The 69,436-nt window shown below is 49.3% G+C and overlaps 3 protein-coding genes across 7 annotated transcripts; 1 reads left to right on the top strand and 2 right to left on the bottom strand.

Moving 5' to 3' along the window:
- Positions 1-4,340: 4,340 nt before the first annotated feature.
- Positions 4,341-9,756, top strand: FFAR2 (free fatty acid receptor 2). The gene has a single exon (XM_007996359.3). It carries the CDS (start codon positions 5,813-5,815, stop codon positions 6,803-6,805), a length of 993 nt encoding a protein of 330 aa, XP_007994550.2. The 5' UTR covers positions 4,341-5,812; the 3' UTR covers positions 6,806-9,756.
- Positions 9,757-41,032: 31,276 nt separating this feature from the next.
- KRTDAP (keratinocyte differentiation associated protein) lies at positions 41,033-44,157 on the bottom strand. 2 transcript variants are annotated; one of them, XM_007996362.3, is made up of 6 exons: positions 44,040-44,157; positions 42,487-42,525; positions 42,347-42,388; positions 42,126-42,170; positions 41,415-41,462; positions 41,033-41,175 (listed from the first exon to the last, which is right to left on the bottom strand). In XM_007996362.3, exons 1-6 carry the CDS (start codon positions 44,124-44,126, stop codon positions 41,137-41,139), a joined length of 300 nt encoding a protein of 99 aa, XP_007994553.1. In that variant the 5' UTR covers positions 44,127-44,157; the 3' UTR covers positions 41,033-41,136. The 2 variants fall into 2 exon arrangements, with proteins under 2 accessions (XP_007994553.1, XP_037847466.1); XM_037991538.2 differs by lacking the exon at positions 42,347-42,388.
- Positions 44,158-51,201: 7,044 nt separating this feature from the next.
- Positions 51,202-67,817, bottom strand: DMKN (dermokine). Of its 4 annotated transcripts, XM_037991539.2 has the most exons (18): positions 67,329-67,817; positions 66,869-67,069; positions 66,699-66,755; positions 66,046-66,096; positions 64,454-64,522; positions 64,181-64,231; positions 62,498-62,533; positions 61,747-61,800; positions 60,025-60,084; positions 59,842-59,889; positions 59,625-59,672; positions 56,762-56,818; positions 56,376-56,423; positions 54,792-54,839; positions 54,214-54,285; positions 52,858-52,881; positions 52,700-52,747; positions 51,202-51,520 (listed from the first exon to the last, which is right to left on the bottom strand). In XM_037991539.2, the coding sequence occupies exons 1-17, from the start codon at positions 67,656-67,658 to the stop codon at positions 52,700-52,702; spliced, it is 1,302 nt and encodes a 433-aa protein (XP_037847467.1). In that variant the 5' UTR covers positions 67,659-67,817; the 3' UTR covers positions 51,202-51,520. The 4 variants fall into 4 exon arrangements, with proteins under 4 accessions (XP_037847467.1, XP_007994558.1, XP_037847471.1 ...); XM_007996367.2 differs by lacking the exons at positions 56,376-56,423; positions 56,762-56,818; positions 59,625-59,672; ... (8 more) ...; positions 66,869-67,069; positions 67,329-67,817 and adding an exon at positions 56,064-56,182; XM_037991543.2 differs by lacking the exons at positions 51,202-51,520; positions 52,700-52,747; positions 52,858-52,881; ... (9 more) ...; positions 66,869-67,069; positions 67,329-67,817 and adding exons at positions 56,997-57,376; positions 64,641-64,742.
- Between the last annotated feature and the right edge of the window lie 1,619 nt (positions 67,818-69,436).

Raw genomic sequence — 69,436 nt, 5'->3', positions numbered from 1 at the left:
GTGGTGGCACATGTCTGTAATTCCAGCTACTCAGAAGGCTGAGGCATGAAAATGGCTTGAACCTGGGAGGTGAAAGTTGCAGTGAGTGGAGATGGTACCACTGCACTCCAGCCTGGGTGACAGATCAAGACTCTGTCTCAAAAAAAAAAAAAAAAAAAAAAAAAGGACCACAACAAGATACCATGGCATACTTATTAAAATGCCTACAATTAAAAACTAGCAAATGTCAAGTGTTGGCGAGGATGTGGAGCAACTGAAATGCTCATAGGCTCCTGGTGGGAATGCAACATGGCACAGCTACTTTGGAAAACTGGTAGTTTCTTAAAAAGTTAATAAAAGGTTTACCATATCACCTGGCCAATACACTGCCAGGTATTTGCCCAACAGCACTGAAAACATTTCCACACACAGACCTAAATAAGAATGTTTTTAACAGCTGTATTCATACTAGCCAAAAACTTAAAAAAAAAACAAACCCCAAACCAACCAAATATCCATCAACAGATTAATGGATAAATAAAATGTGAAATATCCTTAAAACAGAATACTACTCAGCAATAGAAAAGATGCTATAAGAACCTATAAGAGGGGAATCACAATCTAGGAGGTCAGGGCTTTGTTTGTTTGTTTGTTTGTTTGTTTGAGACAGTATCTTGCTCTATCGCCCAGGCTGGAATGCAGTGGCACAATCTCGGCTCACTGCAACCTCCGCCTCCTGGGTTCAAGTGATTCTCTGGCCTCAGCCTCCTGACTAGCTGGGATTACAGGCGTGCACCACTATGCCTGGCTAATTTTCGTATTTTTAGTAGAGACGGAATTTCGCCATGTTGGCCAAGCTGGTCTCGACCTCCTGACCTCAGGTAATCCACCTGCCTCAGCCTCCCCAAGTGCTGGGATTACAGGAGTGAGCCACTGTGCCCAGCCAGGCAGGGCTTTCTTAAGGAAGTAAGTGGTTATCTGAAAGAAAGCTACAAATTAACTGGGAACGTTGGAATGGGTAAAAGAAATAAAGACGTACCAGGCAGGGGCTGGTTGAAGCTCCCCGTGGCAGATGGAAAACATGACACATTCACAGAAGTGGAAAATGGCCCTGCCCAGACAGCAAAGAGAGAGAAGAGTGATGTGAGTGGAAGCTGGCAAGGGCCATGCCAGGCAGGCCTTGTTAAGGATGTTGATATTTCTCCTAAAAGCAGTGAGAAGTCTCTGAAAGGACAAGAAGGTGGTATAATTGGATTGACATTTTTAAAACCATTCCACTAATACAGTATGGAGAACTGACTGCCCGGGAAGCTGATGGATGAGAGGAAGTGAGTCAGGGCCCTGTTAAAATCCTGGAAGGGATGATGGCACTGAGACGGGATGATGGAGATGGAGATGGATGGATGGATTCATATTTGGAATCCATAAGCATTTGAGGAGTACATCAGACTGCATTCTAGGGATAAGGAAGAAGATAGTATCGAGATTCACTTTAAGACTGACTCTAGGCCAGCCTCAGTGGCTCAAGCCTGTAATCACAGAACTTTGGGAGGCCGAGGTGGGCCAATCACTTGAGGTCAGGGGTTCGAGACCAGCCTGACCAATATGGTGAAATCCTGTCTCTACTAAAAATACAAAAATTAGCCGGGCTTGGTGGCACATGCCTGTAATCCCAGCTACCCGGGAGGCTGAGGCATGAGAACTGCTTGAACCTGGGAGGCAGAGGTGACAGTGAGCCGAGATCATACACCACTGTACTCCAGCCTGGGCAACAGAGAGAGATTCTGTCTCAAAAATGCCCTAAGACAGGGAAGGGTGGATGAAGGCCGAATTTGTTAGGGAAGATCTAAGGCCAGGTTTGGACACATTTGACTTGGGATGCCTGTGAGACACCCAAATGGCAGTGTCAACTAGACAGTTGGGCGTGTGCATGTGAAGCTCATAGAAACCTAGGATGGAGATTCAAACCAGGGGTGTCATGAAGGTGGCAACTGGAACTACGGAAACAGATGCAGTCGACTAGCAGGAGAGCACAGGTGGGAACAGGAAAGAACCCGGAACCAAGCTTGAAGGAAGTCACCATTTCAGGGATGAGTAGGGGAATGGTGAGCTAGCAAAGAGGTACGAGAAGTGACCAAAGGAAAGAGAAGGAAGCCAGCAGCATAACGTATCAGAATTCATGAAAAGAGGATGTTTCCAGAAGGGCGTGGATATTGTGTCAAATGCTAATAAAATAAGAAAAAAATAAGTCCACTGAATTTGGAAACATGGAGGTCACTGCTAACATTAGGAAGAGAAGATCCCATGGAAAATAGGCACAGAACACGGATTAGGGTGGACTGAGGGGCGAGTGAGAAATAAGAATGTGGAGAAAGTGATTACACAGAACTTTAGACAATGGATCCAACTTCCTGTGATGGCAAGCCGCATTATAAAGATGGTGAGAGAAAACTGCACTTGGAAGGAACTGTGAAGGATATTGTTCTTGTGAAAGTTTGCCCCCTTGAACTCAGTCTGAGAGGTTGGATTTCCTTTTCCTGTGACGTAGGTGGACATCGTGAACTGTGAGACTGAAAGCTTCCTTGGTGATGCTCCCTTCATAACTGCTGTGAACACGGAGAGGGGGTTTCGCTGGGGCATCTTCCACAGGGGGACACAGGACAGTGACGGCGAAAGGCAGGAGGTGGGGGGGAGAAGGACAGGCAGAGACAGAGAGGCAGTCCCACTCCTCAACACTTGTTTTCCAATGAGTTTCCTGGATTCTGCAATTAAATCCAGATCCTCATGCATGTTTATAGAAAATCATAAAAGCGAAATGACACAAATAAATTTGGTGGCAATAACAGAGAACGGTCTTTCTCAGTTCTCCTGTTGATCTGAGAAGTGACGTGTGCTAGGGGAAGGAAATAAAGAACTAGAACGCCTTCAGAGGAGAGTAGAGTGGATGAGAAAGAAAAGATAAATATCAAAATATCTGGACCCTTATAGACCACAAAAAGAATAAGTGACTGACTGACTGAATGAATGAATGAATGAATGAATGAATGGCAAACGGTAGGAAATAGGTATGTCCTAGGGAAAGAATGGGGATTCTGTAAGCAGGAATCAGGCCGCAGATGGCAGAACAGAGATTTCTTCCCGAGACTTCTTCCCTAGGTCAAGAGGAAAACATGTTCCGACGATCCTTGCTTCATCAGGTGTGTATTTCAAAGAGACCTTCAGGAGCTTCTAACCTGGGGCTACCAAAGTCAGAGAGGGGGAAACAGTGAGACTTTATCAGGGAAAGGAATGGAGCCTGAGTGCCACTCCCTGACGAAAAGCCACACGGGCACGTGAACTCGGGCCTCCTGAATTCCTGACCCTTTCCCAAGAGAGATGGCGCGTCCATGCCCTGGGCCTCTGAAGGCTGCACCAAGCGGCTCACTCTCTATGAAGCTGTGTTACAGGCTTGGGACGAGACAGCACTTACGGTCATCTAGTAAGTGCTTTACATACACAACCTCACTGAATCCTCGCAGAAGTCCTCGGATGTCAGAATTCACATGCTCACGTGACTATAAGAAACTAGAGTTCAGGAAACTGATCTGCCCCAAGGTTGTAATGAAGGGACCTGGATTTGAGCCCATATCTATCTGCATGACTGTAACTCCCACACCATTTCTATCATAACGAGATGCAGGCCAGGATGGGCAAAAGAAATGTGTTGGGGGCAGAGGGCAGGAGACAATAGAGAAAGTAAAAAAAATTGAAGAAGAAAAGGAAGGAGGGCCGGGTGCAGTGGCTCACGCCTGTAATCCCAGCACTTTGGGAGGCCATGACAGGCGGATCACTTGAGGTCAGGAGTTCAAGACCAACCAACATGGTGAAACCCTGTCTCTACTAAAAATACAGAAATTAGCTGGACGTAGTGGCAGGTGGCTGTAATCCTAGGGAAGCTGAGGCAGGAGAATCGCTTGAACACAGGAGGCGGATGTTGCAGTGAGCTGAGATGGCACCACTGCACTCCAGCCTAGGCGACAGAGCAAGACTCACTCTCAAAAAAAAAAAAGAAAGAAAGAAAAAGAAAAGGGAAAGCTCATTTCTGAGAATGAGCAGAGTGACAGAAGAAACTGCCTGAGAAGAGAAAATAATCTGACTTGGGAAGTAAAAAAAGAAAAATGCCTGGCAATTTTTATTTTAATCAGGAATTAAGGACAGAAAAATCTGCATTTGGAAGTCAAGAGTGAGGATTCTCTCGAGAGAATAAAGATGCTGGGCCTTTCCTTTGAGTTTGAGAGGAAATATTGCTTAAAGATTGACCTTCCTTTCTCTGGTCACGTGGCTGGTGCTGGTATAAATGCTTCCTACCAACCAGGTTCCTCACCATTTATTCCTGCATGGCATGGACAGAAGCAGGGGCTAAAGCTCTGTTCCTCTCTCCCAGAAGCTTGCAGACCTCCCTTCAGAACCAATCCCAAGAAGCCATCTGTCCGGAACAACACAAGGCAAGGCAGCTAGTGTAGTACTTGTGCTCTGGGAAGAGAGGCCAGGATCAGATTTGAGGGGAAGGTTCTAGGGGACTGGAGGAAGGATGTCAGAACCAAATGGAAGGCTCATATCCAGAGACAGGAGCTAGTGTGAGGAGCAAGGAAACAGCCAGGAAATCAAGGCTGGAGAGAGGATGGAGGGACAGGACCAGAGCTGGGGGCCAGCAAGGGTGACACCCCAAGTGGAAACTGAGTTACCCTGTGAAGAAGATGAGTTCTATTTATGGTCAGAATGTCAGGCTCAAGGGCCAGTGAAGCCTGTGGGCTTTTCTGAATATTTCTCTAAGGTCTTCTGGGGACAAGCCTTCCTCCTAAGGCTAGTGCTGGTTCATCCTTTCTCCCCTCCACCCTCCTCTGAACCTCTCAGCTTCCCCTTTTCCATTTTTTTTGTTTTGTTTTGTTTTGTTTTGATGGAGTGTTGCTTTTACTGCCCAGGATGGAGTGCAATGGCACAATCTTGACTCACTGCAACCTCCGCTTCCCAGGTTCAAGCAGGTTCCTGCCTCAGCCTACCAATTAGCTGGGATTACAGGTGCCCACCACCTTGCCCAGCTAATATTTTTTTTGTGTGTGTATTTTTAGTAGAGATGGGGTTCACCACGTTAGCCAGGCTGGTCTCAAACTCCTGACCTCAGGTGATCTGCCCACCTCGGCCTCCCAAAATGCTGGGATTACAGGTGTGAGCCACTGCGCCCGGCTCCCGCTTCCCCTTTTCTAGAGAGTCCCAGTTTGGTGTTGGACAGAGGAGGACATGGTGGGGGAGAATCTGTGCCCTGCAAAACAGAGGAAGGGAAGTAGGAAGCTGGGCTGGTGGCTGGGCACCTGGGTCCTGTGGAGAGCTGGCACTGGGCATCAGCGCCTGGGGCCCCACAGCCTCGTTATCCTGACACACCTCTTACAGCTCTCTCCCCACACTGATGCCTTTCTCTCCTGCAGGTCTCTGTCTGAGAAAGGGACTTGAGTAAAGTTAGAAACTGATAACAGTAACTTCCTGTATCTGTGAGGATAGGAGGAGAAAGGCTAGGGAGAATGGAGGGGGAATTCCCTTGGGAAGGCACAGGTTGGTCTCCCCCAGAGACACATGATGGCAAACATCATCACTACTGCTTAATATCCCGCCCAAGGCAAAGTCAATAATTGCTCTGGGTAGTTTGAGCAGGTGGTGTGAGCAAGCCGTGGTGGCATCAGAAAGCACTGTCCTGGGAAGGGGAAGGTGCCGGGGAGGATGTCTGCATCCTGAACAAGAGCTGGCTGCACAGGCTGTGAGTGAGACCCCCTGACCCCACTCTTTTTTGTTCCTCTCCAGGATGCCGCTAGACTGGAAGAGCTCCTTGATCCTCATGGCTTACATCATCATCTTCCTCACTGGCCTCCCTGCCAACCTCCTAGCCCTGCGGGCCTTTGTGGGGCGGGTCCGCCAGCCCCAGCCTGCACCCGTGCACATCCTCCTGCTCAGCCTGACGCTGGCCGACCTCCTCCTGCTGCTGCTGCTGCCCTTCAAGATCATTGAGGCCGCATCGAACTTCCGCTGGTACCTGCCCGAGATCGTCTGTGCCCTCACGAGTTTCGGCTTCTACAGCAGCATCTATTGCAGCACGTGGCTGCTGGCGGGCATCAGCATTGAGCGCTACCTGGGCGTGGCTTTCCCCGTGCAGTACAAGCTCTCCCGCCGGCCTCTGTATGGAGTGATTGCAGCTCTGGTGGCCTGGGGTATGTCCTTTGGTCACTGCACCATTGTGATCATCGTTCAGTATTTGAACACGACTGAGCAGGCCAGAAGTGGCAATGAAATTACCTGCTACGAGAACTTCACCGATCACCAGCTGGACTTGGTGCTGCCCGTGCGGCTGGAGCTGTGCCTGGTGCTCTTCTTCATCCCCATGGCGGTCACCATCTTCTGCTACTGGCGTTTTGTGTGGATCATGCTCTCCCAGCCCCATGTGGGGGCCCAGAAACGGCGCCGAGCCGTGGGGCTGGCTGTGGTGACGCTGCTCAATTTCCTGGTGTGCTTCGGACCTTACAATGTGTCCCACCTGGTGGGGTATCACCAGAGAAAAAGCCCCTGGTGGCGGTCAATAGCAGTGGTGTTCAGTTCACTCAACGCCAGTCTGGACCCCCTGCTCTTCTATTTCTCTTCTTCGGTGGTGCGCAGGGCATTTGGGAGAGGGCTGCAGGTGCTAAGGAATCAGGGTTCCTCCATGTTGGGACGCAGAGGCAAAGACACAGCAGAGGGGACAAATGAGGACAGGGGTGTGAGTCAGGGAGAGGGGATGCCAAGTTCGGACTTCACTACGGAGTAGCAGTTTCCCTGGACCTTTGGAGGTGGCCTGGGTTACACAGGCGCTGGGAAGCCTGGGAGAGGCGGAGCAGGAAGGCTCCCCTCCAGATTCAGAAATCCTCAGACCCAGTCCAGGACTGGGACTTTGAAAAAACGCCTTTCACCAGCTTGGTATCCCTTTCTGACTGATTTTTCCTACTCAAAGGAGCATAACTCAGAGATGCAGGAAGAAGTAGTTAGTTAGGTATAGAAGCACCGGCTGAGCACGGTGGCTCATGCCTGTAATCCCAGAACTTTGGGAGGCTGAGGTGGGTGGATCACTTGAGGTCAGGAGATCAAGACCATCCTAGCCAACATGGGAAAACCCTGTCTCTACTAAAAATACAAAAAACTCAGCTGGGCATGGTGGCACATGCGTATAATCCCAGCTAATCAGGAGGCTGAGGCAGGAGAATTGCTTGAACCCGGGAGTCGGAGGTTGCAGTGAGCTGAGATCGCACCACTGCACTCCAGCCTAGCGACAGAGCAAGACTCCATCTAAAAAAAAAAAAAAAAAAGGAGAAGCACCATTGGGCTGGAGAAGCAGCGTAGCTAATACAAGTCCAGTCCTTGTGATGTGGTTGGTAGTTGGGGATGGCCAGGCTGAAGCAGAGAGTCCTAGAGAAATCTTGATACAAGCTTCAAAGCAACACCTAGACACTGCTCTAGCGGTTGATGCTGGAGATAAACCAACAGGAAAGAGATGGAAGAGAAAGACTAAATGAGGTCAAAGAAGACTCAAAAAGGTTCTGAGCCTGGAGATGAGCAGGGAGGCCTCAGGGCTTAGATCTTTAATCATAGGGGTTTCCCTGCATCGGTTTGACCTGTGGCCTTTTCAATGTGCTCTGTTTGTTTTCACGTGTTATCTTGTCTCCCCTGCTAAACTGGGAGCTGCCAGAGGTCTGGGTCTTATCTCCTTCCTCCATGGCACCCCACACAGGCCAGGATGTGGCTTGGTACCCAGCAATCAGAGATTAGCACTCCCTCATACAGGGGAAAGCTACCTTGTCTAGCAAATTGAAAATAAAAGATGATAAAACTCTGAAGTGAAAGTCCACAAATTTTGTAACCCTGCTGCAAGCACAGGGAGAGCAAAAATGGGAGAACCAGATTCAGCAGCAAAGGGGAAAAGTGATGCATCTGAAACCACAGAAACAGCTTAAGATAAAGAGGTGGTGTGGGCAAGGGAAGTGAGGGCACTGACAGAATCCTGTTTCGAGGGATGAATAGAGAGTCCGGCCTTAGAAAGGATGCGGGGTGATTCTGACTCACAGTCATGTGTCTGCCACAAGGACTTAAAACATGTTACCCTCCTGCTCAGAAACCTGCAGAGCTTTCCATCAGAATGTTTCCTTGGCCAGGTGCAGGGGCTCATGTCTGTAATCCCAGCACTTTGGGAGGCTGAGGTGGGAGGATCGCTTGAGCCTGAGAGTTGGAGACCCACCTGGGCAACACAGTGAGACTGTGTCTCTCAATTTTAAAAATTTAATTTAAAAAGATGCTTCTGGCCAGGAACGGTGGCTCATGCCTGTAATCCCAGCACTTTGGGAGGCCAAGGCAGGAGGATCACCTGAGGTCAGGAGTTCCAGACCAGCCTGGCTAACATGGTGAAACCCCGTCTCTACTAAAAAGGCAAAAAAAAAATTAGCCGGGCATGGTGGCACGTGCCTGTGATCCCAGCTACTCAGGAGGCTGAGGCAGGAGAATCGCTTGAACCCGGGAGGTGGAGCTTGCAGTGAGCCAAGATGGTGCCACTGCACTCCAGCCTGGGCGACAGAGCGAGACTCCGTCTCCAAAAAAAAAAACAAAAACAAAAACAAAAAAAAGTGCTTCCCCCAAAGAACTCACATTGTACCATTCTTTTCCTTGCTTTGTCCCCTCTCTCCCCTTCCAATTCTACCTGCCTAGCTCATTTTTCCACAATAAGGACTCCTAGACCATTCTCTCTAGTTAAATGACCTCTAGCCCCTAACCTAGTAGTTTGCAACCCAGGCTGTACATCAGAATTACAGGTGGAGATGTGAAAATAATACAGAGAGCCACCTCCAAACTACTGACAGAATCTTTGCAGGTGGGGTCCCAGCAAGTGAGGTTTTCAAGAAAGCACCCCAGGTGGCCAGCTGGGGTCGTGAATCTGTCTCATCTCAGAAGCCCAATCTGTCCAAGAACTTGTTCTTCAAACACCTTGCCTGCTTATTCATCCCCCCTCACCTCAATCCCACATTCTTCTACCTGTTTTTTGTTTGTTGGTTGGTTGGTTGGTTGGTTTTTAGAGTTGGGGTCTCACTCTGTTGCCCAGGCTGGAGTGCAGTGGCACAATCATGGCTCACTGCAGCCTCGAACTCCTGGGCTCAAGTCACCCTCCTGCCTCAGCTTTCCGAGTAGATGGGACTACAGGTGCACACCACCACACTCAGCTAATTATTTTATTTTGTTTTATGTAGAGATGGGTGTTTCCCAAGCTGGTCTTGAACTCCTGGCCTCAAGTAATTCTCCTGCCTTGGCCTCCCAAAGTGTTGGGATTACAGGTGTGAGCCACCACGCCCGACCCTCCCCCATCTTCTGGTGCTTGCTTCTTCCTCACTTACAAAAATCCACTAAATATTCACTTTCTCCAGAAAATATTTCCTTATCAGTCCCACTGAACTGAAAGCTCATTTTCTATTTTCCTCCTTCAAAAGAAGACTGGACAGGTGCCATAAGAACCCTGAATTCAGTGTCCGTTCCACTTACTAAATGGATGGCCTGAAGCAAGCCACTGCCTCCAGCCTCTATTTCTAAATCATAGTGATTAGGATACTAGAGATCTCCCAAGATTATCCTGTGGATTAAAATAAGACTCCATGAATAAAATTGCTGAGAAATCATAGAGTATTAAGTAGTTCTAAGATATAAATCCACATACACAGATGTACCCTCACTTATTAGAAATATAATAAGTAAACATTAAAAATAATGGAAATAATGCCGGGCATAGTGGCTCATGCCTGTAATCCCAGCACTTTGGGAGGCCGAGATAGGCAGATCACTTGAGGTGAGGAGTTCGAGACCGGCCTGGCCAACATGGCAAAATCCCATCTCTACCAAAAATATAAAAAAATTAGCCAGGCATGTTGGCAGGCACCTGTAATCCCAGCTACTCGGGAGGTTGAGGCACAGGAATTGCTTGAACCTGGAAGGCAGAAGTTGCAGTGAGCTGAGAACGTGCCACTGCACTCCACCCTGGGCAACAGAGAGAGACTCTGTCTCAAAAAAAAAAAAAAAAAGAAATAACATAGTGGATAGTCAACTATGGATAGCGTGGCAGTAATAACATGAGAAAAAATCTGGGATTCTCAGCTGACTGGACGTGCACTATGAGTCTGTGATGTATTACAGCTGCCACAAAAGCTAATTTGATTGGATGACATGAAAAGAAATCATGTCGGCCAGGCACGGTGACTCACGCCTGTAATCCCAGCACTGTGGGAGGCCAAGACAGGCGGATCACGAGGTCAGGAGTTTGAGAACAGCCTGGCCAACACGGTGAAACCCATCTCTACTAAAAATACAAAAAATTAGCTGGGCGTGGTGGCGGGCGCCTGTAGTCCCAGCTATTTGGGAGGCTGAGGCAGGAGAATTGCTTGAACCTGGGAGGCGGAGGTTGCAGTGAGCCGAGATAGCACCATTGCACTCCAGCCTGGGTGACAAGAGCGAAACTCTGCCTCAAAAATAAAAAGAAAATAAATCATGTCTAGACAAGTTGATGATACTGAGGCAGGGCAGGTATGTTAAGTGGGTCTTGGCCCATGAGGGTTCTTGGTTTTGCCCAGGAAAGAATTCAGGGCGAGCCGGTGGTGAACGAAAACAGCTTTGTTGAAGCAGTCCTGTTACAGCTCCGTGACTGCTCCTGCAGAGCAGGGCTACCCCATAGGCAAAGAGTAGCAGCTCAGGGCAGTTGTGCAGTCATATTTTTGCCTACTTTTAATTGCACACATAGTAAGGGGCAGTTAACCCAGAAATTTCTAGGGAAAGGGTAGTCACTTTTGGGTTGCCAGGTCATTGCCATGGAAAGGGGTGGTAACTCCCAGGTGTTGCCATGGCCACAGTAAATATGACACTCTGGTGGGCATGCTTTATGAAAAGCTGCTTCACCCTTTCCCTGTTTTAGCTAGTCCTCAATTTGGTCCAATGTCCAAACACCACCCCCGGGGTCGAGTTCCGCCTCCTACCTCAGTAACCCCCATTCCACTTAGGTCTACTCAGCAGCAGGTTCAGAACTGAGCAACACATTCTCCTGTTTTTTTGGTTTTTGTTTTTTGAGATGGAGTTTCACTCTGTTACCCAGGTTGGAGTGCAGTGGCACGATCTCAGCTCACTGCAACCTCCACTTCCCAGGTTCAAGCGATTCTCCTGCCTCAGCCTCCCGAGTAGCTGGGATTACAGGTGTCCACCACCATCCCTGGCTAAAAGATACATTCTATGTAGCCACACAGGAAAGAACAAAGACCACAGGTGGAAGAGACACAGAGATACCTTTCAAATAGTTACGGCCATTTCAATGGTACTGACTATCTCAGCAAAGAAGTCACTCCTCAATTTCCAGGAATGTTCAAGAAGGTAGCAAACATCTATCCTAGGACACTGAGGAAACTCACACATATGAGGGTTGAATCAGTTTAATGCCAAACAACTTCCAACTCTATGATTCTCAGGTGTTTTTTTTTTTTTTTTGAGATGGAGTCTTGATCTGTCACCCAGGCTGGAGTGCAATGGCGTGATCTCGGCTCACTGCAACCTCCACCTCCCAGGTCCAAACAATTCTCCTGCCTTGGTCTCCTGAGTAGCTGGGACTACAGGAGTGCGCCACCACACCCGGCTAATTTTTGTATTTTTAGTAGTGGCTCATGCCTGTAATCCCAGCACTTTGGGAGGCCGAGGTGGGCGGATTGTCTGAGGTCAGGAACTTGAGACAAGCCTGGCCAACATGGTGATTCTCAGGTTCTCTAGGGGCACAACTTCTCTTACTAACCAGGAAAGTACAAAATGAAGGCATTTTGCTGGGCGCGGTGGCTCACGCCTGTAATCCCAGCACTTTGGGAGGCTGAGGCGGGCCAATCATGGGGTCAGGAGTTCGAGACCACCCTGACGAACATAGTGAAACCCCATCTCTATAAAAATACAAAAATTAGCCAGGTGTGGTGGTGCACGCCTGTAATCCCAGCTACTAAGGAGGCTGAAGCAGGAGAATCACTTGAACCCGGGAAGGGGAGCTTGCAGTGAGCCGAGATTGCAGCACTGCACTCCAGCCTGAGCGACAGAGCGAGACTCCATCTAAAAAAAAAAAGAAGTCATTTTGTTTTCATGGGGTTATAAGAAGATCAATCACTGGACCTGGTCTAAGACTTTCAAAGTGAAGCTGTAGCTGCTGACTTACAAGCGTTTGACCTCCATCAAGTTACCTGACATAGCAGCCCATTTCTTCAGTGGGAAATCAGTCGATCATCTGTTCAACAAATATGTATTGATTACCAACTCCAGGCCAGATACTTTTCTAGGGTCTGGGGATACAGAGTGTACAAGAGACAAGTATCTTCCCTGTTGGGCTTCCATTCTCGTAGGGGAAAATAGTTAAAGAACAGGTAAACAAATAGATGAGCAAGGTTATTTCAGAGTGTGACAAATGGAAACTAGTTACAAAGGAACTGAAACAAGGTCATGGGAGAAACTATAAGCGGAGGTTGAGGAGGTTTAGAAGATCATTCTACTCTCTTGCTTCAAACCTTCACCTGGCTTCCAGAAGTTCATTCAAACTCCTTTCTGTGACCTAAAATACTTTGCACCGTCTTTTCAGGGAGCTGCTATCCTGATGAAAACCCTGCGTGTTTGCATAGTAGTCTATGGTTTCTTAACTCTCATGCACATGGTCTCCTTGATCCTAACAAACGTTTCCCTTCAGGTCCCTTCAGGTAGGCACAGCTCCCTGACTGAACTTCTTAAAATGGAAATCAGATTATTCCACTCTCTTGCTTCAAATCCTCAAATGGCTTCTAGAGGCTCTTAGAATACAAATTCCTTTCCATGACCTAGAAGCCGCTGCTCAACTCCTCAACCTCACCTTCTTTCACTCTGTCCGCATTCATAGTGTTCCAGCCCAGAGGTTCTCTACATGTGGTCTCTGAGCCAGCAGCTGCTGCATCACCTGGAAATAAGCCACCTGACGCATCAGCCTGTTTCTTCATTCAGAAGTTGAATCTCCCAAGTTAGTGGTGTTCAGCTGAGCCCTGAACAATGAAAGGGAGTTGACATACAAAGGCCCACAGGAACATTCTGGGAACAGAAATTGCTGATGCAAAGGCTCTGACGAGAGAGAAACCTTAGCCTCCCTCAAGGCCAGAGAGAAGGCCAGTGCAGGGCTAGAACAGGGGTTTCAAATGTAAGCAGATATTGGAATCACCTGAAGCATTTGCTGAACCATAGATGACTGTCCTCACCCCCCCAGGGCTTCAGAATCAGTAGGGATATTGGTCAGGGTTCTCCAGAAAAACAGAACCAAGACAGATTAGATAGATAGATACGTAGGTAGGTAGACAGATACTAGATTATAGATAGATAGATAGATAGATAGATAGATAGATAGATAGATAGATATACACAGGTAGGTAGTAGGTAGACAGATAATAGATTAGATAGATAGATAGATAGATAGATAGATAGATAGATAGATAGATAGATAGATAATAAATAGATAGGAGGATAGCAAGCCCTGATCTATTGCATTTGCCAATTTCTGTGGCATATACACTCCCACCAGGGATCACTGCTACCCATATGAAGATCTTAAATGTGGGTTTGGCAAGAAATGCTAATAATGGGCTCTTATTATGCTGTAATGAACTCGGACATATCCCTGCATGCACAGCACATATGCTCAAATGGCAGCCAGATCACATCCTCCTTGAGAAAACTTTCTCCTTCCCTACCAACGCTTCATGCAAGCCTCTTGCACAGTGCTTCCGACACAGTAAACACTAGTTAAATATGGCTGGCTGGGCCTGCTCCAAAGCATCCGGGTGGCTGTATGATTGCACAGCTCCTCTGAATCCCCTGCCCCAAAGCAGGATGACAGATGGGTAAACAGAAATATTAGTGCCTAGTTAATGAATAACACAGACGGCAGCCTAGTGCCGCTACCAGGAAACAGGAGTGGAGGGAGCTGGCCTGGCCCAGCCTGGGGCTCTGACCAACAGGAAAAGGGAACCTGGCATTATTTCACTTCCCCTTTCTGGAAAAGATGCTCCTGGGCCCCTTCCTCAGAACTTCTCATCAGCCCACACAACCAGAACTCAAGTGCAGTGTGGCTTGGTGGTGAATACTATGGTTGGAAAAGGAGGGGTGGGGGCGGTGGGCGTGGAGAGGGTCTGGAGGAAACACACAGCCATGATTCCAGCCTCACTCCCTTAAACGTCCTGCCTCTCGGCCCTGGGTCTCTGCTAGTCCTTCTTTTCACCTTGCCCTGCCTCCTGTGGGTAAATGCTTTTGCCCCACTTTTTCTGTTTTTTCCTTTTCATTATTTTTCTCCAGTCACAGGAAATGAGGACATTTCTCATCTACAAATTGCACATCCAATCAGAAAATTGGGCCAAAGATCTCTAAACCCTCAGAAGCGGTCATCCAGTAACCCATTTGGCAAAGTTTCAAAGGTCTGGGAAAGTAGATGTGAGGTCAAGCAATGTGGGAGGGGAGTCGACTCTGCAAACGCTGGCCACAGCCAGCTGGCCACCAGCAGCTTACCCAAGGAGGGGCTGTCCAAGCTACACGCTAACCCCGGTTCCCTCTCCCCAGACGCTGTCCTCTGCCATCTGTCAGTCTGAGCTACAACCAGCCTCGAGAAAACAGAGTTAGGAAAGTAAACACGCAGCTCCCAAATCTAGATATTTTAAATAAAAAGCCCACCGATGTGGGCTGCAGTCGAGAATTTCTAAAGGGCCATGGCAAACGTTACACCATTTAAGTTTCCGCAGCATAGCCTTCACTCACCAACTTTTATGGAGGCCCACCATGTGTCAGGCCCTGTTCTAGGTGCTAAGGATACAGCAGTGAACAAGAAGGATAAGATTCCCGCCCTCGAGCAGCTCCCATTCCTGGGCAGTCAGGGAGAGCAAGGCCCATAGGCAAGATCCTTTGCACTGGTGCTACGTGCTGTGAAGACAATAGAACCAAGCTGGGGTAGAGCATGACTCCCAGGAAGGGAGTAGGTGGTTACTTCTGAACACACAGCTTGAGAAGGCCATGCAAAGGTGATATCTGAGCTGGGACTAGAATGGCAAGGAGAAATCTTGCATGCCAAGAACTGGGGGAATAATGTCCCAAGCAAAGGGCTCCAGGCCTGTGCAAGACCTGAACAGGCTGAATTTGTGCCAGGAAAAAGAAAGGCCAGGGTGGCTGCAGCTTAGTGACAGCTGAAAAGCCAGCAAGTGTCAGATCCAGGGAGACTCAAAGGCTTTTAAGAAGCACAACAGGCCGGGCGCAGTGGCTCATGCCTGTAATCCCAGCACTTTGGGACGCTGAGGCGGTCGGATCACAAGGTCAGTAGTTTGAGATCAGCCTGACCAACATGCTAAAACCCCATCTCTACTAAAAATATTAAAAAAAAATTACCCAGGCGTGGTGGCACGCACTTATAATCCCAGCTACTCAGGAGGCTGAGGCAGGAGAATCGATTGAACCCGGGGGCGGAGGTTGCAGTAAGATGAGATCGTACCACTGCACTCCAACCTGTCAGCAGAGAGAAATGCCATCTCAAAAAAAAAAAAAAAAAAAAAGCACAACAGATATCCTCTCCCTACTTAACAACAAGAAAAACGAAAAGCTGAGGCTCAGCAATGCAAAGTGACACACACAAGTCCTCAGTGAGATGGTGTTTTGGCCCCTCCTCCACGATTCCCAACTCCCTCTCAAAACCACAGGCACACTCTCTCTCAATCTGTTACTTCACTGAGGAAGAGAAAAGAGGGCAGGAATCGTGACTCATGCGGTGTGCAGTTGTTTGGTATAGAAAGTTGGGGAGAGCGATGGAGACTGACCTCCATCAAGGTTCTCAGAAAGGAAAGGCTTCGGGGGTGGGGTAAGATGCCTGGTGCTGAGAGCAGAGTAGAGACCAGCAAGAAACCGGGCTTCTAGGAGGAGTCATGGCCAGGGAGAAGAAGGGGCCTGGACTCCAAGAAAGTGATGGGAGGCCAAGGAGTCACCAAGAGCCATCCTATGCTGTCCTGGGTCCACTGGCCTGCAACAGAAATGAAGGTGTGAGGACAGAAGCGTAGAGCTCAGGGGATGCGAGCAGGCCTCCAGCCTGGGTCCACTTCTCAATCCTGGCTGCACTCCAGAGCCACTGAAGGAGTTTCCAAAACTGCTGGTGCAAATCCTGTCCTAGCACTGTGGAACTCAACTTTGCTGTGCTTTCATTTTCTCACAGTATTTTTTTTTTTTTTTGAGATGGAGTCTCGCTCTGTCGCCCAGGATGGAGTAGAGTGGCATCATCTCAGCTCACTGCAACCTGTGTCTCCCTGGTTCAAGCAATTCTTGTGCTCCGGCCTCCCGAGTAACTGGGATTACAGGTATGCGCCACCACACCCAGCTAATTTTTGTATTTTTAGTAGAGACAGGCTTTCACCATGATGGTCAGGCTGGTCTTGAACTCCTGACCTCAAGTGATCCGCCCCCCTCAGCCTCCCAAAGTGCTGCGATTACAGGCTTCAGCCACTGCGCCTGGCCTCTCACAAGATTAAAAAAAAAAAAAAAAAAAAGCCAGGTGCAGCGGCTCACACCTATAATCCTAACACTCTGGGAGGCTGAGGTAGGAGGATCACTTGGGACCAGGCATTTGAGGCCAGCCTGGGCAATAGAGTAAGACCTCATCTCTAAATAAATAAATAAATAAATAAATAAATAAATAAAGTAGTTAATTTTTAAAAAGAAAACATGAAATTATTAAATAAAATAAATTAGCCAGGCATGGTGGCACACACTTGTGGTCCCAGCTACTTGGGAGGCTGAGGAGGGAGCCTCAGTGCTTGAACCCAGGAGGTGGAAGGTGCAGTGAGCCACTGTACTCCAGCCTGAGTGAGACCCTGACTCAAAAAATATATAAGTAAGAAATAAAAGAAGAAAAAATAGGGCTAACAGCACCTACATCATCCTGTTATTACAAAGATGAAACGAATTTCATATTGTACCTCCAAAGAACTTAGAAAAGTGTCTAGCACTGGAGATGCCAAATACATGTTTAACCATGGAAATCTTTTAAAAATGTAATTCCATTCTTCTGCTCGAAGGCCTCCAGATGCTTCTCATGATCCTCAGAGTAAAATCCCATGCCTTCCCCAAGGTCAGCAAGGGCCCTGAAGCATCTGACACTTGGCTCTCACCCAACCCAGCTCATCCCTACTCCCTTCCTCCTAGCCCTCCTCCAGCTCCCTTCACTCTTCCTTTTTTGTTACCGACAGCTCACTAAGCTCCTTCTCCTTGTGGTTCCCTTTTCATGGAGCCCTCGTTCCCCAGGTACTCATCCAGCTGAATTTCCCCTCTTTCAGGCCACCTGTGACTCAAATTTCATTTCCTCAAAGTACTTCCCCCTCCACCACTCCTAAGCCGCGTCCCTCTGGACACATTCACATAACCCCGAGTTGCTGACTTCGCTGAGTGTATCGCTAGCTGATAGCATCTATTTTTGTCTACTTGTTATTTTTATCCGTTAGACTTGCACATCCTTTAATGCATCAAATGGTTGGCTGTGAAAAGCAGCTTCCTTCCCCTCTCTCTCCACCACGGTCACTTACCGCTTCCTGGAGGCAGCTGCTGCTACCTCTTGTCAGCAAAATATTTATCCCTCCATGCCTTTAAGGGACTCGCGTATTTTACTGTATTTCTTCATTTCTCAATATCAGGTTTTATCTGTTAAATTATCCTGTGGCGGATGAAGATTATGCTCTTATTCTTTTCCCAATACGTGCAACACCCTTCCCACCCCGTCTTCCCGATCTACTCCCATTGTCACTATGTTAGAAAATATTCAGTGTTTGCATGATCATGACTACATCAACGTTATTCACATTGGAGTTCTATAGTAAATGACAGTTCCTTTTTTCCTTTTTTTTTTTTTTTTTTTTTGAGACAGAGTCTCGCTCTGTCACCCAGGCTGGAGTGCAGTGGTGCGATCTCGGCTCACGGCAACCTCCGCCTCCCAGGTTCAAGCGATTCTCCCTGCCTAAGCCTCCCAAGTAACTGGAACTACAGGTGTCTGCCACCTAGTAATCTGTAATCTCAGCACTTTAGGAGGCCAAGCTGGAAGATTGCTTGAGCCCAGGAGTTCCATACTAGCCTGGGCAACATAGTGAGACCCTGTATCCAAAAAAAAACAACTTTTTTTTTTTGAGATGGAGTTTTGCTCTTGTTGCCCGGGATGGAGTGCAATGGCACAATCTTGGCTCACCGCAACCTCCACCTCCCGGGTTCAAACGATTCTCCTGCCCTAGCCTCCCAAGTAGCTGGGATTATAGGCATGTGCCACCATGCCCAGCTAATTTTGTATTTTTAGTAGAGATGGAGTTTCTCCATGTTGGTCAGGCTGGTCTCCAACTCCTAACCTCAGATGATCCGCCTGCCTTGGCCTCTCAAAATGCTGGAATTACAGGCATGAGCCACCGTGCCTGGCCAAAAAAAGAATTTTTTAAAAAATATCCTGGCATGGTGGCATGGTGGTCCCTGCCTACTTGGCAGTCCTAGCTACTCGGGAGGCTGAGGCAGGAGGATCACTTAGCCCAGGAGTTCAAGGCTGCAGTGAGCTATGATCACACCACTGCACTCCAGCCTGGGCAACAAAGCAAGATGCTGTCTCTAAGAATAATAAGACTTTCAGCCTATTTTCCTTATGTTAGCTTGTCCTTTGTCTCATTTCCAGAGGAACCTGTTGCCACCAGTTCATGAGCTTTATGTGGATTCTACAGTAGAAACTTCACCGAATCTTGGTTTTTCCCACTGTCGGCTTATGATCCAACTTTCACAGGTCTGCTCAGTCAGTCACCAGTTGCCACTCATTCATCTGCTGTCCAGTTGACAAAATTTCGGTGGTATTGTATCTTCTTATGTTCTCCCTGTACTTACGGGGACTCCTTTCTAAAAGATCTCATTACTGTCATTACAGTGTGATTTCAGGAGGCAGCCAAAGGAGGTTCATGGATTTGACCCACCGTTATTAGCTCCAAGTATTTCCTCTTTACTATTATTGTTTGATTTCCTGCATATTGTCTTTCTCCCCCTCTTGAATAGAAGTTCCAGGATAACTCATCTACTTTGGTTATTTTATTTATGTTTTTGTTTCTTTTTCTCTTTTTTTTGAGACAGAGATTCACTCTTCCATCCAGGCTGGAGTGCAATGGCGTGATTTCGGCTCACTGCAACCTATGCCTCCTGGGTTCAAGCAATTCTCCTGCCTCAGCCTCCTGAATAGCTGGGATTACAGGGGCCTGACACCACACCCAGCTAATTTTTGTGTTTTTGGTAGAGACGGGGTTTTGCCATGTTGGCCGGGCTGCTCTTAAACTCCTGACCTCAGGTGATTCACCTGCCTTGGCTCCCAAAGTGCTGGGATTACAAGCATGAGCCACCACGCCAGGCTCCATTTTGTACACCTATGCATCCCCAGCATTCAGAACCATGGTTGACACAGAGTCAGTGTTAAACAAATGAATGAACCAATTTGCTAGCAAAAGAAATGTACTGCTCACCATCAGCAAGGTGGTAGCAGACTCAGGTCTCCTAACTTTCCAGGCAATGTCCTTCCTACCACAGCATGGGTGGGGTATGGGTAATTTTGGTAATTAATGATATCAGACAGGTTATAAAGTGCTTCACCTGGTAAAAATGGTTTCAGAAATCTTATCTCATTTGATCCTGACAACAGCCCATGGGCCAGATGGTAAAAGAATTATTATTGGCATTAATATAGCAATGATCCCTGACAAGAACTATCGAGGACCAAAGAAATCACCGTCCCTGCTCCTGACCTGTCACGCATGTCCACTGTCATTTATGTGGGCCTTTCCATCACCTCCTCTGCAGATGGGACTGTTAAGGCTTGTCATCTCTCAAGGACTTGGTCCCCAAGAATCCAGGACTAGCTCCTTCATAAAGAGGGAAATGGGTACAGACAAGGGTAAGTCATCTAAGGTCCTTGGAGCAAAGAAGACATCTGAGTTTTGTGATGTTACAGAAGCAGAAAAAAAGAAGAAAAGTGGAACTCTCAGATCAGTAGCACCTTAGAGAAGAGCTGGATGGAGAAGGAAGGAGAGGGGGCTTAGATCCTGGAAGGAGAGAGCGGTATATACACAGTGGGGAGAGAGGTGGGATGAAATTAACCATTTACCGTAACCATAGACTCCCCTTTTTTTTTAAATGAAAAATATCCTAGAATATAATCACAAAGCCAGTTAAAAAATCTTCTAGACAGACTGGGCGGGATGGCTCATGCCTGTAATCCCAGCACTTTGGGAAGCGGGAGAATCGCCTGAGTTCAGAAGTTCGACAAAACCCCATCTCTACCAAAAAATACAAAATATTAGCCAGGTGTGGTGGCAAGCCTGTGGTCCCAGCTACTTGGGAGGCTAAAGTGGGAGGATCACTTGAGTCTGGGAGGCAGAGGTTGCAGTGAGTCAAGATTGTGCCACTGCACTCCAACCTGGGTGACAGAGTGACACTCTGTCTCACTGAAAAAAAAAAAAAAAAGAAATTCTAGACAATAGGTTCTGTAAAACTATAACATCCGCTTTTGGGATCTGCTAACTTAGTTTCTGGATAGCCTGAACTCTGCCCTAAGATCCCCAGGGGAAAGTGAAGGTAGGATACATGGCCCCTTCGGGAAGCATGATGTGATTCAAAAGTCACACCAGGTCCCAAGGGTATAGGTCACAGAGATAAAGGCTGCAAAGCACCCCACACTTTCTCATTGTGCTACCTGCCATCCTCCTCAGATTCTGCCTGCCACCTCCTGGATAGATAAGGCTACCACCCTCCTGCAAACCCTGGCAGGTCCAAGCACCACACAGGCTGCTGTGCCTCTGTGATCCACACCCAGACACTGGAAATCGCCCAGAAGCAGAAACTTAGGGATGAGGAAGTTGGCAAGGGGGAGGGGGTCTTTTAACCCTGCATCAAATCAAGATGAGTCTTTTTTTTTTTTTTTTTTTTGAGACAAAGTCTTGCTCTGTCACCCAGGCTAGAGTGCAGTGGTACAATCTCGGCTCACTGCAACCTCCGCCTCCCAGGTTCAAGAGATTCTCCTGCCTCAGCCTCCCAAGTAACTGGGATTACAGGTGCCCACCACCACACCCAGCTAATTTTTGTATTTTTAGTAGAGACGGGGTTTCACCATGTTGGCCAGGCTGGTCTCAAACTCCTGAGCTCAAGTGATCCACCTTCCTCTGCTTCCCAAAGTGCTGGGATTACAGGCATGAGCCACTGTGCCCGGCCTTCAAGATGAGTCTTGGTACAGAAAGAGGTCTGAGACATCTTATGAAGCTACAATAGCAGTTGCAAAAGAGAATAAAGGAAACAGTACTGTCCATAATCTTAAAATCAGTATAGTTAAGTGTCACTTAACAATGGGGATATGTTCTGAGAAATACAGGCAATTTTGTCGTTATGCAAACATCATAGAGTGTACTTGCACACACCTAGATGGGATGGCCTACTGCACACCTAGGCTATAATGGTTTGGCCTATTGTTCCTATGCTACAAACCATGGTACTATACTGAATATCGCAGGCAACTGGAGCCCAACAGTATTTGTGTATCTCAGCATAGAAAAGGTAATGCATTGTGCTATGATGTTACAGCAGCTACAATGTCACTAGGTGATAGGAATTTTTCAGCTCCATTCTAATCATATGGGACCCCCATCGTATGTATACGCAGTCTGTCAATGACCAGAATGTCGTTATGTGGTGCATTACTATTTACATACAATAATAGCAGCTGAGTGTTTTTGAGACCTTCGTACATGTGAGCACAGAGCTCTCTGCATGCACAGAACTCTCTGCACGCACTGTTCAATGGATTCTTACCAAAGCACAGCGACATAGATATTGCCATGACTTTTCTTTTTACAAAAAGGGAAATTGACCAGGTGCATGGCTCACGCCTGTAATCCCAACACTTTGGGAGAATAGCTCGAGCCCACGAGTTCAAGACCAGCTTGGGCAACATGGTGAAACCCCATCTCTACAAAATATACAAAAGATTAGCCAGGCATGGTGGCTTGTACCTGTGGTCCCAGCTACTCAGAAGGCTAAAGTGGGAGGATGGAGGTTACAGCAAGTTGAGATTGAGTCACTGCACTCCAGCCTGGGCAACAGAGTGAGACCCTGTCTCCCAAAAAACAAGGAACTGAGACTTAGAGTGATTGTGGAATAACGTGTCCCTATATCTCACAGCAAATAAGTGGCAGGGCAGGACTAGAACCTGGATCTGTATGACTCCGGAGTCTGAATTCTCAGCCTCTGCCAGGAAAGCATGGATGTGTACACATGTATGTGAAATTCTCAAAGGCTATTCGACAGTCAACAATGGTTACTTAGGAAATTGGGAGGAGGGGAGGTTAGGTCAATTTTCTTTTTTCTTTTGTTTTCATTAACAAATTTGTTTTTTAGTGATAGAGTGAGACTGTCACTAAAAAGCAGTCTGGAGTGCAGTGGCACAGTCACCTTACCGCAGCCTGGAACTCTTGACCTCAGGCAATTGTTTCGACTCAGCCTCCCAAAATGCTGGGATTACAGGCATGAGCCACTGCACCTGGCCTCATTTTCTACTTTACATAATTCTGTACTGTTTACATTTTTCCCGTGAGCATATATTATTTCATAATAAACATATAAAGGCTTGTTTTAAGTTGATTCTGCTGAGGACTAAGCTCTGATTTTTTATCCTGCCCGAATTCCTATCTAAGGGACCCAGGGAATCATGCCCTAAAAACCATAAATTCTCATCAGATGGGTTTTATATAACCCTATATATGGTGACTTACTTTCCAGTCTTACCCTGGCATAACATTACATGACAAAGAAGAAGGTCAAAATATTTTATCCCAAAATCATATTTTGAAATGGCCCTGCAAAGCTGTCCTTTGTGGAGGAAATTTGTATCTGTAAAGAATCTCTATTAACATAACTAGATCTTTTTCTTCCAGGCCCTCCCAGTCCTGAAGAGATTAACTAAGAGTCTAGCACCTTTTAAATATCTGAATAGGAAATATTTATCATCTATTGTCTCTAAGGGCAGCCACTGTAAGACTTCAAAAGAACCTTGGTCTCTACAATCTTTTAACCTGAACATTTCCTTTCTATCAACCCCAGGTCTTTAGACAAACTCGATCAATTGTCAACCAGCAAATGTTTAAATTTACCTATAGCCTGGAAGCCCTGCCCCACTTTGAATTGTCCCATCTTTCTGGACCAAACCAATTTATTTCTTAAATGTATTTGAGGCTGGGCACGGTGGCTCACGCCTGTAATCCCAGCACTTTGGGAGGCCGAGGTGGGCGGATCACGAGGTCAGGAGACTGAGACCATCCTGGCTAACACGGTGAAATCCCGTTTCTACTAAAAATACAAAAAAAAAAAAAATTAGCCAGGCATGGCGGCGGACACCTGTAGTCCCAGCTACTCAGGAGGCTGGGGTAGGAGAATGGCGTGAACCTGGGAGGTGGAGCTTGCAGTGAGCGGAGATCACACCACTGCACTCCTGGGGGACAGAGCGAGACTCCATCTCAAAAGAAAAAAAAATGTATTTGATTGATATTTCATGCCTACCTAAAATTATAAAACCAAGCTGTACCCTGACCACCTTGGGCAAATGTTCTCAGGACCTCCTGGGGGCTGTGTCACGGGCCACGGTCACTCATAATAAATCTCTTCAAAATATTTTACAGAGTTTGACTCTTTTCATCAACACTGCTCACCAAACATACACAGAGAACAAAACTTAAATTACTCTAGCATTTAGGCCCTGTTAACTGAGCGACTACTGTGAGCCACACTGAGGGCTAAGCACTTCACATCCAAGACATCACTGAATCCTCACAACTGGGTCTGCAGGGAGGGTATTTCCATTAACTCCCTTCACAGAGGAGGACCCTGAGGCTCAGGAATGTAAAGTGACCTCCCTAAGGTCACATAACAACTTAGGAACTCAACTTAGGCCTGACTGGTTCCTGAGCCCATGCGTGTAGCCACGCCAGTATATTAGCAGCACAGGAATGATGACAATGATAATAACAGCAGTTTACGTGCTTACTATGTGCCAGCCCTGTGCATTTCATGTATAATCTCATCACATCTCCATGGCAACCCCCATTTTACAGATGAAGAAACTGAGCATCAGCAGAGAGAAGTCACTTGTTTAACCAAGGTCATCCAGCAGAATTGAGACTAGAACCCAAACCACCGGCATCCATCCAGCATCAGACCAAAATCTCAGTAGCCATCCTTGACTCCTCTTTCTTTTTTCTCCATATCTAATCCATTGGTTCTTCTAGTTGGCTTCAGTTTTCAAAATACATGTTCACTTCTCACTGTCTGACTACTGCAGGCCCCGTGGAAGCCACCGCCATCTCTCTTCCAGGCCAGTTTGAAGGACTTCCTACTGAACTCCCTCCCATCATTCCTGCCTATTGCCCCCATCCCATCCACATTGCAGTCAGAGTGAGCTTTTTCAACTCTGTTGCTAAATATCTCTCCTGCAACCTTTCTTAGGGTTTTGGGAGATAATTAAGCCCCACAGAGAACGGTTTGAGTAATTGTTTTCTTGATTTTCACAAGGATGCTACTAGCTAATACCATTACTACAGTAGGAGGTAACTTAATTCATTACATGCAATGGATGCCTTAGAGTCTGAGGGCTTAAGTCTACCGAGAACTGGGTGGAGACAGCTGCAAAAGTTTCCTGTCACACTTCAAATACCAGTGACCGTGGCCTACAAGGCCCCTGTGACCTGCCACTCACCACACCTTGACTTTTGCAGGTACATTTCCTACTACCTTTTTCCCAAGCACAAGACCTCTTCTCCCTACCTCAATCGTAGAAGTCTCATCGTTGCCTTAGAGCTTTTGCAGGAGTTGTTCCCACGGCCCTGAACCCCTGTCCAAGCCATCCAGAGCCTCCTTTTGTCAGTCATTCAGGGCTCAGTTCAAAGGCCACCAGCTCAGAGGGGCCCTCTTGGTCACCTTAATTAAATGCTGCCAATTCCTGCTCTTTTATTCCCTTCACGACACTTATTTATCATGATCTGAAAGTGCCTTTGCCTGTTCACTCAACTGTTGTGTGTCTCCCAAGTTAAGGCTGAGCCCCACGGGGCAGAAACCTTTTCACAGGGAAGCAATCTGTAAAAATACGTTTAGAGAATCCATCAGATATCTGTTATGAGCCAGTCACTGGGTTAGGAGCTTTGCAATGAATCCTTTTATCAACCCCAACATTGTCCAATAGATATACAATGTAAGCCAAGGCCAGGCACAGTGACTCATGCCTATAATCCCAGCAATTTGGGAGGCTGACGCAAGAACAACTCTTGAGGTCACCAGTTCGAGATCAGCCTGGACAACATAGCAAAACCCTGTTTCTACAAAAATTAAAAGGGGCCAGGGGTGGTGGCTCATGCCTGTAATCCCAGCAATCTGGGATGCCAAGGCAGGTGGATCACCTGAAGTCAGGAGTTTGAGACCAGCCTGACCAACATGGTGAAACCCCATCTTTACTAAACATACAAGCATTAGCTGGGCATGGTGGTGAGCACCTGTAATCCCAGCTACTCAGGAGGCTGGGACAGGACAATGGCTTGAACTTAGGAGGCGGAGGTTGCAGTGAGCCGAGATTGCACCATTGCACTCCAGCCTGGGTGACAAGAGCGAAACTCTGTCTCAAAAAAATTAAAAAATTTAAAATAGTTTTAAAAAATTAAAAGAAAGAAATAAAATGTAAACTATTTTTTAAAAAATCCAAGCCTCTTGGATGCAAGCGATTCTCCTGCCTCAGCTTCCCGAGTAGCTCCAGGCGCCATTTAACAATCTTTAATTGTCTAATAATCAAATTAAAAGAAGTAAAAAGAAACAGATGAAATTAATATATTTTATTTAAACCAACATGTTCAGAGGATTATCATCCCAACATGTAATTGGTTAATAAAGATATGAATAGATGACAGATGGATGGATTGGGGTGTGTATGTGTGCACATGAGCTCTTACTCTATACCTTTTCTGGGTTCTGAGAAGCTCAGCAGCTGCGTTGCTGTTTGGGGACTCAAGGGCTTACACTTCAAGACGCAGCCTCAATGCCCCAGACACTGCATCTTGGCTTTCCCTCCTTTTCTGTACCTGTCTCCATGTGATGCGCCCTTCAGGGCCTGCACACAGGGAAGGGAGGGCTGTCCTCCCGTGAGGCCTCAAGGTGCCTGTCAGTGCAGTGGCTCAAACAAAACAGGTGTGACAAAAGGCCAGGAATGCCTCCCAGGGGCTGAGGCACCTCAGGGAGGTCTTAGCAGGAAGTGGATGGTAAAAAGAGAGCATCCAGGCCGGGAGCGGTGGCTCACGCCTGCAATCCCAACACTTTAGGAGGCCGAGGCAAGTGGATCACTTGAGGTCAGGAGTTCGAGACCAGCCTGACCAACACGGAGAAACCTTGTTTCTACTAAAAATACAAAATTAGTGGGGCGTGGTGGCCCATGCCTGTAATCCCAGCTACTCGGGAGGCTGAGGCAGGAGAATTGCTTGAACCCGGGAGCTGAGATTGCACCATTGCACTCCAGCCTGGGCAACAAGAGCGAAATTCCGTCTAAAAAAAAAAAAAAAAAAGGGTAGCCAAAACCAGGACGCATGCGCACATTAGCCGCGACTGGAAGTGCATGAGGACAGAAGGGAAGCGGAAGTTGGGGCTGAGGTGTTCCTGCTGAGAAGAGTGATGGACGCAGATTTTGTAGTATATTATTTTTATTCAGGATTTTATAGGTTAAAGTTTCTTTTCTTTTTTTTTTTTTTTTTTTTTTTTTTTTTTTTTTTTTTTTTTTTTTGAGACGGAGTCTTGCTCTGTATCCCGGGCTGGACTGCAGTGGCCGGATCTCAGCTCACTGCAAGCTCCGCCTCCCGGGTTTACGCCATTCTCCTGCCTCAGCCTCCCGAGTAGCTGGGACTACAGGCGCCCGCCACCTCGCCCGGCTAGTTTTTTGTATTTTTAGTAGAGACGGGGTTTCACCGTGTTAGCCAGGATGGTCTCGATCTCCTGACCTCGTGACCCGCCCGTCTCGGCCTCCCAAAGTGCTGGGATTACAGGCTTGAGCCACCGCGCCCGGCCTGGACGCAGATTTTGAACCATTGAATTGGAAATCAAGTTGGAGCTGAAAATTGACTTATCCACAAACAGTAAGAACTGTGAATTTGGGCCTCAAGGAGAGGAAATTTTATTCCTAGGCAGGGTCTTCTTGGGAAGGCATCTGGACAAGACTTCTTTGAAGTCCAGTAAGGTCTTGGGAGGCTTCATTGAGAAACTGAATACTGAGAATGAAATGCTGAGAAATGAACAGATGCCAAAGCAAAAATTGTTCCAAAAATTGTGCCGTGTTGTAAATGTTTACATTGAATAAATGAATTATACAAAAATATACTCAGGGCAATACAGTTGTGCAGATGATTGGATTTATAAGAAATAACGAGGTGACCTGTTAATGAGACACAATTTTTTTTTTTTTTTTTTTAAGATGGCATCTTGCTCTGTTGCCCATGCTGGAGTGTAGTGGCACGATCTTGGCTCACTGCAACCTCTGTCTCTTGGATTCAAGCGATTCTCCTGTCTCAGCCTCCCGAGTAGCTCCAGGCATGTGCCCCTATGCCCAGTTAATTTTTGTGTTTTTAGTAGAGATGGGGTTTTGTCATGTTGACCAGGCTGGTCTCGAACTCCTGACCTCAGGTGATCCGCCCACCTCGGCCTCCCAAAGTGCTGGGATTACAGGTGGGAGCCACTGCACCTGGCCGATGAGAGACAGTTTTTAAGTTGTACAGTGAATGAGACTTCGTGGTCCCAATCCAGTTAGCCTACCTCTGTGACTCTCTGAAAAATCTCATTTCAAGATAATTTAAGGAGTGAAAATTGAAAGTCTTCCTGGTTTCTTCCCCTTCTCGTGAGGAGCCCCAGATGTCCTGTTAGGAATTAGTAAGCAGGATGACCCTGAGAATAAGCCGCAAGAGGAATCTGTGATAATTGGATGTCCTGAGGGATGTTCTCATCAGATCAGCAGTGCTGGAGGAACATCCAGGCTCCATCTCCGATGCTACATTAGGAATGAGTGATGAGGGGTGCTCTGTTTGGGGAGTGAGGTTTTTCATAATGTGTGAGGGTTTCTGGCTAGAACAACAAATAAAGCAAGATTAGGTTGGATAATCAGACTGGCAAGGCCTCTTGGAGGAGGTGTCATTGCCACAGAGACCTAGATGAAGTGAGGGAGCAAGGGAAGAAGAGAATGAGTCATGCAGGCAGAGGGAGCGTGGCCTTTTGAAGAGCCCTCAAGGAGGCTGGAATGGGGTGCGGAGGACTGGAGCAAAGTGATCAAGATGGGAGGGGGAGGTAGGAGATGAGGCCCATAGTAAAATCTTTGGGGTTTTATTATAAAGTAATGGGAAATCATGGGAGGGTAGAGTGTAGAGAGTAGAGAGAGAGCATGAACTGATTTAACATAAAAAGGGCTTTTGGGGATTCTGGGAAGGGACTGTGTGTCCCATGGGTGATAGAGGCTCAGTAGGAGGGTAAGTACAAAAGCGGTCATTTGTTGTAGGGGGCGCTAAGGAGCATTACCTCAGGTCACCAGCCTGCGAAGGAGACTCAGGTGCAGGCGAGGGTAATGAGGCATCTTTCCATGGGAGAGGCCTGGGGATTTTGTTTGTTTGGGTTGTCATTGATTTAGGGGAGGAGGACCCAGGAATGTTGTGGTCGGTTGGTCTGTTGGGTGTCAGAAAATGTAGTGGGAGATCTTAATGGGATGATAGTCATCAAGGGCGGGGTGCTGTGTTCATTTCTCAGAAGCATCTGAGGCCATTTCACCCTGTTGAAGTTCTCGGGCCGCCTCCACAGTGCCACCATTGTTGAGGTTTGTAATCAAGTAAATCAGGCTCTCAGGAGGGACTGTGTTTAGGAGGTAACATGAAGAGCACCCCGTCAGCCACCAGAATTCTCAGCCTTGTCCCTCACAGCTAAATGGCTTTGGACAGTTTGAAGTTAAGGTGTCTATTGTGGTTGCCTTAAAATATTATGTTAGGCTGGGCATGGTAGCTCACTCCTGTAATCCCAGCACTTTGGAAGACTGGGGCAGGAGGATGAGTTGAGCCCAGGAGTTCAGGACCAGCCTGGACAACATAGTGAGACCCCATCTCTACAAAAAAAATTTTAAAATTAGCCAGGCATGGTGGCATGCACTTGAAGTTCCAGCTACACAGAAGGCTGAGGCAGAAGGATTGCTTGAGCCCCGGAGGTCGAAGCTACGGTGAACTATGTTTGTGCCACTGCACTCCAGCCTGAGTGACAGTGTGAGACCCAGTGTCAAAAATAAATAAAATAAAATATTATGCTATGAAGTATTTCAAATACGCATAAAGATATGAGAAACCATATTAAGAAACTCCTGTGTACGCATTCCTCCACTTTTTTTTTTTTTTTTTTTTTTTTGAGACAGAGTCTAGCTCTGTCACCCAGGCTGGAGTCCAGTGGTGTAATCTCAGCTCACTGCAACCTCCGCCTCCCGGATTCAAGTGATTCTCCTGCCTCAGCCTCTTGAGTAGCTGGGATTATAGGCACATACCACCATGCCCAGCTAATTTTTGTATTTTTAGTAAAGAGGGGGTTTTACCATATTGGTCAGGCTGGTCTTGAACTCCTGACTTCTTGATCTGCCCACCTCAGCCTCCCAAAGTGCTAGGATTACAGGCGTGAGCCCCTACGCCCGGCCTGCACTCTTATTTCATTGCTGGACAGCTACCTTTCCACCAGGTGGTCCACCCTATTTTACACATCCACTTTTTTTTTTAATTTTTATTTTTATTTTTATTTTTTGAGACAGAGTCTCGTTCTGTCACCCAGGCTGGAGTTCAGTTGCATGATCTCGGCTCTCAGCTCACTGCAACCTCCACCAGGTTCAAGTGATTCTCCTGCCTCAGCCTCCCAAGCAGCTGAGATTACAGGCGCCTGCCACCATGCCCAGCTAATTTTTGCATTTTTAGTAGAGACAGTGTTTCACCATGTTGCCCAGGCTGATCTTGACCTCCTGGCTTCAAGCGATCCGCCCATCTCAGCCTCCCAAAGTGCTGGGATTACAGATGTGAGCCACTGTGCCCAACCCAGACATCCACTCTTTTATTCATGGTTTCCAGCTTGAAGCTATTCCAGACACTGCTTCTGTGAAAATCCTTACACCTGCCTCTTTGCATATATATGCAAGAATTTCTCTCTAGTGTATCCCTAGGGTGGTCGTTGCTGGGGTGTACCATCCATGACTCTACAGCTATCTTGGTTTTGGCATTCAGGAATCTGATGAGAAACTTCAGTGACAAAAAGTTAAACCCAACCATGCTTTGCCCCTTTGCGTTTTATTTTCCTTTCTGTAAAGTGCACATGATAATGATGGCTCCTTCATAAAGTCGTAAGAGTTAAATGAGACTGTAAGTATCATACACACTGTAGGCACTCAATACCTGGGAGCCTTTTTTTTTTTTTTTTTGAGACAGAGTCTGTCTCTGTCACCCAGGCTGGAGCGCAGTGGCATGATCTCGGCTCACTACAACTTCCACCTCCTGGGTTCAAGCGATTCTCCTGCCTCAGCCTCCTGAGTAGCTGGGATTACAGGCTCCTGCCACCACACCCAGCTAATTTTTTGTATTTTTAGTAGACACAGGGTTTCACTATGTTGGCCAGGCTGGTCTCGAACACCTGAGCTCGTGATCCACCCACCTCAGCCTCCCAAAGTGCTGGGATTACAGGCATAAGCCACCATGCCCGGCTCCCTCTGCCCCCTGCTTTTTTTTTTTTTTTTTTTTTTTTTTTTTTGTAAGCCAAGGTCTGGTTCAGGCTGGAGTGCAGTGTTGCCATCATAGCTCTCTGTAGCCTTGAACTCCTTGGGCTAAGTGATCCTCTCACCTCAGCCTCCCAACTAGCTGGGGCTACAAGCATGCACCACCATGCCTGGCTAATTTTTTAATGATTTTTTTGGAGAAACAGGAGTCTCAGTATCTTGCTGAGGCTGGTCTTGAACTCTTGGCCTCAAATGATCCACCTGCCTTGGCCTCCCGAAGCACTAGGATTATAGATGTGAACCACTGCACCAGCCAACACAAGAAACTAAAATAGCTAAAAATTCTAGGGCTCTGAAGTCTAACAGAACCTGAGTTGAAAGCCTGGATCTACTATTTCTTCTCTGGGTGCTCTTGGGAAAGTCACTTCATCTTTATGGGCCTCAGTTTCCTCATCTGTCAGAAGAGAGCAAGTGAATACAGTTGCAAATATTATTTCTCTAAGTATGAGTCCATCGAGTCATTATCTAAGTGGAGTTTTATAGCATAATAATAACAGCTACCTTTTATTAACATGAAAAAAGTTAGGCTACCATTTACTGAGGTTTTCTTAACCCCTGTGAAGTATTGCTATTATTCCCACTTTACAAATGATGAAACTCTGGCCCTGACAGAGTAGCCACCCAGAGGACACATAGCTAGTAAAGTGATAGGAACAGAATTTGAAATCAGGTCTGACTGATTTTATAATTCATATTCTAACCACTAAGTTGTGCTACCTTAAATGCCTACAGCGGATCCTTAGCAGTGGTTTCCAAACGTTTTTTAAGGAATGGAAGCATTTTTTTTTTCCAAGCAAAGTCTTAAATGAAACCATAGGTTATAAAGCAAGCGAAGGCCAAATTACACCAGTTAAAGCAGGGGTAAAGTAGGTACGGGTTCAATCCTGGCTCTGCCAGGTCCTGACTGTGTGAGCTTGAACAGATTACAGTCATGGATCACTTAATGATGGAGATACATTTTGAGAAATGAAGAACCGCAGAATGCGCTTACACAAACCTATACAGCATCGCCTACTCCACACCTAGGTTGTGCGGTATAGCTTATGGCTCCCAGGCTACAAACCTGCCCAGCGTGTCACTGGTCTGAATGCTGCAGGCAACTGTAACACAATAAGCATTTGTGTTTCTAAACATAGAAAAGGTACAGTACAAATATGATATAATCTTTTGGGACCACTGTTGTTTATGCGGTCTGTTGTTGACCGAAACGTCATTATACAGAGCATGACTGTGCTTATCTCTCTGAGATTCAATTTCTTTGTTTGTAAGATGGGGATAATGATGCCAACCTAATAGGTTTGTTTTGCGCATCAACTTAGATAATACATGCAAAGCACTTGGCATAAAGCCTGGCGCGTGGTAAGAACCAAATAAGAATGGCTGCTATTGAGTTGTGGCTGTGGTTGTTACCACCTTCGGGACTGTCTTTACTGACCACAGGATTGAGTGGAAAATTTTCAGCCCCCCACCATCTGACCTAACCTGCATTTCCAGGGCTCCACGCCTACAGGATAGCCAGGCTGAATGACAGCGTTCCCAGTCCAGAATCCCGCACTACCAGTTCTTCATGCTCTGCCCACTGGAGGGCCCTCTTCCCCCCTCCCTCCTCTACAAGCATACTCTTGAAATTTTTTGAATATTTTAAGAAACTGTTACTGTAGAATATTTCAAAATATGCACATATGAAAAGCTAATATAATGAACCTCTTTTTTTATTAGGTAGTTACCGACCTTATTTCCTGTGTACCCCAACCTGTTCCCCCCATTGGAGTATTTTGAAGCAAATCCTAAAGAGTTTATTACTTCAAACATCAATTCATCATTATGTATCTGTAAGGTAAAGACTCTTTTTTAACATAACTACAATAACATTTTCACATCTAAAAATATAATTTCTTTTTATTTATTTTTTGATTGTTTCTTTTTTAAAAAAATAATTTTTAAATTATTTTTTTAGAGACGGAATCTCACTCTGTTGCTCAGGCTGGTCTTGAACTCCTGGACTCAAGAAATCCACCCACCTCGGCCTCCCAAATCAAAGTGCTGAGATTACAGGCGTGAGCCGCCATGCCCAGACCAAAGATGATAATTTCTTATTACCAATATGTCCGTGTTCAGGTTTCCTTCATCATCTCCTAAATCTTTTTCTCTCCCAGTTGGTTTGTTCAAATTAGGATATAGACAAGATTCATATGTTGCATTTAAGTGATGTGTCTCTTCAATTAACTTTTTTTTTTTTTGAGACAGAGTCTCATTCTGTCACCCAGGCTGGCATGCAGTGGTACAATCTTGGCTCACTGCAACCTCCGCCTCCTGGGTTCAAGACATTCTCCTGCCTCATCCTCCCAAATAGCTGGGAATAACAGGCATGCACCCCCAAGCCGACTAATTTTTGTATTTTTAGTAGAGGCAGGGCTGCACCATGTAAGCCAAGCTGGTCTTGAACTCCTGACCTCAGGTGATCCACCCCCCCCCAGCCTCCCAAAGTGCTAGGAATACAGGCGTGAGCCACCATGCCCGGCCCCCTCAATTTTTATCTTTTTCCCCCTTTCTCTTTTTTTCTACAGTGGTGTTTTTTGGTGGTGGTGGTGGTGGTTTTTTTTTTTTTTTTTTTTTTTTTTTGGATGATGTTTCGCTCTTGTCACCCAGGCTGGAGTGCAATGGCACAATCTCGGCTCACTGCAACCTCCACCTCCCGGGTTCAAGAAATTCTCCTGCCTCAGCAGCCTCCCCAGTAGCTGGAATTACAGGAATATGCCTAGTTAATTTTGTATTTTTAGTAGAGACAGGGTTTCCCCGTGTTGGTCAGGCTGGTCTCGAACTCCTGACCTCAGGTGATCAGCCCACCTCAGCCTCCTAAAGTGCTGGGAATACAGGCGTGAGCCACCGCGCCTGACTTTTCTACAGTGTTTTTGTTGAAGAAACTGGGTTATCAGTTTCTAGAATTTCTCATAGGAAATACCAAGGGTGTGGGGAGTTATTAATGTCTTTCCTGTAGAATCCTTTACTGTGTTCCTCTGTGCCTTTTCATCCCCCTGCAAACTGGTAGTTAGATCTAGAGTCTAGAGTTTTATTTATTTTTTTTTTTTTATTTTTATTTTATTTTTTTTTTTTTTTTGAGGCGGAGTTTCGTTCTGTCGCCCAGGCTGGAGTGCAGTGGCCGGATCTCAGCTCACTGCAAGCTCCGCCTCCCGGGTTCACGCCATTCTCCTGCCTCAGCCTCCGGAGTAGCTGGGACTACAGGCGCCCGCCACCTCGCCCGGCTAGATTTTTGTATTTTTTAGTAGAGACGGGGTTTCACCGGGTTAGCCAGGATGGTCTTGATCTCCTGACCTCGTGATCCGCCCGTCTCGGCCTCCCAAAGTGCTGGGATTACAGGCTTGAGCCACCGCGCCCGGCGAGTCTAGAGTTTTAATCAGGTTTGGAGTTGAGTTTTGGCAAGAATGCTTCCTATGTGGGGCCCTGTGCTTTCTGTTGCATCAGGTCCACGGAAGCTTGTCTCTTCTCTCTCTGGGTATTGGATAGATCCATGGGTTCATGGGTTGTGAGCCTGATCCACCACCATAAAGTTCCCCATCAGCATTTCACCTGCCGGGTTTTTCAGTCATTAATGTGAAGGGGATTAGCATGTGCCACTCCAAAGTATGCTGCTTTCGTATAAGGATTATTTTGAGCTGAAGACAATTAAGAAGCAGCAGACAGAAGAGGAACTCTCTGTCGTCTCCCTGTCTGCCTAAAGCAGGGCATACATTTCCCATCAAGTAGAGGAGATAACTCAACACTGGAGACTTGAATCTGCGTAAACAAATCTTGCTAAATAACCTTTATCTTCCATTAATTTCCCCTGTATACTTTACTTACCTTCCAACAATTTACCTCACCCGGATGTCCAAATCCCTTTTTTATTGTTTTGTCATTTTTCCACATTTTTTGTTTTTTAAGACAGAGCTGTTGCCCATGCTGGAGTACAGTGGTGTGATCTGGGCTCACTGCAGCCTCTGCCTCCTGGGTTCAAGGGATTTTTGTGCCTCAGCTCCTGGGTAATTGGGATTACAGGTGTGCACCACCATGCACGGCTCATTCTTTTGTACTTTTAGTAGAGATAGGGTTTCACCATGTTGGTTAGGCTGATCTCAAACTCCTGACCTCAAATGATCCACTTTCCTCAGCCTCCCAAAGTGCTGGGATTACAGGCATGAGCCACCATGCCCAGCTTACTTTTCCACAATCTATCACCCTTTGTTGAAACAGTATATGAGCCTCAAGCCTGGCCACTTCTTTAGGTTTCCACTTCTTTTCTGTGAAGCTCCTGGATGCATGCATGATAAGCCTTTTCTCCTGCTAATCTATCTTTTGTTTGTTAATTTTTTTTTTTTTAAGATGGAGTCTCACTCTGTCACCCAGGCTGGAGTACAGTTGTGCGATCTCGGCTCACTGCTACCTCTGCCTCCCAGGTTCAAGCGATTCTCCTGTCTCAGCCTCCTGAGTAGCTGGGACTACACAGGCATGTGCCATGATGCCCAGCTAATTTTTGTATTTTTAGTAGAGATGGGGTTTCACCATGTTGGTCTGCCTGGTCTCGAACTCCTGACCTCAGGCGATCCACCTCCTCGGCCTCCCAAAGTGCTGGGATTACAGCGTGAGTCACTGCGTGTGGACTCTTTTAATTTAATTAGCCTGCCACAGCCACTGAACCTAAGACAGTATAAAAAAATGTTTTTTTCCTTCCCTACAGATGCTAGCCTACATTCGTTATTTTATTAAATTTTAAAAAATGAAAATATTCTATTATTTCTTTTGCATTTATTAGCTTCAAATTCTTGTATAAAGAAAAATTTTGCCAGCCGGGTATGGTGGCTCATGCCTGTAATTTCAACACTTTGGAAAGCCAAGGACAGAGGATCACTTGAAGTCAGGAGTTCAAGACCACCCTGGGCAACATAGCAAGACACTCATCCTACAAAAAATTTAAAAATTTACCAGGTGTGGTGGCTTGTGCCTGTAGTTCCAACTACTCAGGAGGCTGAGGCAGGAGGATCTCTTGAGCCAGGGAGGTGAAGGCTACCTCCAGCCAAGATTATGCCACTGCACTCCAGCCGGAGTAAAAGAGCAAAACCCTGTCTCAAAAAAAAAAAAAAAGAGAGAGAGAGAGAGAGAGAGAGAAACTGCTTGCCCTGAAGTATAGTTCATAAAGGAAAGTGAGGATGAATCTTTTATTCATTTCCTTTATTTACCAGTTTTTAAAATGAGTTGATTCCCAGCAGCCTTCCAAGGTAATCAGTGAGTTTGGCTTTGGTTTTTAGTCCCTTTATGTCCTGGCTGAGTATGACAGGGACTTTTTTTTTTTTTAAGTTCATTTATGAATGCCAGACTCAAAGTTACTTTCCCTAGTTTTCTTACCCTGGTGCAAAACTATCTCCTCCCTTCTGTCAGATTTAAACATATCGTTCTAAGGTATCTAGTGCCTTCTCCCTGTGTGCTTCCTTTGTCGTAAGCATCAACTGAATCATAACTCCTTGAAGGCCTTCTGCATAGCACTCAACATCATGCCTAAAGCCGTGCTTCTCAAACGTTATTCCATATGTCAATCATCCTGGGGCAGGGGTCTTGTTAAAATTCTGATTCATTAGCTCCGGGTGAGCAGAGCTTCTGTATTTCTAGCAAGCAAGCACCAAGTGATGCTGACGCCACTGGCTCGGGGACCACACTCTGAGTAGCAAAAGGGTGTGGTAAATGTGAGAAATCAGTTTCATTCACTCAGTTAAGAGGCACCTACTCTGGGTCAGTGCATGGACTAGGCCCTACCACTTTACAATGCAAAGCATTTTTTGGTGTTTGTTTACTTTACTAGAGAGTTTTGATTTTTAATTTATTCTTTTAAATATGTAATTTGCACATGGTAAAGCATTTTTGTTCATAAAATCCAAAGGGGTACACAGCGAAAGTATCTAACTCTCCAGAAGTGATCACTGTTACTTCTCAAGTTTTATTCCAGATAATAGCAGATAATATGCAGATAATAGCATGTATTTGTACCATGTCTTTATTTTAATCACGTAGCAGCATAATGATCTGCCACTTTCTTTTTTCATTTTACTCTATCTTGGAGATTGTTTCATAGCTCAGTGTGTATCTCTAGGTCCTGTTGAACAGGTGGTATAATGTCCATACAAGATGCATTTGTTGGCCAGGCATGGTGGTTCACACCTGCAATCCTGCACTTTGGGAGGCCAATGCAGGTGGATCACCTGAGGTCAGGAGTTCAAGACCAGCCTGGCCCACGTGGCAAAACCCCATCTCTACTAAAAATACAAAAATTAGCCAGACATGGTGGCGGGCACCCATGTAGAAGATGTAATCCCATCTTCTCGGGAGGCTGAGGCAGGAGAATCGTTTGAACCTGGGAAGCAGAGGTTGCAGTGAGCCGAGACTGCACCACTGCACTCCAACCTGAGCAACAGAGTGAGACTCCATCTCAAAAAAAAGGAAAAAAAATGTATTTGTTGTTATTGTTTTTCTAAAGTATAAAATAAAGAGTGACTACTCCCTGGCTTCTTCCTCATCCTGCACAGGTCATCCTCGGGGAGCACAGGTGCTGTGTCTGCCATCTTTTGAATCCTCTGAATGGCCTGACCCATGTTTGTGCATTTTGTCAATTTCACATGATCTAGCATACATCTGTCACTCACGTGCACAGCTTGTCTACACTTCACTTTGTCTTTTTCTTTTTGGTTCAGATTGCAGTCTCTCTCCAATTGTTTCTTGACTCTGTATTCTGTCAGCACTTGCAAATTGGTCTAGTGTTCTCTGGCTTTAATCATATGTTATCGTTATTGTGGAACACAACACACGTAAGTGTGTATAAAGTGTACGTATTTAAAGAAGAAATGAAACATGATGTAGAAGTGGCTTTTTTCACCCCCCTTATCTCCTGTGGGCCACTCTCCTATCACATGGGATCTCTCCATCTAAGGGGCAACTACTATCCTGATTCTGGGTTAATCTTAAGTTCTGTGACTTTCCTTTTTGAAGTGGTTCTCAGGCTTTAGTGAATCAGACTTGCTTAGAGAGCTTGTTAAAACACAGATTGCTGGGCCCCACCCCTGGTTTTGCATTTACTAGATCTAGAGTGGGGCCCAAGAATTTGTACTTCTTTTCAGTTCCCAGGGGATCCTAGTGCTGCCAGCCTGGGGACCACACTTTGAGAACTACTGTCTTATCTCAGAGATACTCTTAACTTGTGTATCATGACTCCTAGTTCCCTGGGGATGCTTTACTCCTCCCCTAAAACCTAGTCACTCGACAGGTGTCCCTTAAGCACCTCCTCTCTTCTTCCTGTACTCCCTTTCCTATCACCTGGTTTGTGAGTGCACAATCTTCACTAAGTATTTCTTTTTTTTTTTTTTTTTTTTTTTAGACAGGGTCTCGCTCTGTCGCCCAGGCTGGTGTGCAGTGGCCGGATCTCAGCTCACTGCAAGTTCCGCCTTCCGGATTCACGCCATTCTCCTGCCTCAGCCTCCCGAGTAGCTGGGACTACAGGCGCCCGCCACCTCGCCCGGCTAGTTTTTTTGTATTTTTTAGTAGAGACGGGGTTTCACCATGTTAACCAGGATGGTCTTGATTTCCTGACCTTGTGATCCGCCCGTCTCGGCCTCCCAAAGTGCTGGGATTACAGGCTTGAGCCACCGCGCCCGGCCAATCTTCACTAAGTATTTCATTTGATTGTGGCATTTCACCAGTGTCCATAGTTTTCTTCTCTGTTGGTCATCCCATTTATAGCTTTCCTCTCCTTTGTGTGTATTGGAAGGAAGAGCATAAGCAACATTTTTTTTTTTTTTTTTTTTGACAGAGTCTTGCTCTGTCATCCAGGCTGGAGTATAGTGACACAATTTTGGCTCACAGCAACCTCCGCCTCCCGGGTTCAAGCAATTCTTGTGCCTCAGCCTCCTGAGTAGCTGGGATTACAGACATACACCACCACACCCGGCTCATTTTTGTATTTTTAGTAGAGATGGGGTTTCATCATGTTGGCCAGGCTGGTCTCGAACTCCTGACCTCATGTGATCCACCTACCTAATTTTGTGTTTTTAGTATATACAGGGTTTCGCCATATTGCCCAGGCTGGTCTCGAACTCCTGACCTCAAGTGATACACCCCGCTCGGCCTCCCAAAGTGCTGAGATTACAAGTGTGAGCCACCGTGCCCGGCCAGGAACATTTACATGTCTTATTCACCCGGTCTGTAAGCACCTTGAAAGTAGGAACCAAGTTGAATTTCCCTTGTAGTGCACTTCCTCAGTTAAACTGCAGTTCATGGTTTACAAACTCAGTTGCTTATAAAGGCCAAAGGCAATGTAAACAAGTGAAGCTTGCCAAGTAGAAACTTCCCTGGAAGCCATGTCCTATGTAAAGAGGGCAGCTGCTACTTGGCTTTAAGTCAGTCACAGGTCCACTGTTCTCTAATTTTTCCAATTTTCAAGAGAAACCAGAAATAATTCCAACTAGTTTAGTATTTTAAGTACACAAATTGGGTCATAGAAAAATACATCTACAGGAAACAAAACTAAATCCATTTCATGTTTCAAGATCTTTGCAGTGGATGGATGGATGGATGGATGGATGGATGGATGGATGGATGGATGGATGGGTGGGTGGGTGGATGGATGGGTGGGTGGATGGATGGGTAGGTGGATGGATGGGTGGGTGGATGGATGGATGGGTGGGTGGATGGGTGGATGGATGGGTGGATGGGTGGATGGATGGGTGGGTGGATGGATGGGTGAGTGAATGAGTGAATCTGGATCATTGTGGCAGCTCTCTGGTTGAAACTGGGGGAGTAGCAATACATTATCTACTATATGCCTGACTGTGTGCAAGGGGCTTTACATACTTATCTCATTTGACTTTCATAACAACACCACAGGGTGGTTATCATTCTTATTTATTTCCATACTCATTTCACGGATAAAGAAACAGAGGCTTAGAAAGAAATTCAGGGTCACACTGCTAGTTTTCTTTATTTAGAGCCTACCTAATTCCAAAAAAGGATTTCAGATGGGCTCATGTGATTTAAGCTGGGTCCTGAACCTTGGATTTCAGATGGCTCTGTTATACAAAATCGCCACTGCAAAGGGAATCAGATTTTCAGAAGGTAGGTAGGGGGAGAATGCCAACAGTTCAGGGAGTAGGTTTGATCTGTGAAAGGAAAATAAAAAGTTGGGACCCCAATTCACTCTATCGAAAGGCAAAAAGATCAGCTGAAAGCTGAGACATGCCAGAAGCTGCCTTTCCTTTTGTTCCTAAACAGATAGCTACAAGTGAAAGGTTAACTATCTCAACAGATAGCTACTCTATGTTCACCACATCTTATGTAAAGTGCTGGATTTACTGAGCATGAGACAAATATATAATGGACTATTCCCCTACCTGCTCCTTTTCTCTTATAACATGTGGATTCAGTAATGTGACCATACCCTCCCTCTTTCCCCACTTTTCCCCTTTAAATACTGAAGCTCTCAAAATCATCTTTGGAGAAAGGCACAGACCACAGACTGTTCCTCTAATTCTGTATTTTTTCTCCCGGGCATTGTCCTTAACCTTGACAAAATAAACCTCTAAATTGAATGAGACCTGTTTCAGATACTTTTTGGGTTACAAATTGGCAACCAACGAATGGCCTCTGAGTGGAGGTGACCCTGACCTCTGACAAATCTATCAGTGCTTGGCACTAGTTTGAGCTGTCTTTATTGCTCAAACCAACAGGACAGTTTTCTGGGTCCAGGAGCTCCCCCTGAAGAGAATAAGACCTGTCTCAGTTACTTTCTGGTTTAGAAATTTCTTGAGCATCTTACTAAGCAAGCCATAGCTTCATGTTCCTCAAGGATCCCAGTCAACACTAAGGAGCTAAGACACAAAGAGGTCTCCTGCCATCTTGGTGTGTCCTTTCTATTTCCTCCTGTCTCCCTACTTACTCTCCTCTTGGAAGTCAAGATTTCTACCTACCAGCCTTGGGGCCCATTCCATCTTAACTCCTTTGTAAAGCCCAGTAGGAGGACAGAGACACAGATACAGGAGCTGTTGGATGGAAAACATTTTATTGGAGTTCCTGAGCCAGGAAAGGGTTATGGTAGGTTGAGAATCAGCGCTCACGCTCGCCCCCTCTCCCAGTGGAGGTCATGGTCACTGGGCATCAGGAGTTGCGCTCCTCAGTCCTTTCAGCTGGAGGGAGAGGGGTCAGGGTTAGATGGGGAACCCCTGGGTGCCCAGTATAGGATGGCACGGATGGAAAGGAATTTCTGCCTCGATGTGAGTTCCCTTTCTCCTCTATATGTAGTAGTTAAGATCTCCCTTCAGTTTGGTGAGAAAGTTGATCCTCCTTTCCCTGTCCCCACTCTCTCTCCCATATCCTCTGTTTCTTCCCTTACCCCCAATATCCTCCTAATGCCCGCACCTCTTACCTTAGGAAAGGCATCCCAGTTGAGGAAAGGAAGTTTCCTTTTGATAGACTAAAAGAAAGAAAGAGAAAGAGAGTGCTGTGTTGCAGGTCAGCCGGGCATGGATCAGTAAGCATTCCCTTAATGAACTCCCACAGTAACCATAGTAACAATAATGTTATTATTTTGTCATTACTTTATCAAGAGCTAATATTTCCTGAGGACTTATTCTGTGTCTGCCTTGCACAAGCATGATTTCAGGGGGTTTTTACAGCAACCTTTTGTGGTGGGATTGTCATCCCCACATCACAGAGGAAGCTGAGGCCGAGGGAGCTGAAGGCATTCACATGAGGCCATGTGTGAAGTGAGTGCAGTCAGGAGACGCGGACCCCAGCTCTGTCACTGACTTTGCCTTCTAAGTGTGGGTGGGCCTCAGTTTTTCCATAGAGGATGAGGGGATTCAAATAAAATCTTGACCGATTAGGCTCTTCCTCTTCTGTAATTGTCTTTGGGGCTCTGCTCCTCCACCACCATCTTAGGAAAACACGGGTAGCCAGGACAGGCACCGGGGGAAGCTTTCTTTGGTTGACAGCCCATTGGCTAGCATCCAGGCAGGGCAGTCACTCCCTCCCAGAGCTCAGGAACCAACCCGTACATTTAAAGCCCAAATGTGCTGCCACTACCCTGGGATGACTGCAGACAACCAAGGAGGGCAAGGGGCGCCCAAGCACTCACCTCAAAGAGGGCATGCCAGTTCAGGAACTCATCAGCCTTAAAAGCCTGCGGAGGAAGAGGGACAGCAGAAGCAGGTCAGCTCCAGGGGAGGCCAGAGCTTAGCCCCTAGCCCTCTGGAGAAGGTGAAGAAACCGTGGCAGCTTTGCAAGCTCTCTATCAAGGCCTTTATCCCCTCTGTAATGAAGGTATTCACGGGGGCAGCACCAGAGAAGCATACTCACAGATCGCAACTTGTCGATGTTCAGGAACGGGGTGTTAAAGGCCTAGGCAGAAAAGCAGGGTGTTAGGAAAGTTGCTAAGAAGCACAAAGACAGAAAGGACAGACTCACGGCTGGAGGGCCGGGGAAAACCGACGGCTTACCTCGGGTCGTGACGCATAATTCTCAATGGTGCTTTCTTCCTAGAAAGGGAGAGGGAGAAAAGGAGGCAGGTGGTCACGTGACGCCAGGGCCCTCACCCACATCCCTGTCTGCCAGCTCTGCCTTCATCCACAGGCCAGTCCCCGAAAGAACGCAGCTTGTTCTCCACCACGGTCTCCATTCCAGTTGCGCACATGGTTGGTGGATGTGCAGGGTGAGGAGGGGGAATGGGAGAATGGTACATGTAAGCGGTGTCGTGATGGGCAGCAGGCAGAAAGCCTGGAGCCGAGCATTCTTCCGGGAAAAACTAGCGAGTGCTGTCCTGCAGTTAACTTAATTCTAAGAGGTGGGGTGTTCTGGAGACAGCCATGCTCAGTCCGTATAGCTGGATGGGAAAGATTCGCGTGCAGGTGGGAGCCCAGCTGCTGAGGTGAACCGCCTGCCTCTCACTGATCGAGGTTGCTTTGCTTTGTGGCTTTATTGCCACCACTGTTGGAGGCTCCGTTACCCCCCTCCATGGGGACCCCACCCCAGGCCTCAGTGTGCCCCATCGTGTCCTCCCCAGGACAGAGCCAAACACGGAGCCTGCAGGCTGGATCCAGATGCTCAGATCTCATAAAAATTTGGCTCATTTGTTTTTCGGTTTGAATCGGACATTTTGAATTAGTAAGAATTCATAAATTCAGCCTGATTTCTAGTTTCCCCTAAAAATTTTAAAATTCTAGGCACGTCTTCCCACTCCATGGTGTCAGGTAGTGTGAAAGCTGCACTTTCAGACTGGGGAAGTCAGCCCCCCTTCACCTGAGGCCCCGACAGTCCCCCAGCTCAGTGACACCACTGGCTCGGTCGTCAGCCGCTGAGCCTGTGCCCCTGTCTTAGACTTTTAAGCAGGCATCAGGATTCCTCTCTGGCTGAGGACTGGATGGTAAAGATTCTCACCGTGGTCTGCGCTCCAGAGACAGTGAGGAGCCACCCGTCACCAGGGCACTGCTCACAGGGGCACAAATAAAGCAAAGAGGGGCTGAGCAGGGGTGTCCCAGAGCACCCCAGCCCCACTCCTCCTAGAGTTAAGTCAGCTGCAGGCAGCATTAGCTAGTTTTTCGCTTTGCTCCACCCTCTCCACCCGCTGTCCATGTGGACGCAGGCCTGGGTTTGGAGCTGCTCTGTCTCACATTGCCGTTCTCCAGTTCCCCCTCTTCCCCTGCACATCCCCAGGCGTGTGTGCGCTGGAACAGAATGGGTGAACACTCTGAGGGCCCACGGTGGAGATCGTCTGAACCCAGACGACCCACTCAGTCCTGTCTCCTCCCAGGGTTCAGTACACGAGCCTCCCCCACACACTTCACCATCCCTTCCAGAAAGAGGAGCATCTCTGTCCCAAATGTCTCCCCAGGGATGCTCTGTTCCCTCCTCCCTTCCACAGAGCCCCAACTTCTTCAGCCCCCATCAGAATCCAAAACTAAGAGCCACCTATCCAGGAATGGACAGAAGGTAGAGAGATGGAGGGGTAGGTGGGTAACATGTATAAGAATAAAAATGCAGGTGACGTGCTCACCTCAGGACCACCCAGGGTGGCTCCCTGGGCAGAATGGAGCACCAGGAGGGAGAGGAGCACCACGGCAGGAAGGACCGGGATCTTCATGGCATCAAGTTTGGGGTGCTCTGAGGCGGGGCCTCAGTGCTTGCTCTTTATATTCCCAAGGAGGCAGATGAGCACAGAAATGGGGTCCCCACCCCACTGACTCATCCTCAGAGCCTGTCGCCCACCCCCGGGGCTCTGGGAGGGGGAGGCATGGACTGTTCCTCATTTGCCTTGGATTTCTCAATTCGCATTCTGCCCCAGGCACGTGGAAGGTGAGACTGCAATGGGTCTCTTCATGCAGATGGGGCTGGGACAGAGACAGGTTGGACCTGTCCCTCCGAGGGATTGGCAGTGGTACCCAAGCAACCTCTCCTTTTGTCTTTGTCTCTTTTCCTTATATCCCTATTCCTCTCTTAGAATTCAGGCTTTTTTTTTTTTCCTTTTTTTTTTTTTAAGACAGGCTCTCACTCGTTGCCCAGACTGGAGTAGAGTGAGGTGATCATAGCTCACTGCAGCCTTGACCTCCCAGGCTCAAGCAATCCTTCCACTTCAGCCTCCCTAGTAGCTGGGACTAGAGGCATGCATAACCTCACCCAGCTAATTTTTTTATTTTCTTGTAGAGATGTTGGAGCTTTTTTTAAATTTTCTTGTAGAGATGAAGATGTCTCGCCATGTTGCCCAAGCTGGACTCAAACTCCTGGACTCAAGTGGTCCGCCTGCCTTGACCTCCCAAAGTGCTGGGATTACAGGTATCAGCCCGCGCTCCACACTAATTCAGGCCGTTTTTTCACCCTACCAAAATCTATGTAAACTCTTTAGCTTGGCAGTGAAGGCGGTCTATGCTCTGAACTCAACCCACCTTTATAACTTCTTCCATTACTCCCTTTGTACCTACCTCACATTCTGACCAAACTGGACTCCTTACCAACTGTATCCTTCTTTTTTCCTCTTTCAAGAATCCAGCCATGCTGTTCCTTATTCCTAACATGGCCTTCTCTCATCTCCAGTTCTCAGAACCCAGCACTCTTCTTGGATGAAGCTTCCCAGACTTTTCCTGCCATGCCCAGTCCCTCTCTCCACACCTTTCCTTTCACAGAATTCCCATATTCATTCGTTTGTATGTCTCTGGCATTGTATCTAAGTAAGTCATGTTCTTGCCTTGTTTCCCTTCCAGAATATCAAGTTCCTTGAGGTCAGGAGCTGTATCTTGATCAGCTTTACATCCCCCTAGTACCATGGCTCACACAGAACCCAGGTGGAGTCAGCATTAGTCAGACCGGATACGTTAGACTTAGTATTCAAGCATCCTTCTGCCACAGTGTACATTTTTCTTCCATGGGGCTGAACCTTTCCATTTTCCAACTGCCCATCTTTTATTCTTGGGTCTTCAGAGAAATGACTGTCTTGAGCTAAGACAACAAGGAACAGGGAAACAAAAACCAGGTCTTAGGGTGCCCAGTTGGAGATGGGATCCAGGTACCCTGAACTTGGAGTGCCCACTCCATGTCATTGCCCTAACCCACCTTGCCCCACCCCCGGTTTGGAAGTTGGATCACCTCACTGTGACACAACGTCCTAGTCAAGCAGCCTTCTCCACAGTGAAGTTCAGGTGGCCAAACCGGCTCCTGCTGTAATAGGGAGGGGCTGGGACATGGACCGGCGCTGCCAGGGCAAAGCAAGACCTTATCAACCCAACCTGATGCAATGCACCGTGGCGGCCCTGGGTGGGAGGGCTGGACGGTGTCCATGAATAACCTTTACGAACCCCAGCAGCTGGGTACCTCGGCTCCATCCTCACGCTGCCCCCACACCCCAGTCCCAGACATCCTGCCCCTCTTCAGCCTCCTCTGATTTTATAACGGCAGCTTCCCCTTTGCAGAGCTACCTGAGGGAACACTGCTTGGAGAACACTCCCTTAGCCCAGATGGCCATGCAGTAGTAGATGTCACAGAGTTGGTGCTCCTGGAAGGGACGAGTTAGAGAATGACTGAGGTGGGTGGAGCACCTCCCAAAAGGTTTTCTGGAGGACACAAGTTCTGTGTAATGAATCTTACTAATTAACGAACAGTGACCGAAAAAGCTCATTAGCCACCGTTCCATCCGCATAGGGTCAACTCCAGGAGTGAAGAATCAGACAAAAGAGAACTGATGTGTAATCAGCTATGATTTGACAGATGGGTGGGGGGACCCGGCGCCAGTTTTGGCCTAGGTGATCTAGAGCATCAAACAATCCAACGCCGTCTTCTGTTTGGCTCTAGAGTCTAGTCTGTGATTGTCCTTTGACAATAAATTGCCCTTCCTATATTTCCCTCTCCACCTCATGGTTCTGATAAGAATGTTAGCTGAGTTACTGAGGCTTACTATGTGGCAGACCTTGTACTAAGTGCTCCAAATACGTGATCTCATTGAAATGTCCCAGTGATTCTGACACAGGTGGGTACCATAATTACTCACATTCTATAGGCGGGGGAACCACAGCATATAGAGGTTAAATAACTCACCCCAGGTCACACAGCCAGAATGTGACAGGACCAGCATAGAACGCTGGGCTTCCAGAGCCTGAACCTGTATCGCGCCTCTCTATGCTGGACAGGCTATGTTACCGCCCATGTAACACCCCGTGTGAATTAGACCTATGCCCTGAGAGTGGGGGGCAGACTGCATCAAACCCCCGCAGGTCCCCTTTACAGTGTCCTTTGTGAGGCATAGCCCGCACCATCAGACATGGCAGCCCCAAGCATAGGTGCATTCATTTAAATGAATCAAACTGCACGCTCTTGACAAAATGAAAACGAAGAACTAAGGTTAGTGGCATCAGCCCCCGAATGAACCTGCAATTGCCTCAGTTTCCAGATGCCTCCAGTAGTAGAATCATCTTGCCACGCCAAGTATGTGTTTACAGATAGGGTTCTGGTTCTGGCTCTAGTGTTCAACATTCTGGTGTTTAAAAATAGGTACTTTTTGTATCGTGCCTCTAAACACAGGCCAACTACTTTGTGTGCTCAACCAAAGAAATTCTGTTCCTATGCTGGACAAAAAAAGCTGTCTGTGTTGGACATGATTTGTTTCCACTTGGCACCTTCCTGGTAGATTTTCTGAGGGTAATTTTTGGGGGTTTTGTTTGTTGATTTGTTTGTTTTTGAGACAGAGTCTTGCTCTGTCACCCAGTCTGGAGTGCAGTGGTATGATCTCGGCTCACCGCAACCTCCACCTCCCAGGTTTAAGTGATTTCCTGTGTCAGTCTCCCAAGTAGCTGGGGTTATAGGCATGGACCACCACACCCAGTTAATTTTTGTAATTTTGTATTTTTAGCAGAGATGGGGTTTCACCTTGGATGGTCTCAAACTCCTAACCTCAAGTGATCCCCCCGCCTCGGCCTCCCAAAGTGCTGGGATCGCAGGAGTGAGCCACACCACCCAGCTAGTTCCATCCTGACATGATTTTTGCTGTGCCAGCTTTAGAAGCCAGTGTCTCTCTCCAGACTCCTCCCGCTTCCTCCATCTATGCTGCCTCAGTAGTTTGTGTCCCTGAGTTGGGTTGGGCAGATGGGGGAAGAGAGGGGCAAGGGGTTCTCCCTGGGAGAGGGTCCCAGCAGTTCAGGTGATGGGTGGCAGGAAAATCTGCCGGATATGCAGCTCAGCTTTGGATGAATCACGGAGGGTTAATGGAGTCAGGCAGCCGCAGAGACTGGCTCTGCAACATCACATCTCCAGGTCGGCTTGACTTCCTAGCTCCCTCACTGAGAATACCAGTAAACCCCTGTTTTCCCACAGGCCTGCCCCCACCCCACCCCAAATCTGCCAGAACTTGAGTGTGGGTAGGAGGCGAGGCCCAGCCCCGATTGCCCCATTGTGAGACACACCTAGGGCCTGGCAGCCAGCCTCTTGGGTCTAGGGAGGGAGTGGGGATTCCAAGAGATAGACACTGGGTTTTCGGGGCCTTGGCGAACACTAGGTGGAAAGCCAGGAATCCTGGGAGAGAAAGGGGGCTGGGGTGTGGAGTATTAGGAGGCAGAACTCAGGGCATCCCTGTCCCATCCCTTCCTCCCTTTGTCAGTGTTGTCACACCCAAGAAAGCAGCCTCATCCACCAGCAGGTCCAGTTTCTTCCTTTGCCACCACCCTATGTGCCCTGTGCTTAAACCTCTCCCGGGAAGTCTTCCTGGATTGGTCCCACTTAATCCCAATCCCTCTCTCCATTGGCTAATTTGTAAATATTTATTTTACTCTTGGTGCTGGGGACTGCAGAAGGACAAAAGACCTGCCCTACGGAGTCCACATCCTAGCGAAGGAGACATCATAATGCAACAAAAAACAGACACACAAACAAGATTACTTCAGAGAAGGACAGGTGCTGCGAAGAAAACGGGGCCATTTGATGCTGACAGGGCTTCATTGGTCGATGGCCTGAGGGTCGGGTGCAGTGGCTCACACCTGTAGTCCCAGCACTTTAGAAGGCTGAAGCAGGAGGATCACTGGGGCCCAGGAATTCCAGACAAGCCTGGGCAACATGGCAAGACCCCATCTCTATTAAAATACAAATTTTAAAAGGTGGCCCAGGGAGGGAAATTTGAAATTAGTCCTAAAAGCAGATGAAGCTCTGGCTTTCTGAAGACCTTGGTAACAGCCGCCCATATTCCCTGATGGCCTGTGCCAGTAGGCCCAGAGGGACCTTAGAGAGGGAGGCCAGGCCCATGGCATAGAGCCGTGGTGAGGAATGGAGATTTTATTCCAGGGCTAATGAGAAGCTGGTGGTAGGTTCCGAGCACGGGCTCCTTCCTGGGCGTTGTGGAAGAATGGGATCTAAGGAATAAGATGGAAGCTGGGGCTTCAGGAGGTCACTGGAGGAGCCCTGAAAGGAGAAAGGGGTACCCACCCTTAGTTGGAGGGCCCCTTATGCCAGGGGACCTTAGCCTGCCTCTGGTGTCACTCTAAGCTTTCAAGAGCTGCTTTCAGCTCTTTGGGCCACGAGCACCCCACGAGCCAAGAACCGTGCTCACCCCGCGTCTCCCAGTGCCTCAGGGACTGGGCCGAGGAGACCTCAGCTCCCCGCGGGTTTCCACCCCCACCCACGCTCCAGGAAGCTCCCTCTGCAGCCAGGATGCAGCGTCCTCCCTGGGACAGCCCCGCGCTCTCCCCCTTGTGGCCTCCAGGAGGTACTGCAAGGCTCTCCTACGGCGTTGAACCCCGGAGGACAAGTACAAACCAGCGTCAGGATTTCAGGACCCAGGAGAGAAGAGAGGCCGAGCGGAAGAGCGGCCGAGCCTCCACCCAGGCAGGCGGACTGGGTCAGCTTGGTTTCCTCAAGTCGGTTTTGGGCCAGGTTTCTTTCACGTATACATCCACTGTGTGAGGCCCCGTGCCTGTCTTGTGGGTGGAGAGTGACCTAGGCAGATGGGCGCCATGCCCTCAGGGAACTCAAACCTGGCAGGGAGTCACTTAGGCTGGCAGGGCGCCTCCTGTCCACCTTTTACTTCCTGTCCCCCGCAGGGATGCCAGGGGGACAAAGGGGTGGGGAATCCTTAATCCGGACATGTTGGACCAGCTTGGTGAGGCTTAGGGGCTCCAACTGCAGACCCCCAGCCCCGTCCCAAGAGCTCCTCAGCGTAGAATAAGCCCGGCTCAGCCTGCGCCGCAGCCTCTCCTGTTTCATTGGTACAATGATGGGGTGGAAGTGTTCTGCCTCCCTCCCTCTGTATCCTGGAAACACAGGGCAGTGCCTGTGATAAGGCCCTGGGTTAGATCCAGTGCCTCCAACTTCCTAAGCGCGTCTCCCCGGCCACACCCCCGTCCCCACGGCAGCCTGTCCAGGTGGTGAAGCATAGTCTCTACCAGCGCCTCGCTCCTGTTTCCTGCCCTCTCCCTGACCTTCTGGGACTGACCTCCCGCTTTGAACAACCTCTTTCTCCCTGCCTCCTGACTTAAATAGTTCCATTGTCGCTTTTTCAGGCTACCAAAACACCTGTGGCTGCTTCAAGTGCAAAAAGAACAGTATTCAAGCCGGGTATGGGGACTTACGCCTGTAATCCCAGCAACTTTGGGAGGCCGAGGCGGGTGGATCACCTGAGGTCAGGAGTTCGAGAACACCCTGGCCAACATGGTGAAACCCCGTCTGTACTAAAGATACAAAAATTAGCCAGGTGTGGTGGCGCATGCGTGTAATCCTAGTTACCCAGGAGGCTGAAGCAGGAGAATTGCATGAACCCAGGAGGTGGAGGTTGCAGTGAGCCGAGATCGTGCCACTGCACTCCAGCCTGGGCTACAGAGTGAGACTCACTCTTAAAAAAAAAAAAAAAAAAAAAAGGCCGGGCGCGGTGGCTCAAGCCTGTAATCCCAGCACTTTGGGAGGCCGAGACGGGCAGATCACTAGGTCAGGAGATCGAGACCATCCTGGCTAACACGGTGAAAACCCGTCTCTACTAAAAAATACAAAAAACTAGCCGGGCGAGGTGGCGGGCACCTGTAGTCCCAGCTACTCCGGAGGCTGAGGCAGGAGAATGGCGTAAACCCGGGAGGCGGAGCTTGCAGTGAGCTGAGATCCGGCCACTGCCCCCCAGCCTGGGCGACAGAGCCAGACTCCGTCTCGGAAAAAAAAAAAAAAAAAAAAAAAAGAATGGCGGCCGGGCGCGGTGGCTCACGCCTGTAATCCCAGCACTTCGGGAGGCCGAGGCGGGCGGATCACGAGGTCAGGAGATCGAGACCATAGTGAAACCCTGTCTCTACTAAAAATACAAAAAATTAGCCGGGCGCGGTGGCGGGTGCCTGTAGTCCCAGCTGCTCAGGAGGCTGAGGCAGGAGAACGGCGTGAACCCGGGAGGCAGAGCTTGCAGTGAGCCAAGATCGCGCCACTGCACTCCAGCCTTGGCGACAGAGCGAGACTCTGTCTCAAAAAAAAAAAAAAAATGGTATTCAGATATAGGTTGGTTAATGTTTTTTGTTTTTTGTTTTTTTTTTAACAGATGAGGAAACTGATGCACGATGCAGGCTGCTTGTCAGAAATAAAACCCAGGTCTCATCTCTCTCGGCCTCTGTGCCTTATACCAGTTTCAGGCAGATTAGCTGCCCCTAAATCACTCTTCCATCCTCCCTGAGCCAGGCCATCAACATAGCATTAAAGAATAAAATTTGAGAAAGTCATAGGGAAACAAGACTCATGTTTTATTTCCACAGAGAGACTCAAAAGTAGGAAGCTCCTCCTTCCTGGAGAACTGTCACAGTGACTTCAGGTCACAAAAGGGAGCAGGTAGAGAAAGATGCTGGTGTATCCAACGAGGCTGGTGGTCACTGAAGCCCCACAGTGCAGTGAGAGGAAACAAGGAGATACAAGCTGGGTCCCCAGCCTAGGAAACAGAGGTGCAGCAGCCGGGCCAGGGCTGGTACAGGCTGGGGGCCAAGGAGAGGAGCTCCCTGACTACCAGTGCTTTTCGGGGCCTCGCTGGTGGTTGGAAGAAATTGCCTAGAAGAAAGAAAATCAAATAGTAGCATGTGGCCATTCCTAAGCCTGCGGAAACGGGGCATCTTTTCACCCAGTGTCTGGGCGCCCACCATTCTTTTGCTGTCCAACCTGTTCACCTGTGGTGCCCCTCACTTTTGCTTCACCTAAAACAAAGTTTGTGGTTCTGCCAAGCTAAGCTGTCACCTCTCGCCCCTGCAGCCTCGCTGCGTCCTGCCTCTGAACCTTTCCACCAGGAGGCTCTTTTCTCTACAGTTCCCCTGCAACATCTCTATCCCCGCCCCTGTGATTCATCTAGAACACCATCTTCTCTTCTCAGAGCTGTGCCTATGTGGTCCCACCTTAGGGTGCTTTCTGATGGTCCTAGGTCATTTTCTTTCTTCCTTTATCTCTTCCTTTGTTTCTTTCTCTCTTTCTCTCTCTCTCTCTCTCTGTGTCTTTCTTTCTTTCTTTTTTTAGAGACAGGGTCTCCCTCTGTTGCCCAGACTAGAGTGCAGTGGTGTGATCATAGCTCACTGCAGTTTTGAACTCCTGGGCTCAAGCGATTGTTCTGCCTCAGCCTTCAAGTAGCTGGGACTACAGGCATGTGCCACCATGCCCAGCTAATCTTTCTGTTTGTTTGGTTTTTTTCATTTCATTTGTTTGTTTGTCCAGGCTGGAGTGCAGTGGCACGATCGCAGTTCACTGCAGCCTCAACCTCCCAAGCTCAGGTGATTATCCCACCTCAGCCTCCAGAGTAGCTGGGATTACAGTCATACACCATCTCACCTGCCTAATTTTTTGTATTTTTAGTAGAGACGGGGTTTTGCCATGTTTCCCGGGCTGGAATGGTTTGTTTTGGTTTGTTTTGCTTTTCTAGAGATGGGGTCTTGCTATATTGCCCAGTCTGGACTCAAACTCCCAGCCTCAAGTGATCTTCCCACCCCAGCCTCACAAAGTACAGAGGTTATAAGCATGAGTCACCGCACCCGGCCCTAGATCATTTTATCATGGGTCTTTCTCCACACCCCACCATGAGCTCCCCTCTGCCTTAACACCTTTAGAGCATCCACGCAGGGCATACCTGACTTCATGTCGCTGCCCACTGAGATCTGAGGATATACCAAGATCCTGGCCCTGCCCTGGGGTGACTGTGCATCCGCTCCCAGGATGTGGCCTGGTGCGGCCCACTCTGACACTCACCTACCAAAACTTCACCCACTGCAGCAGGCCAGGTTGCACCCGGGAAGCCTGCCGGAAAAAGAGAAAGTCTGAGTGGTCACCACAGGGTCCCTTCCACACCCTCTGGCCTCAGGCCCCTTCTCTCTCCAGCCAGATGAAGATCAGGCCCCCATACTCACCGAGGAAGAAGGCGAGACTCCCCCCTGTGAAAAGATCAAAGGAAAGTGATGTGGGGTTCATGGCCTCCCTGTACCCTGCCATGGCCTCCGGGCTCACGAAGGACCCAGCGGCAAGGGCAGGCTCACACCAGGGCTATCACCAAGGTTCTCCAGTCTGACTGTGGACATTCAGACTGTGGAGTTGGTTTCCCAGCACATTTATCATCCTAAGTGCACTAGATCCAAGATGATATTGAACTTGATTCCTGGGCACATACTGACCAAGGGGGTCAAAAGAGGATAGGCCTCCCTTCGGCCTGCCAGGTGGGTAGACATTGGCCACAGATAACCCGGCAGAGTAGAAGCCACAGGCAGTAGAAGCTGCATGTCCCTCCTCTCACCGGCCTGTAGTTTCTCTCAGTGGAAGGTCCACTCCCCAAGGCGAGGACTTTATTGTCGTGAGAGATGGAAATACCCAGCCTGCTGTTGCTTTGTCAGCCGAATTTGCACTTAGCATATTCATTTACTGATGTTACGAGATTGCCTTCATTGCAACAGAATGAAACCACATTTTCACGTATTTTTTCCTTTCATTTCCTTTGTGGAATAAAGCATCCATTTTCCCACCAACCATCCATTCCCTGGCTGGCCCCTAAGCGCTAGTCTGTTTTCCTCGCTCTCCATTCCATCTTCCCCAAAAAACGTCCACAGAGAGGGAACCTGTGAGGAAGAGCTGCTTGTGTGTTTGCAGGTGTCGTGATTTTTTTTTTTTTTTTTTCTAGACGGAGTCTTGCTCTGTTGCTCAGGCTGGAGTGCAGTGGTGCCATCTCAACTCACTGCAACCTCCACCTCCACCTCCTGGATTCAAGCAATTCTCCTGCCTCAGCCTCCCAAATAGCTGGGACTACAGGCGCGCACCACCATGTCCGGCTAATTTTTGTGTTTTTAGTAGAGACGGGGTTTCACCATGTCAGCCAGGTGGTCTTGAACTCCTGACCTCGTGATCCACCCACCTTGGCCTCGCAAAGTGCTGGGATTACAGGCGTGAGGCACTGCGCCCGGCCAGTGTCATGAGTTTTTAGAGCCCATATTCTTCTTGGAGAGGGTGTTGGTTCTCAGTTTTCTCTGTTGCTGCTGCTCCTTTTTAACCTTTTCTGACTGAGTGGGTGTGAGGAGCATTGAACCCTCCTGCCTTTCACTTCCAAACTGTCTCAGGGAACCCGAGTCTCCCTTGCAAAAGGGTGGGGAGGCCTGGACGCAAAGAGAGCGGGATCCAGCCTCAGGCAACCAACCGAGAGGACCCGGGCAGTGAAAGCCTCTCTCCCCATCCCCCATGCAGAGCCCCCCGTGGGAAGACAGGGCGGTTGCAGGTCTCACCTTTGCAGGGGTCTTGACTGAGTACTGCCCACCATAGGCAGTGGGATACGCATGCTGGTTATAATTGTAGTTCTGTGGAAGAAGTGGGCGTGGGGGTTAGAACAGACGGAAGAAGGCCATTTTGCTCTGGAATAAACATTCCACCTTCCTGCCTGGACCGAACCTTTCTTAAAACGCCTGCCTTCTCCCCTCGTGTCACGTGTTTTCTTTTATAGAATCTCCTCCAGCCAGCCAGGGCCCACACCCTCACCTGCCTTTACTGTTCTAGCCCAAAAGGCCACCACCTTCTCCTCCTCCTCACCCTGCCCTCGAGTCCTCTCCCAACTCTTCAAGTGTTACTTGGGAGATGAGGGTAGGAGACCAAGAAAAGAAGCTCCAGGACCTAACCCAGTGGGTCCGTGGTAGATGTCTCACCTTGGAAGTTACAGCTGCCACCTCCTACCAGCCTGCACCCGGCTGAGAACGCCATTGAATGCGGTGGGGGGTGGGGGCAAAGAGAATTTCAGATTGCCCAGACCTGGGAGCAAGGCCAAGGGGGACCAAGGGCCCTGCAGGGGAACCTGTGGACAGAGACTCACCTGATCGGCGCCGCCTGCGCGTTTCTGCAGTGATGACGGGTCCGCACCCTGAAAGGAAGAAAGGGCCACAGTTTTCGCCTCTGCAGTCGTGCGGGCCTTGCCGGGCTTCCGGAGCCCCAGTTTCTCCCTCACCCCACCCTTTCCACATGCTACCTATAGAGAAGGCAGTGAGCCTGGAGAAGCTGTTGGCCCAGATAGATAGACGACAGATTGCCACACTCAGCGTTGGGAGCCAGGGAGAGAACCAGGTTTGGCAACTCCTTCCCTACCCGTGCCCTGGGAGAGTTGGCAGCTCCAGCCTGAGACTGAGCTAGAACAAGTGAGCGGCAGCCACGCAGGCTCCTTTGGGGCAGACCCAGGCACCGCAGCCCAGCTCGCCTTCTGCCTGCACCAAGTCCTGCTGCTATGCCCGTAGGCCCTTAGTCCCTGCACACCGATGCCATGCCCCACAGGGTGCTTGAGGGAGGGGCTGTTATCTGCAGAAGCTGCATGCTTAGGTTAGCTCTGGGCTGCAGGAAGCAAAAAATGAGAAATACAAGAAAACAGATAAAGCAACTTAAGACACTGCAGATGCGCCGGACACCCCCAGCCCCAGCACAGGAGGAGAAACTAAGCGTTGATAAGTCATCACAGCTTCTCCACTTGGACCCTCCGCCCTGCCACACACACACACACACACAAAGTGACAGTGAAGTCCTGACTCCAGCATTCACTCTGCCTTATCCATACCTGACCTTGAACCTAAACCCCACTGCAAGCCCTAACCCTGAGGTCACAAACTGGTTGACCATGGGCCTCCAGATATTTTTTGCTCGGTCCACTTAAAAATTAAATTAGTTACAATTAGAGATCAGCATCCTGGTTCTTCGTGAAACATCAGACAACCTGCCACCCTGTTCACACACGCATGCATGACCGCACTCAGCTGAAGTCGACCTCCCCCTTCACAGGGCCCCACCTGTCCAGCCTCATGTACTTGGCACATGTAGACGCGGGAGCAGGCAGCCCTTACCTCAGTGCCCACGGGTCCTGTTTCTCAAAGGCTACTGGCCATGCACAGTTGGAGTGTGGTCTTTGGCATGGTCCAGAGGTCCGGCCCATCCTCCCTGACCCAGGTCTTCAGACCCTCAGCAGTTGCCTCCACTAGACAGGGACCTGACCCCTGCATACTGCCTTCCCATTCCCCCTCAGCTGTCCTCCCCATGCCCCAGCCTAGAACCCTTCTTCCCCACAACGTGCTCTCCCTGCACCTGCGCACCCTGCGGTACCCACCCAGCCGTGGCTCCCCTGGGTCCAGGCCAGGCCCAGCAGGAGCAGGAGCAGAGCAGAGGCAGTGGCCAGCTTCATGTTCATGTGCTTGTGGAAGCCCCAGCTCTTGGCCTTGGCTTTTATCCTAGGGAGGTCCTCCCACCCTGCTCCTCAGTGACTCACAGCTTCTCCCTCTCACCCCGCCCCCACTTGGGATTGCACAAAGCCTGGGAAAGTGGGAAGGGAGGGGAAGAAACTGGGACAGACACCTGGGTCAGCGGCTCGCCCAGGGCCCCGAACCCCGTGTCCCAGAGCTGAGAAGTCCTGCCCCCTTACCTCAATAATTGCTTTCCAGTTGAGGAAAGGAGTGTTGTGTTTGAAATCCTGCAGGGAGAAGGAGGGCGGAGTGGGCCGGGGAGGCAGAACCCAGGGGGTGGTCTGTGCAGCAAATTGGGGTAGTCTCCAGATCTCGGGTAGGAAGAAGCTTTCGGGTGTGGTTTGGGGTTGGAGGAAGGTAAGCACGTGGGAGATTGAGGGTGTCAGCACTTGAGATGGTATTGGTGATAAGATTTGGGCGATAAGATTTAGATGAGCTATCTCAAAAATGAAAAGAGAGGGAGTTTGGAGACAGGTGGTGGGAGCACAGGGTGGCTGCCTTGAGGGAGGCTTGGGGAGTCGGGAGGGCCAGGCCCCCATTCTTCAAACAGCAAGAATTCTCCTACCTCCCAGAGTCGGCTGAAGTAGAGGAGGGCTCGGGTGCTGGGGGGTGGGACTTTGTTCTGTGGATGAAAGGCGGTGAGCAGGTTAGCAGAGAGCCTGGGCACGCTCACCCACCCCTCCTCCTGCTACTGCCCTTCCTCAGCCTTCAGAATGTCATTGTGACTAAGGTTTGGAACGGGAGGAGCTGGGAGTCTTTAGGGACACCAGAAAACCATGTTTGGAAACACAGGGAGAGAGAGAGTCACTAACCAACTCTCCCTGTCCCAGAGCATACAATGTTCTCTATCCCAAGTTCCCCAGCCTCCAGCAGAACCTAATTCTAGCAAAACCTCAAGACTAGGACCTGCCTCAGAGCATCCCCTTTCCACCTGCTGGGCCTCCTCCATCCCATTTCCCAAAGCTGCGGGCTGCAGTCACCCCTTCCACACCACCCCGGACAACAGCGGAGACGTAAGAAAGGAGCAGAGACCAGGAGTTTAGGGCAGCTAAGGTTTATTTCAAGGGCAAGGGCTGAGATTAGTGATGAGAGAGTGGTGTTTTAAGAAGGGAGTAGGGGGCTCCCATTCATCTGGTGGCTCCTTGTCTGGAGGTCACGGGATGCGAGAGCTCCTCTGGTCCTGGGCAAAGAAATAGGTTCTTTTTTTTTTTTTTTTTTTGGAAATGGAGTCTCGCTCTGTCACCCAGGCTGGAGTGCAATGGCACGATCTCAGCTCACTGCAACCTCCGCCGACTGGGTTCAAGCGATTCTCCTGCCTCAGCCTCCCAAGTAGCTGGGACTACAGGCGCCCGCCACCACACCTGGCTAATTTTTGTATTTTTAGTAGAGATGGGCCACATTGGCCAGGCTGGTTTCAGACTCCTGACTTCAAGTGATCCGCCAGCCTTGGCCTCCCAAAGTGCTAGGATTATAGGCGTGAGCCACCGCGTCTGGCCAGAAATGGGTTCTAAAGAGAGAGCTTGAGGAACAGGAATTCCGGGACATCGTGAGCCGATGCAAGGGTATAAAAGATCCCTGCTCCAGAAATCTACAGGGACCTTTTTGCCCCGCTATCCAAACAAACCCAGATATCCCGGCGTGGGCTTGAGAACCCCCTGCCTCGTCAGGAACATTACCCTGTGTTCCCCTCTGCTCCCTCCTCACCCTGGCTGAAGTCCTCAGCTCCCTCGCCCCACTGTGGAGAGCGGGGCTCCACCCTCTGCCCTGCTCACCTCTGCCCTGCCTGCTTTCTAGGAGATCTGCCTCCTGAGGAGCTGGCCCAGATGAATCCTGCCTCACTGCGATCACTCCCTCAACTGCCGCCCTAGATGGGCAAAAATGGCACGCTGTCTGTCCTGGTTCTCTGGGAAGTGTCTGTATGTGCCCCGGCTCCCATCAGACCCTAAGTTCCCTGTGACCCGGGAAAGAGTCTTGTTTCTACCAGAAACCGTTCTCTATGAAACAGAGAGGCCGGATGCAGTGGCTCACGCCTGTAATCCCAACGCTTTGGGAGGCCAAGGTGGGCAGATCACTGGAGATCAGGAGTTCGAGACCAGCCTGGCCAACATAGTGAAACCCTATCTCTACTAAAAAGACAAAAATTAGCCGGGCGTGGTGGTGGGCACCTGTAAACCCAGCTACTGGAGAAGCTGAGGCAGGAGAATCGCTTGAACCCGGGAGGCAGAGGTTGCAGTGAGCCGAGATCAAACCACTGCACTCCAACCTGGGTGACAAAGCGAGACTCGGTCTCACAAAAAATAAATAAATAAATAAATAAATAAATAAATAAAAGAGAAAGAAAGAGAGAACATGAATCCACTGTAGCTGGGTGGGAACATCTGCACTCTCCTGTCTCCTCAACCTTCTTCCTAAAACGTCAGACTTCGATTTTCCTGAGCCCAGTCTTCTTTCTTTTACATTAAAGGCCAGAAACTCCACTGCTCACAGGGATCAGTTGGGTGGCTAAAATGACTATGACAGGTAGGGACAGTCTGGCCACTAGAGAGTGACCCTCCCACCTATTCCCTACACACCCTACCTGGGCCAAGCAGCAGCTGTTTCTCAGCTCTCGCCTAACCCCACCCCGTGGAAATGGAATCCAGTGTTGCCAAAGTTTTTGAAAGAAACCCGAAATCCAAATCATTATGTGAAGTCTCTCCATGTTTAAACTAATTCATATTCTTAAAAAAAAAAAAATAGTGGCTCAGAAACCCATCCTCTCATCACCAGTCGCAGCTTCTGCCGGGGGTGTGTCTGTGTGGGTTGTCTGTCTGTCCTTCCTCCCCTCCCTTCCAGTCCAGTCCCCCTCTCCTCTAGACGTGCCTCTGCTACTCAGGTATCAAAGCAGCCTGGCCAGGGGTTCCCCTGCAGGAGGGAAGTGTGGGCAGGGAGGAAGAAGGGAGGGGTTCTGCACCCCAGCTGTGTTTTTGTTTGTGTGGGAGAGACTAGTGCCTGTCACCCCTGAGGCTGTCGGCCACTGCTGGTTCCTTTCTCTGGGTGTCCATCCTCTCGGGGCGTCTTAGCTCCGCCTCCCTCCTCATTCTATGTACCCTCTAGGAGTCAACCTACTCTCCCCTTAACCTTCCCCATCTCAAAGGGGGAACTGAGGTTCGGGACCTGCTCGGGTCTATGTGTTGAAGCAGCAAAGAAGCCCATTCCCTCCACTCATCCTCAATCCCAACTGCTCCAGATTCTGCCCCTCTTTTCGGGCCTCCTCTGTCCTCCCTCCTCCACCCCCAGTGGGTTTAGTTTTTGTTTTCAGCACTGGTCTAAATGCTCCCTTAGTAGCCAGGGTCACTGTTTCCCCAGCTCACCGAGCGGAGGTTTAGCTTTCTTCCCTATACCCCTCTCTGACGGAGATTGGGATCACACGGCCTTCCAGCCCTTACCTTGCTTATGGCGTCCCAGTTAATGAAACCCAGCTTGGATTTAAAATTCTGCGGAGGAAACAAAAAGAAGAATGGCCAAATTGAGTCATAAGGTAATCGGCTGAGAGAGGTCCAGGGCCACTGCTGACTGTAGGTTTGGAAAGAGGACTCCAGCCTGTGGGGCCAAGGGCAGGGGGTTTCCCAATGCAAGTGAACAGGGCCATCTCGCAGAACTCACCTTCCAGAAAGTGTCAAAGTTAAACATCCCAGGAGATGTCTCAGAGTTCTATGGAATCAAGGAGAAATGGAATGAGACGAAGAACCCACTTTGTGAGCCAGAGGCGGGAGATGTGAGTGGCAGGAGGGGAGGCGAGGAAGGCACCATGGTCCCAGCCCAAGGTGGAGTGTCGCCTCCACTCACCACAGTATTGACTCCACCAACAGCGTCACCTCCTCTGCTGCCCCAGCTGGACCCTTGCCCCTGGGTGGGGAAAAGGGGGACCGATGTCCAAGGCTTATGCGTCCTATCATGCCTGCCACCTGTCAACCTGCCCCGGATTGCTTCATCCCCACCTCGGTCCAGGCTTCCTGTCCTCCTCTCTGTAAAGCCGCCTTCTCTTCCTTACACAGCACCTAAAAGTTCACCTAGGAAAGCCTTCTTAGAATGGCTTGCTCCCATGGAACCCCACTCAGTCCCCCAAATCTCAATATTCAGATTCTTGCCTTCACCCTATTCTGTCCCCAAAACACCCCAAGTAATGAGATTAGTTGACGCGCAGTCCCACGGCACACCAAGCACCATGCATTATGCAGCGTCTGCCTCCAGAGTCTGGACTCCACAACGCCTTGGTCTGGTGGTGACACAGAAAGCTGTAGAGTAACTGAAGGCTGCGTGAGTCAGGCTTCACTGTCCTCATTTTACCGGAGGAAGCTCAGGCTCAGAGAGGTTAGCTGACCTGCCTGAAGATACACAGATGACATGATAGAGCTGGTGGTGTTTTTAATATATATCTTAAATTTTTTTGAGGCTGGGCACAGTGGCTCATGCCTGCAATCCCAGCACTTTGGGAGACCGAGATGGGCAGATCACGAGGTCAGGAGATCGAGACCATCCTGGCTAACACAGTGAAACCCCGTCTCTACTAAAAATACAAAAAAAAAAAAAAAATTAGCCGGGTGTGGTGGCGGGCGCCTGTAGTCCCAGTTACCCGGGAGGCTGAAGCAGGAGAATGGCATGAACCCAGGAGGCAGAGCTTTCAGTGAGCCGAGATTGTGCCACTGCACTCCAGCCTGGGCCACCGAGCGAGACTTGGTCTCAAAAAAATATATATATATTATTTTCCTTTCTTTTTTTGTTTTTGTTTGTTTGAAATGGAGTTTTGCTCTTGTTGCCCAGGCTGGAGTGTAATGGCACAATCTCGGCTCACTGCAATCTCCACCTCCCAGGTTCAAGCGATTCTCATGCCTCAGCCTCCCAAGTAGCTGGGATTACAGGCATGTGCCACCATGACAGGCTAATTTTATATTTTTAGTAGAGATGGGGTTTCACTATGTTGGCCAGGCTGTTTTTGAACTCCTGACCTCAGATGATCCACCCACCTCGGCCTCTCAAATCCTAGGCTGGGATTATAGGTGTGAACCACTGTGCCCGGCCTATTATTTTCTTTTTGTAAAGTAGAGACAGCGTCTTGCTATATTGCTCAGGCTGGTCTCAAACTCCTGGGCTCAAATGATCCCCACACCTCAGCCTCCCAAAGCGCTGGGATTACAGTTATGCTGATGCCTGGTCAGAGCTGGCTTTTGAAACCCCATCTTCTACCTCAAAGTTCAGTGACTTTCTCCTTCTCAACACTGCCTCCCTAAGTATGGAAATCCCCTTGACCATTCTTCTGTTACTTTTATCTGTTTTTTCCCGTTACAAAAGTAACATAGCTCTGATCCAAATCAAAAGGCAGGAAGGAAGGAATGAACCAAAGAGGGAGATGGGGATCCAAGACCCCTGTTTTGGTCTCCTGATGGTTACTGGACACAGATTTAGAGCAGCTTGCAAGAAGAAACTGACATTTTTGTTTCTTTTCCCAGGATCTTAGCATGCTTCACCATCTCTTCTCCTAAAGCCAACCCTGCCTGCCCCTAAGCTCACCTGATCATTGTCTCCAGAGCCTCCAAGGAGGTGATTGCCCTCTTTGCTTACTTCCTAGGGAGACAGAAAATGGAGAGGAGTTGGTGGGGAGGCAGGCGGGCGGGGGGATGAGAGGGCAGGGAAGCAGGGTGTCACGAGGGGTTCCTGAATCGGGGGACTGAGACATGAGCGTGACAGAGGACTTCCCAGAGCCCCGAGAAAGAGGTCCTTGTCTCAGGGAAGCTCCATCTGCCCTGCGATCTCATTTCGAGCTCCTGTGGGTCGGGCGGCTGCTCACTTACAATGTCCATAGATAACATTGCCATCTCTGTTTATGTTCATTTCTGCAAGCCACCCAAAATCCATCAGCGAGGGCTTTGCCAGCAAGGCATCTGAATTCTCCCCTGGCTTGGGAGCTGGAGTGAGCCAGGCTGTTGCACTAAATTGATTCAAACTGAAGGACCCTGTCTGGGCTGATTGGCATTAGTAAGAAAAGGGGATGCTAGCTGGAGAGCCAGTAGGGGCTGAGGTGGCGTAGAGTAGACTGGCTGGTCCCCTCTTAAGGGAGAGGTGGGCTCCTCTGGAGTCCTGCTTTATCTGCTGTGAAACATGGTGAATTCCAGACCCATCAGTACTTCCTCATTCCCAGAGCTCTCATGTAGAACTGGCAGGGATATGGGACACCTGTCTGCCAGTATTGCTCCTGGAGAACCTACCTCTATCCCACTTACTACTGGTACAGTCTCTGCCCCCAGGTCTACCATCCTCTTACCCTCGTGTTGCTGGAAGCTCCCTCTCCTCTGGAGTCCTGCAGGGTGAGACAAAGAAACACAGACCCCTGTTTAAGATCCTGAGGCCATCTCCAAAAATTAATGTATTGATTTAATGATTCCTCTAACAATCCTAATGGCACTGTCTTTTGGAACTGGTTCAAACACTGACTTTTTTTTTTGGAAGGACAAAAGTCTAAGAATAGGTAAGAAAACACTGGAAAAGATAAATGGTGAGTGAAGATAAGAGGAAGATAGTAACATACTCTAAAGCTACCATAAATAAAGCAGTGTGGTCCTTGTCTGACAGAATTCCCAGAAGCTCCCCAAAATACTAAGGTATTTACAAGAGGCATTTTAAATCAGTGGCTGAAGTGTTTGAATACATGGGACTGGGAATATCAGTGAAGCATTTTGGAGGAAAATTTCAGTTCTAGCTCATCAGTTTCCTCCTCTCTGTTTTTAACCAGTTTTCCCCCTCATAAAGGAGCACACAGCTCAGATACAAAGTGTAGGGTAAGTCTGGTTAGATGGAGGGGTGGGACTGGACAGAATACGGGAAAACAAACTCCAGATGCATCCCAGTTAAACTGAAAAAAATGAAATTACAGGACTATGCATAGTGCTAGAAGAAAATAAAAACCTTAAAGCAGTACACCAAGAGCAAAAACCATAGAGGAAAAGATGGCTGTTTTTTGACTACTTATATACTTAAAACTGTGGTATATTAAAAAACTAGAAAAGGCCGGGTGCAGTGGCTCATACCTGTAATCCCAGCACTTTGAGAGGCCGAGGCGGACGGATCACCTGAGGTCAGGAGTTTGAGACCAGCCTGGCCAACATGGTGAAGCCCCGTCTCTACTAAAAATACAAAAAAAAAAAAAAAAAGCCAGGGGTGGTGGCAGGCGCTTGTAAACCCAGCTACTTGGGAGGCTGAGGCAAGAGAATCTTTTGAACCCCGGAGGTGGAGGTTCCAGTGAGCCGAGATTGCACCACTGCACTCCAGCCTGGGCAACAGAGTGAGACTCCATCTCAAAAAGGAAAAAAAAAAAAAAAAACTAGAAAGAGGGTTACAAATGGGGAGAAAGTTTTTTAAAATCCAGTTTGTTCCCATAAAAGGTTAGTATCCCTCATAGATGATCTAAAAAGAGTTGTCTCTACTCAGCCCCAGCACCTCCAGTCTGGCCTTACTCCTGGCCACGTGGGTCCTTTCCCACCAGCCTCACCCAGGAGCTTGTTAGCAACGCGCTCAGCCCTGTTAGAGCAACCCGCCTTTCACAAGATCTCAGTAACACTCACTCTCAGCACCACGGTTGCTGACATAAAGCCCACATTTCCAGCATAACTGGGGGGAATGTTCTTTCCAAAACACTCTGAATCCCCCAGAGTTCACCACAGTCTGTTCCCCGGCTGGATGGAGGACATTTAAGACAATTGTGCCAGGATCGGTTTACATGGGATTTCTCCCAGCCCCATCTGTGGTATAAGGTGAGGTATATCACAGCAAGATTTGCAATTAATTAGTACTTTGGAAATTGTTAGCATTTTTAGGAGTGCATTTTGGTTTCTTCTGCTGAAATAGTTCCTTGCAGACAAGGCAGGAGGGGGTTGAAAGGAGCTGAGTTAGGAGGAGCGGGCGCAGTCCTGGGCAGGAACTGCAGTCCCCAAGAGACTTTGGCTCTCACCTGAATCCCAGATCCCCCGGTCCCGCGGGCTTCATTCCCTGGGTTTTCACACTGCCGGGGGGAGAAAGGGGAGGCTTTCCCTCAGTCCCCTCCCAGACAAGTCCCAGCCCCCAAATGCGAGCATATTAACCCTGGGGCGAGCCTCTTCCGCTCCACCTCCGCGGCCATCCAGCCCCATCTCCGCGGAGCCTTGGCTCCTCGATCCTACAAGTGACATCAGCTGCTCTCCTTTTTCTTCCCGCGGTAGGTGGGAGATTCACGCCAGTCACTCACCCCGGGTTTACGTCCGTTTCCTCCGCCGCTCCCACCGTGGTTGCCGGAGGAGGAGCCGGTACTGGATCCCTGCAGGGGAAAGCAAGATTTCAAACGCTGTCCTAAAGGACCTAAAGGGGACCCAGTCGCTCCCAGCGGTGTTGCAGATTTGTTGGAACCCCAATCAGATTCCAGTCCTCTTTCCAGCCTCCACACCTTCCCCGTCTTTAGTCTGTTGGTCGCTGCAAAAAGTTATTCTGAGCATGGAGAAAGCCAGGTGTGGCCGAGGATGTATTCGGAACTATGCAATGATTTGGGGAACCTAAGCTGCTGCCCACCGCAGGCCAGGGGTGGGAACCCCCGGAGCCCGGCCGCGCAGTAGCCGCGATCCTGCCACCAGGGGGCAGAAAGTGGAAGGGACCCGAGAGCCCTCACCTGGGAGCTGCTGGAGCTGCCTTGGTCACCATTCCCAGAACTGCCCTAGATGGGGGAGAAGAGGATTGTACCGGGAGCGGGGCATGAGAGCAGCTCAGGTTATTTGGCGTCTTGTGTTCACGCACCTCCTCCTGTCTGACACCTTTCCCCGACCCCCGAGGAAGCTAGATGTGGCTCCCTCTCCAGCTCGACTCCAAGACACGGGATGGGAGACGCCATCAGCCAAGGGGTTGGACAGGCCATTGGCCAGGAGGCTGGAGGGACTGCCGGCTCTGGAGTCAGTGAGGCCCGGGGCCCTGGGGTGGCAGCTGCAGGGTCATAGCGCCCCTTCCTGCCCTCACACTCATGCAGGGGCCCCGTGTGTGAATGTCGTCTGCACCGTCGCTCTGTCAGCGTCGGTTGGTCTCCCGGATCACAGTCCTGCCCCCATTCTCCTGGAAGCTTCCCAGACAAGTGTCATATTCTCCCATGTCCCCCTCTCTTCTCCACCACCCCAGGATCTCCTGAGACTTGCCAAGTGGACTTGACTGCAAGAGCTTAGACAGGCGGGATAACGTCCCCACCATCACAGAGTGGAAAATAGGGATACAGAGTCAGAAGCTGTGGGGTGGCTCTGGCAGAAATAATAGTGTGCGTGTCAGGGGCACAGCATGGGTGGGGAACAGGAGACTGAGGGAACCCCTGAGTGACGACTGCCAGGGAGACTGCCCATCCTGGGGCAGCGGCAGCTTTCAGAGAAACTTGGAGCCCTCTCCCGGCAGGGAGCACTAGGGCCTTATCCCATCTCAGTCTTCCACAGAGGTGCCAAACTCACCCAAGAGGACTCACTGCCGCTGTCACCTCTACTGCCACCATTGTTGTTGCTGCTGCCACCATTGTTGCTGTTGCTGCTGCCGCTGTTGCCACTGCTGCCACCACTGTTGCCACCGTTGTTGCCACTGCTGCTGCCGCTGTTGTTGTCACTGTTGCTGCCACTGCCACTGCTGCCCGACTGTGAGCCGCTGCCTCCCTGAGGGGCAGGAAGGGAGCAGGGCCAGGATTAAAGACAGAGCACCAAGACAGGCCCCACCTCTCTCCCTCTCCACCCAGGCGAAATTCCAGGGTGCCCAGTCTAAGGGGAGCAGAACTTTTCCATTTCCTCCTGGTGCAAAACTCCCGGGTTGCCCCTCTCCACTCACCCCAGAGTTGCTTGAGCCTCCGCCTGAGCCAGATGGTGGGGGGTTAGTGCACTGCGGAGGGAAGGGGACAGTGAGTTTGGAGATGTCGGCCTCAGGCATGGACACAGGCCAGGCCTCTCCCGTTCTTTAGGGCTTGGCTTCCTTTCTCTTAACGTGTTTCTCCCACCTCCCCTTCCCATCTGCCTCCTCCCCGGGCCCAGACCCAAGCCCGTCTCTTCCTCTTTTTTTTTTTTTTTTTTTTTTTTTTTGAGACAGGGTCTCACTCTGTTGCTCAGGCTGGAATGCAGTAATGCCATCTTGGCTCACTGCAACCTCCATCTCCCAGGTTCAAGTGATTCTCCTGCCTCAGCCTCCCAAGTGGCTGGGATTACAGGTGCATGCCACCACGCCCAGCTGATTTTTGTATTTTTAGTGGAGACGGGGTTTCACCATGTTGGCCAGGCTAGTCTTGAACTCCTAACCTCAGGTGATCCACTTGCCTCAGCCTCCGAAAGTGCTGGGATTACAGGCGTGAGACTCCTCGCCCAGCCCCATCTCTTCCTCTCACCCCAATCCCTCCACTCCCGCATCTTGCTTTCCTCTTTCTCTTTCCCCAGCTCTCCGTAGCCTGCACCCAGTGGCTTCTTCGTTCGTTCGCAGCCCTTTCCTCTTACCCCTTCATTCTGGTTGCCACTTCTCACTGAACCATAGCCAGGCTGGGCCACAGCTCCCTGCAGAGAGGGTGAGACTGAGTGTAGGATCCAGAGGGACCAGAGAGGCACGTGGAGTGTGTGGGCTTGGAGGGAGGGAGGTGGCAGGTAGCAGGTCTGGGGGGTGACTTTACCTGAGTGTTGGTCCCAAAGTTTGGTGGCCCTCCATTGCCTCCTTGACCCCAGGGGGCTCCCTGAGGGTTGGTTCCAAAGCTGCCTGCTGAGTTTCCAGGGTATCCCTGGTTCCACGGAGTCCCCAGACCTCCAGGATTGCCCTGGCCCTGGCCTCCAAGACCACCTTGGGAGCCAAAGGTGCCATGGCCTCCAGAAGTTTCCTGCAAGAATAACAAACCTGCACTTAGTGGGACCATCTCTGACCCTGACAGAGAAGAGCCAGAGCAAATTGTAGAGAGACTGGGAGAGAGACAGGCAGAGGGACTCCAGGGTGGCATAGGAGGGGGGCGGAACATAGAAGAAAGCTGCCCCAGAAGGCTGCAAGTAAGAGATCCATCCATCCTTTCAACCGTTTCCCAAGAATCTCAACCTAGAAGCCCACAGCCTCCCATTTCCACACCTGGCCCCACAGCCACTCACCCAAGCACCGTTGTGACCGGGTGCCCCCTGCCAGGAGCCGTGGACAGCATCTGCTCCATGTTGAATGACATCCTCCACCTGTCTGCCAATCTCATGCCCAGGGTTTCCCAGAGCATGGGCTGCTTCCCCGATCCTGTTGCCCAAAGCATCTGCTGTGCCAAGGCCCGGAACCTGCCTGACTCCAGTGCCGACTGCTTCTCTGGTCCCTTGGCCAAGGGCCTCCCCAGCATTTGTCCCAGCGCTTTCCCCTCCACTCTGCAGGGCGCCAGCTTCCCCACTGCCCAGGCAGAGGGCCAGCAGGAGGCAGGCCAGGGACCCCTGGAACTTCATCTCTGCCCAGCCCCCTCTCTCTCCAGAGTGTCTTCCTCCCACCAGGGTCTCCTTCTTGCCGCCCTTGCTCTGCGTCTGTGTGCCCTCCTCTGTCCTCCTTCTTCCGACTCCTTGTCCTCCCTCCCTCTGGGTCTGCAGCCTTCTGTCTCCTGTCCTCAACTTCCAGGCCTTCCCAGAGTCCACCTCCCTGTCACTACTCCTTATACTAGATTGGGAGAAGGTGACAGGGCTGGGCAACCTGAGGTCCCTCCCCTCAGTGACTCAGAGCCCAGCCACCGATAGGGTAATGAGCGGTAATTGTGAGTCTGAGAGTCTCTGTCGAAACAGAGAGTGAACTGCATCAGGGAGGGAGGGAGAAACGGATGAGGTGATGCAAAAGGGCTCCCATTTCCCAACCCCAGGCATTGGGGCACTGGGTGGAGGCAGGGGCATTCAAGGAGACAGGTTGTCAGTGGCTCCTGGAGGCGGTGGGGTGGGGGCAGACTTAGAAAAGAGGAGTTACTGGCAGGACCCCACCAGGGGAGTAAAGACAGGGAAGCCCCAGGGGACAGGACCCACCCAGGCTCAGCCAGCCTGGCTCAGGGGCTCCAGAGTGACAGGCATAGCCCATCGTCGGCCTTTTTTGGTTTCAGTACCTCAGCCTCTCCTCTCCCTCTCCCCTCCCGCGTTGCCACCTACAGGTGACTGCCCTGTTGTTCCTCCACACCTTCCAGCCCGAGAGAGAGACTGGCTGCGTGTCAGCTTCTGACATTCTGGGGAGAGCCCCCGGGGGGACCCTCAGTGTTGGGGAGGGAGGTGGCTGTCGCCCTTTGAGTGGTCAGCAGGGTGTCTCAGTGTTCGGGCTGTTCCCGGCTGAGAAAGCTGGGCGCGGGGCAGGACAGCCGGGCGCGCCAGCCACCCCCGGGGAACGAGTGGGAGGGAAGGCCAAGGGAGGGAGCCGCTGACCCAGGCGCCCATCCTGTTTACGCAGCCCTGGAGGGGCACGTGTGAGTATGAGCACCTATGAGGGGCGGGACTGGGCCAGCTCACCCCACCCATCCCCCAGGCCAGGGGCCAGGGCAGCAGTGGGAAGCGAGGAGAGGGTAGCACAAGGTCAGAAGTCATCCGTGAGTGCCACAGCCCTCTCCCCAGTCCCAGCTCGCGATACAGAACCTGGGAGCCTCCCCCCGCCTCACCTCTGCCCAGCAAATGTGGCTGCTTCTCTATTCCCAGGGGCCATAGGTTCTCCCACTGTCTCGTATCACTGGGGTTCATCACCCAGTTAGGAGGGGCCAGTTTCCATCAGCCTTTCTCAATGTCTCTCAGTCAGTCTCTCCCTCCTCTCTCCACCCCAATATCCGCACCCCAGCTTGTAACATCCAACACTTCTTACCTTGTAAACACAATCCCCATCTGTCCTCCTCAGCTCCTACTTCCCTGTTATTCCATCTCTTACTCGTTAATGATAATAATAATGGTGGTAATAATAACAACAATAACAATAATTACAGCTCCAGCTTATCAGCGGTTCTCTATGTACCCAGCATTGGACTAAGCACAAGCAGTTTAAGAATTATACAACTCTGGGAGATAGTTCTTTTTTTTAGAGACAGGGTCTTGCCCAGGCTGGAGTGCAGTAGCACACTCATAGCTCACTGCAGCATCGACCTCCTGGGCTCAAGCGATCCTCCCGTCTCACCCTCCCAAGTAGCTGGGAATGGATGCACACCACCACACCCAGCTAATTTTCTTTTTTTTGTTTTTGAGACAGCGTCTTACTCTATTGCCCAGGCTGGAGT

The sequence above is a fragment of the Chlorocebus sabaeus genome, chromosome 6 (assembly GCF_047675955.1).
Source record: "Chlorocebus sabaeus isolate Y175 chromosome 6, mChlSab1.0.hap1, whole genome shotgun sequence".
Classification (NCBI taxonomy): Eukaryota; Metazoa; Chordata; class Mammalia; order Primates; family Cercopithecidae; genus Chlorocebus; species Chlorocebus sabaeus.
The sequence above is the reverse complement of the archived record's forward strand: the minus strand, read 5'-3'. Positions and strand labels throughout refer to the sequence as shown.

Coding starts and splice junctions, on each gene's coding strand:
- FFAR2 (XM_007996359.3), top strand. CDS start 5,813: ATGCCGCTAGACTGGAAGAGCTCCTTGATCCTCATGGCTTACATCATC.
- DMKN (XM_037991539.2), bottom strand. CDS start 67,658: ATGAAGTTCCAGGGGTCCCTGGCCTGCCTCCTGCTGGCCCTCTGCCTG. Junction 64,232..64,453: donor GAAACGGACGTAAACCCGGG/GTGAGTGACTGG, acceptor TCCCCCCGGCAG/TGTGAAAACCCAGGGAATGA. Junction 62,534..64,180: donor CCGGGGGATCTGGGATTCAG/GTGAGAGCCAAA, acceptor CTCACCCTGCAG/GACTCCAGAGGAGAGGGAGC.
- KRTDAP (XM_007996362.3), bottom strand. CDS start 44,126: ATGAAGATCCCGGTCCTTCCTGCCGTGGTGCTCCTCTCCCTCCTGGTG. Junction 42,389..42,486: donor ATTATGCGTCACGACCCGAG/GTAAGCCGTCGG, acceptor TTTTCTGCCTAG/GCCTTTAACACCCCGTTCCT. Junction 41,463..42,125: donor ACTGGCATGCCCTCTTTGAG/GTGAGTGCTTGG, acceptor TCTTTCTTTTAG/TCTATCAAAAGGAAACTTCC.